General features: G+C 44.1%; 1 protein-coding gene across 1 annotated transcript; it reads right to left on the minus strand.

Moving 5' to 3' along the window:
- Window positions 1-8,204: 8,204 nt before the first annotated feature.
- On the minus strand, window positions 8,205-46,862 carry LOC105903536 (hedgehog interacting protein). Its single transcript, XM_012831304.3, has 13 exons — window positions 46,104-46,862; window positions 42,676-42,871; window positions 37,250-37,388; window positions 30,160-30,361; window positions 23,825-23,976; window positions 22,837-23,010; window positions 22,514-22,657; window positions 22,043-22,164; window positions 20,315-20,438; window positions 19,316-19,446; window positions 17,650-17,731; window positions 12,040-12,188; window positions 8,205-11,569 (listed from the first exon to the last, which is right to left on the minus strand). The coding sequence occupies exons 1-13, from the start codon at window positions 46,374-46,376 to the stop codon at window positions 11,364-11,366; spliced, it is 2,094 nt and encodes a 697-aa protein (XP_012686758.1). The 5' UTR covers window positions 46,377-46,862; the 3' UTR covers window positions 8,205-11,363.
- Window positions 46,863-72,089: the final 25,227 nt, after the last annotated feature.

A 72,089-nucleotide genomic window follows, 5' to 3' on the forward strand; every position in this document is an offset into this window, starting at 1 on the left:
TAGGCAGGGAAATCATCTCTGACAGTGCCAGTGCCTTTGAACTGGGAAGCCACGAGTGATTTCTCAAAGAATGATCAGTGAGCAATCGGTCTGCATTAGCCTTAAGAGCCAAGTTCATGCCTAATCGTCTTGCGGTTCATTCGGTGGTGGGCTGGATGAAACAAAAAAACACACATTTCTGTTTAACATGATTGTCTTGGTTCAAAGGCCCACCTGAGGAGACTCTTTGATGGTTCTGTTTCGTCAGGTTGGACTGAAAAAGATGTCCACTTTTGGCAATAGCCTACCACATGCAAGTGTCCACTAATCCATGGGCGATTTCTCATTCTGTCCACGTTGAACATAATTCTTACCTTAGTCTTACTTGTTTCAGATGCTGAGGATGGTCATGGTTTTTGTGTGAATATTTGTTGTGACACCTGATAATTGTAAAGAGCTCATTTGTTGTCCAGAAGATATTTTGTCTTCAATGTGTTCATTTTTCAAAATGCAGGTGATTTATGCTGATTGTGCAAGTTTATAAAGATGGTTAATTTGTTTGTGTTTTAAGTGGTTTGGCAATTCCAGTACCATGATCTTTTGACAATTTCTTTAGTAAATAGGACACAAAACTAATTTCCCTTGTTCTACGTCCTGGGAAATAGCCAAGATAATTTCTAGCTTTCTCGTCTAGCTTTGGGTTGCCTGTGAGGAGTTCCCCATATCCAAATGAATACAATTCATCAGGCCCAAAACAAGTAAAGATGCACAGTAAAATTGCACATTTTCCGGCAAAGGCGGATTAACAGCCGCTGTGGTAATTTATAAGATTTCTGCGGTAGATCGCTCACCCCTGGGCCCAACATATGGAGGGGGATGTAGGAGATCAGAGAAACGTGTGAGGAATTTCAGTCTTGTGAACCACACAGACCCTCACACAGACCCTCTCCAGTCTTTACTGTAGTGATCTGGAATAGGGAAAGGGAGTATGTAACTCTCCCTCTCTCTCTCTCTCTCTCCCTCTCTCCTTCTCTCCCTCTCTCCCTCTCTCCCTCTCCCTCTCCCTCTCTCCCTCTCTCCCTCTCTGTGTGCGTGTATGTGTGTGTACAAGGGGTGTGTAGCGCGATGTTGAGCCAGTGTGGTTTTGTCAAGTGCACTGCTGCGCATCAGCATGTGGGTTAGGGGAACGATGAATGGTCCAGCATGATCAGGCTTTGACTCCCAGCCAAGCCTCCAAGCCCCGTTCGTCATTATAATACAATTAAACATAATCCTGGCAGCTGGATGACAGAGAGCGAGAGAGTGGGGAGAAGAAAGGGAAGGAGCATTAGACTTGCTGGGCTTCTATGTGTGTGGCACGTGGATTGCGTGGGGCTGCTCTGGTTTCTGTGTCATGATGATGGTGTATTATGGCTAACCTCTCCTTCTCTCATCCTCATTCCTGCTCAAGCTGTTTTTAAAACCCCGGGGCTGAAAAGGTTTCTGACATTTTCTGGAAGCGCGTGTGCTTGCATGATTTTTTTGACCTGTTCATTTAGCTCGTCATCACATTAAGTATAACAGTATCAAGACTTAATACTTAACATAGCCTTTCAGCTGATTGCTAGTCATTTTTGGTTGAAAGATACATTATTACTTCACAATGACAATGCAGTCATATGGTCTTGTATGTTGCCTGCTTCACTTGAGTGGGGAACAGTGATGTGTGGATGGGCTGCCACCTTCTGTCAGGTCTGTGAAGATAGGCTCAAACAAAAGCTTGGAACATTCACAAGACACTCACCATATCTGCACTCTTTTGTTCTCTTGGAAGCCCTCTCGTCCATGACACTACTTGTGAACACTAATGGGGAAACAGTTTGAACTGTTACACGTCTTCCCTGGCACTAGATTTATAAACAGAGAGCTGCTTTGTACAAAGGGACCAGAATTATAAACAGAGAGCTGGTTTCTACATAGGGACCAGATGCAAACAGACCAAGTTTGCGATGAGTAGTAGTCATTTTGTGTAGGACAATGTGGGGCATGTTACCAACGCTAAGAGGTAACTGAAAACATTGTGTCTATCTAACTGAATAAGAAACATTTGTATTCTGCCCTTTGCTGCAGTTAGTCATCCCTAAAGGTTCACTCATTTTACAATGTAATATGTCTTTATTGATAGACATTGAACATGCGTTGACCATTACAGGCCCATCATAGGCAGCTCAAACACACTGTTTTATAGACTCTGTGCACAATGGATCCAACTAAAGTCCTTTACAAATTCAAGGTAAGAATAAAAAGTTGAAAAATAAATTAAACATGTACTTAAACTGATTTCATAAAAGGAATTGCCTTCTCAGTTGCCATAGTTGCAATGCTTGGGTGACAAAATAGGGTGTTCACCACTGTTTCCATATAAATAAACATTTAGCTACATATTGTTGGGGCTGAACGTGCCCGTGGTTGCTGCTTTTGACGTAGTGCTATTAATGGCGTAATAACATTAGCTGCTCATGTGCCAGACAGGTAAAAGAACGCATGCATGTTTCTGAAAATGAAAAAACAAATGACCTATTAAAATGCGGGACATCATCTCAAAATGCAGGATGCTGGACAAAGAGTCAAAATGCTGTGCAGTACCAAAATGTTCCAAAATGACTACATTACATGTGTTATGCATTCAGTGTTGGCAGTGTCGCAATTTTCCAGCTTGTAATGATAAATAATTGGAAAGAATTTGTATGTGTCGAATATGATAATATGTTGACTAACACCGCTCAATGCCATTTTGAAGGTATCAGGATAGACTTCTCTCCACCCTTCTGGACCTCTCCAGCCCCCCCTGATGTGTCTAACAGGTGCCCTAATGACTGACAGGTCAGGGTCGCATGGGGCATGCTCCGGGCTTCTCCCAGGTGCTGGAGGTGAAGTGTCAGGGCATTCGGGTCAGTGGTGCTGACGGGGCACCTGCAGGGGTCTGGAGGGAGCAGAGGTGATAGACATGGCGATGACATCACACCTGACACTTTGCTTGGATGTGCGTGTTGTTTGGGTGGGGTTAATTCGGAGGGCACTGAATCCATCAATACAAAAGCCTCCACCCGCTCAATGGGGCCCACCTGGTCTCTGTCCCCTTGTGGAGGCTGAATTGCCTGTGACAGACAGATGCTGAAACATTTCCCTCTGCTTTAGATTAATGGGCTGTCAATACTGGGATTTGAACTGGCACGTCGCCACGGCTTCTATTCACATTGGAAGCCTGTGGCATCCACCACTGTTTAGCTCAGTGAAACATTTCAAATCTCAATGTAAGGATTAAAACTACTGTCAGATTAAAGCTATTTAGGTCAAAATGCATTTGGTATTTTATTCTTTGCAAACAAGGGAAAAGAGGGGGGTATCAGTGTATATCAGTTTTAAAGTGTGGGTAAATTGAATTCGAGATGAATTTTTCCTATGTTTATGACTACGTTTATGCTGTATTGTAAGCTCCAATGTGATAATTCATTTTTTGCAGATGGCACCAAGAAGTTTGTTACACAAAATATTTACTTTTCTATTCTCTCGGGGTCACACTGTTACTATTACAGACTTTTTCCAGTATTGAGAAGAAACAAATGGAGCGTGCTGAGATGAGACAGCCCGGAGGGAGAACCAGAGATGTCAGAGCATGTTCAGTTACCACGGCGAAGTTTCCACTGCTCCTGATCTTCATTAGTGTTGTTTGGGAAATGGCTGTGACACTTAGACAGGATTTTCTCTATCAGACTAAATGGTGGAAACAGGAAAATGTCAGGAGTTTTTCCAATCATGATGTGTTTGTGTCTGTGTAGGTGTGTTTTAGGGCTTAAGAGGTGTCATCACCACATGCGGCCAGTAAAACCCTGTAAGTAACACACACACACACACACATCACATTACACACACACTCTCTCTCTCTCTCTCTCTCTCTCTCTCTCACACACACACACACACACACACACACACACACACTCTCTCTCTCACACACACACACACACACACACACACACACACACACACACACACACACACACACACACACACACACACACACACACACACACACACACACACACACACACACACACACACACACATACTTGCACATACACACACCTAGTGTCTTTGGAACACTTTTTTCCTTTGGTGACAGTAGAAAGACAGGAGGGCCCCACTAAACATACCCTCTGAGTGCTGTGCAACTACCTGCAGCTCCAGTATTACAGCACAGTGGGGCCTGCTAACCATATGCTTCTATCTGTGTTCATGTTTGTTTTCAGTAGAGGACAATGTACAGCAGGGGTTTATTTCAGGTTTGTTCATGATGGGGAATGGTTTATATAAACCTAAACCTGAAAGTAAGAGCTTAGGTGGAGACAAACGTATTTGTCACATTTGCTTGAGAAAGTATCTCAATGAAAACTCAATGTCCCCCAGTAGTGGTGGCTTTTGTCTTGGCCAGCTCTGTGACAAGCTCTGCTCAGGCCTGATAAGACAAGTAGATATCTGGATGAAAGACCATGCTGCCTAGAGAATGGGTTACTGAATAATACTGCTCTTAAGTCTATTTCTGAATTTCTAGTTTTTGTGTAACTTTCAGGCGGGTTGTGTTTGTGGTGTAAATATGTATAGGACAGGGAGGGGCCTTCACATTCTCTTTGTTGGCTTCTGTTTGTCATCCTATGCTAGTTCCATTCCCCCTGTTTGTAGAGATGACATAGCTACTTCGAGTGTGTTAAAACAGACTGTAAGGCCAATAGAAACTTTTGTTTGCCACTTTAAACTAGAACCCGAGTGCGTAAAGCTGTTCCACACCCGTTTCTGTTAGGACAGCCTCTTTCCTCATTTTTGTCCTTTTTCCACCTCTTTTTAGGCAGACCCCTGTCTCCTTGAGACGTCCAAACCACATCATGTTGGCTAGCTGTGAGGATGTTGACATAGCACTGTTGACTTTTGGGTGAGGTAAGCGCGATGACCCTGGCTGATTTGGAAAAAGAGAAGAATTAGTAAGCGTGCGCCAAGAGGAGCCTTGGTGTATACAGGTTAATACAACAATACGCAGCTAGTGAGGGCCCACCGTAAACCATTTGCATAGCTCCTTTTAATGGGTTTGGGAAAATTCTGGCCCTTTGCTTTGAACAGATACCTGGACATGGAAACTTTCCCCTAGGTGGTCTGCCTCTTCAGCCTCCGCTTGTTTACCGAGTCCCATTCTGTTCAGGAGGCAGACCAGAAACCAGAGAGAAGTGGCTTTTTTAACATTAACACACACACACAGTCACACACATCATCTTACCCCCCACACGTGCAAAGACACACTCAACATACACATACACACACGGACACAAACACACACACACACACACACACACACACACACACACACACACACTCAAAATATACAAACACACACACTCAAAATACACACACACACACACACACACACACACACACACACACACACTCAAAAGACACACACACACGGACATGCACACAGAGCTATTCACACAGAGTTTGGTCACCACCTTGAATTTTATGGTCTTCTTGTACCTGTCATCACTTGTGGATCTCTCCCAATCACTGGGTATTTCTATGTTGTGTGTTTGTGAGTGTGATTCTCTCTCTCTCTCTCTCTCTCTCTCTCTCTCTCTCTCTCTCTCTCTGTTCTCTGTGTGTTTACATGACAGCTTGGACCACAGTGGGAACCCTAATTGCAAGTCAGAATGTTGGGCTAGGCTGGCAACCATGAACACAGCCCCATGTTCACAGAAACACAGAGACCCAGATACGCAGACACACGAATCTGTGTGCGTGCATGTGTGAGCATGTACACACATACACACACACACACACACACACACACACACGTGCGCGCACGTTCCACATGAGTCTTAGACAAAAGTGGCAAGGTGAACGCAAGACAGAGAAGAAGGTGGAAGGAGAATAAAGAGTACTGTGTGCAGTAAGAGAAAATTCTGCAGATTATGAGAGTCGTGCAGTGACACTAAGGGCTTGGAGATTATGAGAGTCGTGCAGTGACACTAAGGGCTTGCCTTTCCCGTATGAAACTAGACAGAGAAAAATGAATGAGCAAAAACAGGGATCCTAGATCTTCCTCTTCAGAGACACCCATTAAGTTACAAACTCATTTGCTTGATTTGTTCATTTATAATTTGAGAATATCAGCTATAAATGGAAATCAACCAGCTAAGAGTTCTCTGTGTCTATGGAGCCTGTTTCCCACCTCTGTTATCTAACCATGTCAGGGCACTCTGAGCCTTGTATTAAACTCATAGGTTAATAGTATCTTATTCATAGACGTATTCAGCAAATCAATGGAGGGTGTCTACCGAAGGCATTGTTGTAGCTTTAATGCTGTAAAACTACATTTATTTGGAATCAGGTGGTGTGGAGCCCACTGAGTTTAGGAATATCAGCATACAGCCGTATGTTATATGAGTCAGCTCCTATAAACACATGAGGTCATCAAACACACAGGATAATTAAGGGTGCGACACAGCCACATACACAGCCACATACACAGCCACATACACAGTAGAAGGAATCACCATGAATGGAAAAAACACATGATGTTTACCCAAAGCCTTCACCCGGCCTGTTATGGCACGTCAGTATTGTGGGACCCATGGGATGGAGAAAACTGCTATTGTAGTTTAGCACATAGGTTTACAGAAAAACTGCATACTTTTTTCTATTTTTATACATGAGACAAATCTCCCACCCTGTCTCCACAATTTTTTTTTTCAAACAAACTCATCTCTTAATTTACTGAATCTGTTAGTTTTTACAAATATATGTATTTATTTGCAAATATTACTTCGTACTATTCAGAATCAGTGGCCATTATCTACTAGTCCAGCTCTTCAGCTGGTGTACACAATAGCATAACTCCCAACCATGTGAGTGTCGCAAATATTTAGTATCCAGGGTCCTGGTGTTTACTCAGAGTGCAGGGTTACAGTGTTTATCAAAGATAGCCAGATGACGGCCCTTTGGGGGAGAAAAAGAAAACCATTCCAAATGCAAAGCAATGATTCATGCCACAGATAGTGCACAAACCAAAATAATATCCCCCCAGATCCCACCACTCAGCTCCCCCTGTTCCAGTCTATGCCATTTTGATTGGCTCTGAACAGTGCACAGACAACTTAGTATTGCATTACTCCAAATACGTCGCCCCAGACAACCGTGAGGTGGGTGGTCTCCACTCATTATCATTACAGCCACTCAGGCTGATTAATATTATGGGATGGAATGTAATAATGCCAACAGGCGTCCGAATGTGTGTGCCTGCATGTATGTTTGCATGATGGGGTCTTTGAGGGCAGTTCTTGCTTTCCTGAAATAACTGCTTCCCTTGCATGAAGAATTAACTATACTGTAGACTGTGGTAGACATACTGCAAATGTGTACAAGATAAACTCTAGAATGTTTTCTTTTTCTTTTCTTTTTACATTTGAAAATCTTTATTTTTTCTTCTGCTAAAACGTTAACGGTTGTTGACACTGCCATGCACTGTTCCTCTCGTTAGCCTTCTAGGACACCATCATGGCTGTCTCGCTGTCTCGCTGGTCTTCTTCTGCTTCTGTGGTGCCTCATTCCTTGATGCAGAGTTCACTTTCCAGGAAGGGCTTTGTGATTGAGCAAACACTCAGGAGAGCACTGGGCCTGGGGCCATCTCAGTCTCCCTCCAAGTGACTCTGGGTCTTACCTCAGTCCACTCAGGAGAGCACTGGGCCCGGGGCCATTTCAGCCTCCCTCCAAGTGACTCTGGGTCTTACCTCAGTCCAGTCTGGAGGAAAAAAGGAGAAAAAGGAAAAAGCCCTCATGGAAAATTGGTTTGTGACGTACAAGAAGTGAGAACTTCCCAGTGGAGCATCTCGATGTCCAGCCAGAGCACCTCAGAGAGCATTCAAGCATACGGGTCCGTAATGGACACATGGTTCTTAAGCCTCCTTGTTTGTCATGACCTTAAACACGTACCTTTCTTAAGATCCCTCATCTACCTCCTGTCAGAATTTTAGTCACATTGTGTCAGTAACCATGATTAGCCTGGGATGATTGATGGATGACACAGAACGTGGAATTTCAAATATCAAATTCTCATGGAACAATGCTTTTCATAAAATGACCTACATACCTCAAAAAGATTCTCAAGTATTTAAATATCTGTCAAAATAGAATTCAAACAGTCAAAATGTGAGTGTGGATTTCCTTTTAATGCCTTGTATATTCACTATTAACTTTGAGCATGTTTATAATGTTTACCCAGTCAATGATCTAACTCATTTGTCTGGAAAACAAAAAGATGAGGCATTTAATTTCAAACATGCTATAAACTTTAATAGACATATTGATATTTCTGAAAAGAATACCAAGATAGCCCTAGACTTATTTACAGGTTCAAAATCTTCACAGATAATGGTAAAAACAACGTAGAGAACTTAAATAACTTTATGGCATAACTACTTAAATAAGGGAGAGAAAAAAGGAAAAAAAAGGATTTCTCTATTCACATGTTGCCTTCTCAGCAGCTGCAATGCAAGTTTCACATTAAGTGCTTAAATTAAAGGATAAACTTACAGCATGGATACTTTAACATAAACTACGACCACAGCAAGGCCAATTTCAAAAAATACATTTAAGAAAAAAAAAAAAGAAAAAAAAATGAAACAATGCAACAACCAACAATGAAGACAGCAGCATCTGCTGTTGATGGAATTGCTCAAGTAGGGCAAGCAGTGCTGAGAGGGATGATGCACCCATGGTGACTATGAGTGAAACATCAACAAAAACAACCTGATGACTGGCAGCATGCGTCAGTTACCACATACCAATGATAAAGAAGTAATGACATATCATTGACATGGGAGAGGGTCTGGCTTGTTCTCTTGACAGGGCTAAAGGGCAGAGACTGCTGCAAGCAGCGTCTGCATTCTGGCCTTGGTCACACGAGCGCTGAGCACCGCCACTGCCACAAAGGACACATGAATAACCCATGAGCACAGCCTTAATATTAGCTTTCAACGCTGTGGAGAGTTTGTCCGATAAGATATGAACGACAATAACCAGTGTTTGCCTTCCACCTCATTTAGTCGCTCTGTCACTGAAAATGTCTGTTGTGAAAATGCTTTGGATCATTTTTTTAAGTATGCTGATAGATGCTGAGATATTTGCCTTGGTATGTTTTCAACATTGTGGCGTTGACAACGCAATGTTTTCAAACCAAACAACCTGACACCATCAACTTTTGTTAACCCTTACGACACCTGCACAATAACACTACTAAATGTCACAATCCGATTTTTCTTCTTGTTCCAAAACTGAAGCAAAGGATTTGCAGTTCTGTGACTTGAATTGTAATCTGGATGGAGGACAACTAATTGGTCCATGCTTGAATGATGGCAAAAAGAGTTGACAAAGACCCACATGTAAATAAAACACAACTGGTAATCGATTGGGGATTACACAGTGTTCGCAGACACACTAATATATTAACAGTGTTCCTGTTAAAACAAATATGTTTCGATTAGGAAAAAGAAAATGAGGTGTGAATGCAAAAAGCTTAATGTAAAACCGCTTGATAAACATCCTCCTCTCCCATATATTATCACACTTAAAAAAATAAATGCTCCTCTATCAAACAACAGTAATGCTATATTATTTTGTGAGGCTAAAGTAGTATGTATCTCGGCACAGTACTGTAAGAAATATACAACAGCGTGTTCTGTTCCTTTTGTGACTGAATGGTGACTATTCCGCAGTATTCTTCAATATAGCCCCAATTTGTTCAGAAGGGTTTCAACCATGGCACTGCACTGTTTTTGGTCTCTGTGTGTCTCTCTGTCTAGGCGTGCTCATGACATGACTTTGTAGAATTGGTTGGCTCCTATCTGATGTAAAAAAATTGACTGTCTTTCAAACATGATTAAATCAATCAGATGATTCTATTTCAAATTTCCTTAACAACTAACTTGTATCATTGTATCAAAAAAAGAAAGCAGCTTCCATGGATATGATGAGACAGATATGTTTTTTTTTCATACAGTGGCACTTGTTTCAAGAACAGAACACTGACCAAGTTCAATTCCCCAGCATGGAATCTACCTGCCATCAACAACTGTAGGTACTGCTACTGTAAGACATTTAGACCTTTACGTACCTAGAAGTAAACTCTAGCATATTGATGTACAATAATGTATTTCAAGATGCATTATTTCTACAGGTTTGAAAATAAAAGTCACAATGTTATTCATCCTGACCTCTTTTCATTTAGCTGAACTGCCTAGAGCTACACACATATATCAAGAATATACTGACAAGTCTTTTAACTATTGAACAGGTTGTGATGAGGAAAAGCCAGTGAAGCTTCTAAATCTCAAACAGACTGACAACTGGCCCTTGTGATTGTCTCTGAGCCAGTAAGATGGCCAGAGAGCACTCTTTAAATGGACTTGGCACCATTATCCTCCAGCAGGGCTATGCTTGAAAAGCTCTAACAACCTTAATCATTTTTTTGGGATCTCAGGTTTACAAAAGTTTACAATGCAGGTTGGAGCCATGTGGAATCACTGAGAAGATTGTCACAAATATTCTTCATCTTGTATGCTTATTCTTTTCAAGTTAGCATACATACTAAAATCGTGAGCTTTTTGAGTTTGTGTCAAACTGACAGATGTGCATTCATTTTTAATGTTTTAATGGTAAGTCCTTAAGAAGGCAAAGACCAAGGCAAGCCCCCTCTGTGAGGTGGCTTTAGGAATCCTGGTAAGAATGTGAGCTTCTCCGAGGTGCAGTTCAGTGTCATGGACTGCTGCAGGGGGGCCTTCCTATTGCATGCCCACAGTGTCCAATCTGTCTGCAAGTCACGGGATCTTTCATACAACTTCTGCTGACTCCCATAAACAACCTGACCTTTTGGGGTTAACGTAGTGGGGTTGAGGCCTGGGTTCCCATCTAAAACAATTCATATAAATCAGATCTCTTCAGCTTTAGAAGGTCTGGATGGTCTTTGAACAAGGTTAGGGGGAACCATCGCAGATGAGGGAGAACCTCACGGTGGATGTTAAGACACACAAGAAGCTGGAGGAGAGTTGAGGGGGGGAACTGTTCATCAGCCTTCATGCATGTATCTGCCTCTGCTATTGGTGACATGGCTTCCAGCATGTGAAATAGTAGTGAGAGCTGACGGGCTGTGAGACGATAGCCCAGGAGAGGGAAGAGACCTACGCTGGCTATCTCTGAGATGGAGTGAGCTGAGTGCTGTTCTGCTGGTTTGTTCAGGGTTGATGAGGGCTTCCAAGAAATGGAGGTATTCACCAATTTGGGGGGGGGAGATCTCCTTTCGCTTGGCCACTCTATACAATGTAGCTGGTGAGGTCCAGCAGATAGGAGGTCATGTCGATTAGGTGGTCCAGGATGCCGTCTTTGTTCTTGTCCCCCTCGGCTTGCTCGGAGCCCCGCTCGCCCTTCTCACACTGGGCGCCGGAGAAGCCACTTTTGCACAAGCACTTGCTGGGCTCCACACACACCCCTCCGTTACGGCACACTGGCTCACACTTGGCTGAAACACAGAGACAGACAGGAGCGAAGCAGTGAGACATGATGGTTGAGCTCAAGGTAGCAGAGAGAAACACATGGAACGGGTTCCCTTGACAAACTGTGTGTTGTGTTCACGTGTATATCTTTGTGTATATAGATGTGTGTTGTGTACACGTATATATCTTTGTGTATATAGATGTGTGTTGTGTTCACATGTATATCTTTGTGTATATAGATGTGTGTTGTGTTCACGTGTATATCTTTGTGTATATAAATGTGTGTTGTGTTCACATGTATATCTTTGTGTATATAGATGTGTGTTGTGTTCACGTGTATATCTTTGTGTATATAAATGTGTGTTGTGTTCACGTGTATATCTTTGTGTATATAGATGTGTGTTGTGTTCACGTGTATATCTTCGTGTATATAAATGTGTGTTGTGTTCACGTGTATATCTTTGTCTATATAGATGTGTGTTGTGTAGATACTCACCCACTCTACAGAAGGGGCCTTCCCACCCCGGGCTGCAGCAGCAGATTCCGGTGGGGGTGCAGTGTCCATTCTTGCACTGGCGGGAGCAGGGGCTACTCAGCATCTCTGGGGCCTCCACTGGACGACGGCATTCTTTAGGCACTGGGGGTCTGGAAAGCAGAAGCACGTCAAACAACAGACCTCTCTCTGAAAACAAGGGGTGAAGGAATCCTACAAAAATACAATTCTAATTGGATCCATTTTTAGTACCAACACAAACTCGTATTTATTTTCTTTCTCTCGCTCTTCCCCCTGGCTCTGACACACAGATGCACCACAAGGGTGAATTATTATTAGAGCTAAATTAGCCCTGCTCCGATCAATTATCAAGACCTCATCAATGCGATGTCTGGAAACAATAACAGGCTTGTGCGTAATGGAGCTGAAGCCTCTGGAAACAAACATCCTCCTGCCTGTGTGTGTGTGTGTGTGTGTGTGTGTGTGTGTGTGTGGTGGGTGGTGGTGGGGATGGTGGTGGTGGTGGTGGTGGGGGGGTGTATGTGATACTGCAACACCAGAATACAAGATCTCAGTGTGTGTGTGTGTGTGTGTGTGTGTGTGTGTGTGTGTGTGTGTGTGTGTGTGAGAGAGAGAGAGAGAGAGAGAGAGAGAGAGGAGGGAGAGAACATGAGAGGCATGTGTGTATGTGAAGGAGTGTGAGAAAGAATGACAGGGTGAGCATGTGGGTGGGTGGGTGAGGGCACTTGGAGTGTATGTGCGAGTGTGAAAGTGTGACAATACAACAATGACAGTATGTGTGGGGTGCAGAAGCCCAGGATTGTCCTGACAGCCGGTGTGACTGATGGTTGGGCTACTGTGGCAATGTGTGTGTGTGTGTGCGTGTGTGTGTGTGTGTGTGTGTGTGTGTGTGTGTGTGAAAGAGTGTGTGTGTCTCTCTGTCTATGTGTGTGTATCGGGATGTGGGGGTTGGGTGGTGGCAGGCTCTTGTGTTGAGAGGGTAGTTCCCATGCTCCTCTCTACTGTTCTCCACACCCACAACACATGCCTCCTTTCTCCTCCGTCGAACACTCCCTACTACTTTCTCCCCATCTCTCTCTCCCCCCGCCTTTGTGGTGTTGTTGTTGTTGTGACAGCCTGTGTATTGTCAATGACAATGAGAAAGGGAGGGAGAGACTGAAACGGTGTGAGAGAGAGAGAGAGAGAGAGATACAAGATTCAAGACTGTGCAAGAAGAAGGGAGCTCAGGGGTGAGACGAGAGAAAGGGGGATCTCCCCAGAGGATTGTGCTGCCACTGTTAATGGCTCGGGGAGGTCAGTGCCGCTACCCAAGGGTCTGTGTGTCTGCCAGGGTGGGCTTGAAAACAACACCTGCTGCTTGCAGCACCAACAAAGGCAGCTGGGTCAACAGGCAGTGTGGGAATGAAGCAGCCCAGGAGGCCGGCAAATACAGCGCAGCAGCAAGGCTGATAAATTAAAAAAAGGGACCACGGCTTATTGGTTTAAGACTGTCCCCAGGACAGTGAAGCGAAGGCTGTGCATCTCTTTGTCGAAGAGAGGAACAATGATTTGTGTCTGATCCCAATCCAGTCTCTCCCCACGTGTCTTACCATGAAGTTAGTGATGAGACGCGGTGGGAAGATGAGACGGAGCACGAGTGATCTCTGTGGGCTGGGCTGTGTGATGGCTTTGGGGTAGTGATCTCTGTGGGCTGGGCTGTGTGATGGCTTTGGGGTGCCTCTGTTGTGGCCTGCTGAGTGACACACTCTTAGCCTGTCTACCTAGGGGTACGTCAACAAAAAGAGGTGGAAATTCTAAATCTACTGCGTGGGGGATTCTGTGCCCAGAGGAATATGTCAAGCTTTTTGAGCGAGTGAACAAGAGACAGAGAGGGCCATATTTCACAGATTCCCACAGAATGCATCATCAAATGGCTCAGAATCACTCTCCCCACAACCTCCCCATTGTTCTCCTCTCTGTGTGGTTTCATCCCCTGTTTTAATTGTGTCCAAAATTTACTGTGTATTGTAGCAGTGGCCCTATTCACTGAGTCTGGCCAGGGGCCTTGGGTGGGAGGAGAGGCAAAGTGGGCCCGAGAGATTTAAGAGAGGCAGGCAAATGTGCACATTTCACAAGTGAAAAGAGATGGGTGTATGCAAAGTCTCTCTCTCTCTCCCTCACACACAGAAACACACACACACACACTCACTCACACACACACATCTACGTAAACCTCATCCATTGACTTGGCCCCCTACAACTAATCAAAAGCTTAACATTTGAAAAGAAACATACTAGAAATGTTGACACTGCTGAAGCCAGAGCGACATGTAGTGACATGGAGAATTCATTTGGGGATATATTTATTTATTTGTAAGTTTTATTGTTGTGGTGAACCAACCTCATTATGAAATAAACCCACAGAGAAATATGTCTGGGAGATCTGTCAATTTCTCATCACAAACTGTCCAATGGTTGAATCATTGTCTGTTTGTTTTTCTCGTGCTCTCTGTGAGTGTCACTCTATCTTCCCTCTCTCTATCTCCGGCTCAGATTGAGTTAATCACCAGGAGTAAATACACTGTCCATCTAAATAGCTGGACGTCCCCCTGGGCCTCTCTGCCTGCGTGTGGCAAGCCAATTGAGATAAGACCAGTTTCAATGATGCATTTCTCTGTCTCAATCAGACACTACATTGGGATCATTTCAAAGAGGGAATAAAGACTTGTGTAAAAAAGGAAAAGAAAACGAAAGAATGTGGAGTTCTGTCTTCTTTGGGCCCACAAGGCGCTATGAGATGTTTGTTAAACAGTTCCATCTCTCCGTCAGCGGCAGTGGCTGATAAACAATCCCATAATACTCTGCCGTCCACATGGGACAGCCATGTCTGTGTTCCTTGTGTTCAGCTGTATTTATTATCCAAAGTTAGGCCCCCGACAAACAAATGCTGGTGACAGGCGCCGCTATTGTGGCATGATGTATTTATTCCAAAAACATTGCAGACATCTGACATGATGCTACGGGCTAACTCCACACTACGGCACGCTGAGTGCCCCCGCTCCCTCTGCTGAAGAATGCAGGGAGATCAAATCAAAACATGCTGTGGTTGTTGCTCAGCCCTCTGAACCCCCTCCCCCAAACAGAACAGTGAGGCCTTGGGGTCTCAGGTACACAAGACCACCCGACTCGATCTTGGGCTTGAGGTCAGCGGTGTTATCCGCTTCTCTTGCCCTGCTCTGTAATGAGATCCTACATGATCGCAGTGTGTGTGTGTGTGTGTGTGTGTGTGTGTGTGTGTGTGTGTGTGTGTGTATCTGCATGTTTGTGCAAGCATGTGTACATGCGCATGCATGAAAAAATATGGAACCGACCAAAGGAACACCAAAGGTCTCAGACAGACTAAACAAGTCCAATTGATGGTGGAAAGAACGGTTCCTCGGAAAAAAAGCGCGGATGCCAGAAAACGTAAATAAAAAAGTTTGAGACGGAGGGGCCTCAACATGGGCAGGGACTCTGGAAACATCTGTGAGGTAATTAATTGTGTTAAGACTTGGGTGGCACTGTCATCACCTAGGAATAATTAGCCGGGGATCCATTTCTATTGTAATTCCCACCAAAAGAAAAACAAGAGCGTCTGCGGAAATTGAGCATGGAGGAGGGAGACGGGGAAATGCTGGACTGAAACCCCGGAGGCCTCTCGCTCTGAGGAGGGGCCCTGGCTCTGAGTCTCCTCACCAGTGAAGCAAAGGTGATGTTAAAGAACCACCTCCAACCGATCATTCCAGCTGTGTGTGTGTGTGTGTGTGTGTGTGGCTGCATGTGCATGCTGGGTTGGAGGGGGGTGGTGAACAGATGCTTTATGAGTGCTTGGTTTGAATTAGAGACTATGGCAGATCAGCCTGTGCCTATTGAAAACTGCGAGTGTGGAGCAGACATATCTTGTTCTATGAACAGCGCACTCGTCACTGGAGCTTGGCTGTGGCTGTGTGGGAATTCTCACGCTCCATGTACACATTTCCTGGTACTGTGGCCCCTGCAACTCCTTTCACATAGATTTGGCTTGACACAAACAACAGATTTGAAAGATCCATCAATATTGCAAATGTCTGTCTAACACATGGGATGAATTACAGCCTATTGTGAAGTGGCGTGCACGCACACATCGACACAAAAAAAAGTTTATTTGCAAACTGCAGTGGGTGATGCACACATCTGCTACATGGGTCACAACATCTTCTAACACATCGTCCTGAAAGGCAAGACCGGTTTTGAACCATTTACGGTTGAACTGCATGATTTATAACACACGCACACACACACACACACACACACACACACACACGTACACACACACACACACACACACACACACACACACACGTACACACACACGCGCGCACATAACCCTCCAAATTCGCCCTGCCATCTGAAAGAAAACATTCCTGTGTGCCGACAGGTGCCTGGGTTGCTCCAGAGTGTAAGTTCTGTCAAATCTCGGAAAATACCCGGCAGACCACACAAGCTCTGCAGTGAGCCTCCCCTGGCCGAAGCCACCTAGACAGTGTTGGTGTTAGGAACACGCTACACTAACATTTGGAAATACTATGCTTACCCTCCAATTATGAGCGCCGTTTGTGTTGGCTGACGCTGGCAGTTGTGTGATGATTTGTTTAAAGGGGGATAAGGCCCTAGTGTTTGTGCCTGTGCGTGTGTGAGTGTGTAAGTATGATGGGCTTATATGTGTGTGTTAGGCTATGTGAGTGTGTGTGTGTATGTGGAGGCTGATGTGATCTTATAGACATGATCTCAGCTTTGAGTAATCAACCCATGCACTGGCACAAAACAAATCAGCCCCAGAGTGTGTGTCTATGTGGAGTGTGTGTATATGTGGAGTGTGTGTCTATGTGGAGTGTGTGTATATGTGGAGTGTGTGTCTATGTGGAGTGTGTGTCTATTTGGAGTGTGTGTCTATGTGAGTGTGTGTCTATGTGAGTGTGTGTCTATGTGAAGTGTGTGTCTATGTGGAGTGTGTGTCTATGTGGAGTGTGTGTCTATGTGAGTGTGTGTCTATGTGGAGTGTGTGTCTATTTGGAGTGTGTGTCTATGTGGAGTGTGTGTCTATGTGGAGTGTGTGTCTATGTGGAGTGTGTATCTATGTAGAGTGTGTGTCTATGTGGAGTCTGTATGGAAGGAAGAGAGAAGGGGCTCATTCCACACTACAGCATATGAAGTCATTGCCTTTCAAGGGACAACAACTCACCACTGGCCCTCATAAGCCACAAACAAACATCTCTCTCTCTCTCTCTCTCTCTCTCTTTCTCTCTCTCTTTCTCTCTCTCTTTCTCTCTCTCTTACACACACACACACACACACACACACACACACACACACACACACACACACACACACACACACACACACACACACACACACACACACACACAGACTTTGCAGCTGTACAGACTACTGATGCTGCCTCCCCATAGCCAAGAGACATTTTTTTCTTTCAGTGATGATGCCAAAACACACATCACCATGGTTATTCATAGAGACCCTATTGTGTGTCACTGAATTAGTGCTTTTGTGAATGTGCATGTAGGTGAGTGTTTGTACCTTTTCGGGTCCAGGAGCTTGTAGAGTTTCCCACTGTGAGACTGTGCCATGCTTTTGCTTGAGGTCAGAATGTAGACTTCACCTGTGGCACAAACAGGGGGAAATGGGAGAGAAACTGAAATGAGTTTCACTATAGACAGACACTCTGCTGATACCAAATCAGCAATACATTTTTTTTTTGAAAACTTCTGACCACTTTTAAGCGCATGACGCAGAAATTAAAGCCACCCAGAGGTTCTATTTTTATGCCACCTCATCATCTCTCTCACCCCCCACCCCATCCGCCCCGGCCTGCTGCACTTGACATGAGGATGAGGCTGAGGACTTGTGGCTGTCTGGAACTATGCAATTAATTAAATCAGGACCAGGCTGGAAAAGACAGAGCCCAGCAAGTGTACATCACAACCATGTGTGCAAGACAGGGACCAGCACGACACAGCCTTCTGATGCAGCCTCCTTCTAAATCACAGACTCATCACACACATTTGCCTCTGCTACACACGTGCAATAAACACCCCGCTGCGACTCGACACAAGTTTGGGTCACTTGCGGACTTCTGAAAGTATTATGAATTACTCTCTTGTTGTGATACATATAGGGAGGGAGGCAATGGTTCCCATAGCTGAGTGTAAATAGTTAAGCAGCTAAGGAGTGGTGTGAGGCTCAGCTTTGGGGGAAGCCTGTCTTGTGTCCTTAAGTCCCTGAGGGGACAGGCAGTAACAGAAGTCATCAGGAGTGTCTGCTGAGAGGAAGAGGACGGCGGAGGGAAATCCAACACCCTGCGTGATCTCTGTGCCCTCCGAGTCTCAGCCATATCTGCTGTCGGCAGCAGCCGGAGGGGAAGCGATCTGTCAGGAAGCTCCAGGAGTGTCATGTCACCCTGGAATGTGCCACAGAGGAAGAGGGTATTGCGTATCAGGAGCTCTCGCTCACTCCCTCTCTTTTTCTCTGTGTATGTGTGTGTGTGTGTGGGTGTGTAGGTGTTCCTCTTTGACCCCCGTTGGCTCCCTTTGCAGAGGATTGCTTGGATATCTCCTAGAATTGGATACCGAAGGTTTTTTTCCCCCCCTGAATCAGTAGGTGTGTGAACAGCTACAGCCTCAACACCACCCTTCCTGTCTCATCATTGTATGGCATTGTCTACGCACGAGGAACACACAGAGAGTGTCTCACTCGAACCCATGTATCTCTGCTCTATGGTCCGATCAGAGATTCCACCGCTTCAAGCACAAGGTCCATTAAATGCACACAAACAAGGTTTGGGCTCGCGCCCTTCCTCTTACTAAGCATTTAGCTGTCCGCACCACATGTAGACTTCAGACACTTGAACTTGAATGGAAGGAAAAACGTGTTGTCCCGACATGAAACAATGGATGAAATGTAGAAATGTCAAAAGTCTACTGGTTTTGGTTGTCATGAAATTTCCAGGGTATAATGGTTCTTACATGTTAACCGCATGAGGACTTTCATGGTTTCATCCCCAAATTGAACACCACAATCTACCACTCTTTTATGTATACAATTATAATTAAAAAGGGGAGTGATTAAACCTAAAGTGGAGTCTATTTGGTGTATTCCTCAGACACAAAAGTTATGGACACTTGCACACAAATTCCACTTGAACTCATTTGCATGTGATTTTGAAGTGGCTGAGGATGGCACTCACCCAGCTCGTCCTCCCCGAAGCCCAGGATGTGCCCTGTCAGTGAAGCTCCACACGAGGTGCTGCTGCCCAGACAGAGGGTCTTCTCCTGCCAAGGCCGCTCACCTCCACTCCTCTGCAGGACCTGCAGGTTCCTGACCACCAGCAAAACACACAACTCTCATTCACAAGCTCTGTATCCATCAGCTCCACTTATATAATAGAACCACATTCTGCCTCCACATAATAGTTTAATCATGTCAGTTTATACGTTTCTGGAGAATTTATCAGGCAACTGGGAGTTACAGAGTTGAACAGTCACCAATGGAAGCCAACTCATTATAATGGGCCCTCACACCCACTTTATCTCATTACAGGTCAGGTCATGCACATTGTGAAATGGCTCAAAATGGGTGTCGGAAACAACTTTGTTTGACTTTACTGCACAGCAGAAAAGACAATAGCAGGAATGAAAATGTATCTCTGGAGAGAAAGGTGGAGTAGGAGAGAAAGACAGAGAGAGAGAGAGAGAGAGAGAGAGGGAACTTGTCGACCACCTGATATTTCCTGTGTTTACTCTAGAATGGTGTATTGACACCAGTGGAGAAGGATAAATTACAAACTAGTGGTAAGTGTGAACAACACAAGGTGGTAGCCAAATGACATGGCAGGAAAAGCCAGCTCATTTTACACAGAATGCCTTGTTTTTCTCCTCCTGCTTGGATAGCAGAGAGGATTTACATTGGCACAGATAGGGCAACAGGATGGATATACTGGCTATACTGAGCAAGGCAGGATTTCAAACATGGGGGGAAACATGACATTCAGTCAAGAAGACCTTCATATAAGAAAACCTTCATAGACTGACACTGTCATGTTCAAGTGCACCTCACTACATGAGAACTACACCACATTTATACCAGCTGAGCTTGGACAGGGTATTTATCAATTACAATGGAATCTAATAATTGAATATGTACCCATTTCATCAATAAAAATTGAATCTAATAATTGAATATGTACCCATTTCTGTCACCAAACACATAGCTGCCGTATAGCCGCCTTGATTGGCAGCCTCTGTAGATGAAACCTCCGACGGGGGTTGAAATAACAGTCGATTTCAAGTCAAAGATAGATGGCTCATTTTCTGTGGCAAAAATAAAAACAGAAAAACACAACAATTGGAATTAGTATAATCTCTTGAACATCTCTTTGAAATTCCCTGTCTCCCACTATGAAAACAGCTTAAACCAATGGCCAAAAGTGTGGGGAGACACAAACAACTTAGTGTTAAAAATGTGTTGTTAGTGACTGAGGGTTAGCATCTGGCTAAATTACTTAACTTCTGCGGAGAGGTTGGGTGAAGTAATTCGTCAGTGGTGTGAATGTCTTTATTCGCATAGTTATGACTTCATTTAACATATTGTCATTAGGTTTTGTAATGACTTGAGGTTGATTTACACACTCCCTAATGAGAGCTGTTTTCTGTGTTTGTGTAGGAATCTGAGGGGATATCCATGTTTACTAGAGTCTGTCAGGAGTCCATTAGTGCATGGCACAGGGTGGTTTGAATTATCCAGCCCCTGGCTCGTTAAAATCTCTCCATTCTATCGTAACAGATTTTAGAGGGATGCCAACAGCATTCACTTTCACAAAACACCTCAATAAACATAGATGTTCCTCCATATGGCCAAATACAGTAATACTCTAGACACAGTGTCTGTCTCTCTAGGAATGTTAATATAGTGAATAGGGAATATAGCTGTATGTGTGTGAGTATGTGTGTGTGCATGTTGTGTGCGTGTGTGTGCGTGCATGTGTTTGTGTGAATGTGTGTGTGCACGTTGTGTGTGTGTGTGTGTGTGTGTGTGTGTGTGTGTGTGTGTGTTAATGCACTCTTTTTCACCATGATGGTGTTAATGGACCTGGGTCTGAGCTTATTTGAGACTATCAGCAGTTGTCTGCCTGGGATATGTGGCCAGTGCGTGTGAGGATATGTGGTATGTTAACATGGGGGTGGGGGAGTTATAGTTTTGAATACTTCAGAGGGGTGTATTTTGGTGGGTACTAGATGACATGGTTCATTGTGTGTGTCGTGTGTGTGTGTTTGTGTGTGTGTATATGTGTGTGTGCGTGTGTGTGTGTGTGGCAGGGGGAGAGCACTGCTATAATCTAAACCAAACAAGAGCAAAAATGTTAAAATCATGTCTCTTTTCCCCACAGGAAATAGCATTTTCGGGAAACTCTGGCATTGATTAGCCTTGGGGCTCAATCCCCACCACTGAAGGATGGACTGCCATCATGGTCGTTGCGTTTCAACAACACTAAACCAGAATTTGGGCTTCAATTGTTGCTGACAGTTATAAAGCGTATTCATGGCCACGCATTCACATTCCCTTGGCAAGCAGGACCTTATGTGGGAATCATGCAGCATCGTGTCTAAAGTCTCTCTCTCCTCTAGTCTCTGTTGCGCAGAACTGCAGATGTTCCGCTACATGTCCAGCTGGTGACGTCCCAAAAGATCACAAACACAGAAACTTTGCATTGTGTTCCAGAGTACTGCTGCAGTCTGGCTTTGGGGAGCATCATGTATTTTCAAAACATCAAAGGCAGGTTTGTCAAGCATTCCTAAAGAGGGTATTCAAAACACTGCATGGAAACTCATGCAAACCATTCATATTTTCTGCATTCCAGATCACAAGATCTGGTTTCTTGCTGCGGGAGCCTGGCCAACATTGCTCCACGACTCACCATAGTCCTTCCCTTTGACGAGCTGCAGTACTCTCCCTGTGCTGGTGTTTCTGCCGGAGGAGTCTGTGCACAGGATGAGGAGACTGCCATTAGTGTCGGCGTGGTGTCGATCCACCGCACACCTGTGTTGGACACAGAGGACAGGGGAACAGATACATTAACGGAGCACACCACACAACATGAAGGTCTGCAGCTGAACTGTCAGAAAAGTGCACCACACGCTTACATTCTCTGGGGTACCAGTATTGTTACAAATGTCACCCCGTGCTTTTACTATACAGTATGCCAGTTTGGACATTTGTGAAAAAGGATGAAGGCTAACAGCTAACAGACCTAGCCTTTTACTTATTATATACAGTAAGAAACATACACACAAAAAACTCAAATTAAACTCTTCTAACAGCGAAATGTAGCATGAGACCAAAATTCAAAGCTTTGTCACTATCTCTGTACATACTATTAATCACCCACCTGCCAGGATCATGAAGCCCATGGGCAAAGATCTCAGGGGGCTGATTGGTGCTGTTGAAGTAAGGGTTGTTTTTAGGGATGGTGTACGGGGAAGCGCAGGAGTCAGTGTCCACGTCCACCCTCAGAGCGGCTCCTGTGAAATCACTGCAGAAGAGAAAATCTCAATTCAGTTTTAAGGACAATATTACTGTATGTTTACAAAATGAGCTCCAATGTGTATTACACAGGAACCATTGAAAAGGGGGCAATATATGTATGAGAAAATGCCTGGCATCAAGAAAAAAAGTGTTCCAGAAGATGTGGAAGACTGATGAACATCTTACCTGAGCCCATCCATCTCTTCCATGTCATCCAAGGTGATCATGCCGTCTCCCAGGAAGATGTGTAGCAAGCCGTCGGGGCTGAAGAGGAGCTGGCCTCCCAGGTGCTTCCTGTGCAGCTCAGCCACCTCCATCAGTACCCTCACGGTCCTAGTGTCCACCTGATTTGGATTTTTCCTGCCAAGGGTCAACCCAAACAATGGTCAGTTGCTTTGAGTTTTGGATAAACATTGTTATACACCTGTTTTATGACTCAAAATGATCAGTGATGGTGTAGTCCTGTATTAGACAGAGTTGAATAGAGAATAGTTTAGAATGTCAAGATCAACAGAACCAACCACGAAGGGAAAATGCCTGATCACCAATGAATGCTTTACAATGTGTTGCTTAGAGCTAGTTGTGTGAATCCCAAAAGAACACATGTGTGTCAGGTGTTCTTTTAAATTCTGGTGATTCTAAAATGGGCACGGGAACAAAAAGTACTTCACAGGACAGAAATGCCAGCAGACTGGTCTCTTTAACAATATGGTGGTGCTTTACAACGGAGCGCACTGCCATTAGTTTTACTCATCCCCTACTGCATCTCACACTGCCAAGATATAAAAATTACTTTAGTCTTTAAACGGAAAATGCGACAGTGATTAGGATAATAAACCATAATACTTGAACTAGTTCGTTAGGGGGACTGTTGTTTTCTTAATCACCAGGTGTGATTGTGCAACTCTCTCCTTAGTATCCGAGCAGTTGTGGCGGGTGAATCATCACGCTTGCCATGAGAGCAGCCGTATAATTATATGCCATGATTAGTTTTGGATGAAAACATCCATCACTGTCAGCCAAACGGAATTCAGAAGTGGTGCTGGTGCAGCCTCTCTCTTTCTCTCTCTCTCAAACAAACACACACACACACACACACACACATGCATACCCACGCTTTTTTTAAATCACACGTCCTTGTTTCCCTGGCATCTGATTAGTACTCACACATTACCTGGAAACGGTGTACTCAACCACACGGAGTATGTGGTCGTGCGGTCCGATGGCCCAGCGCTCCTGGTTGGTGGTGTAGGACACGTAGAGCTTTCCATTCTTCCTGTAATTGGGGTGGAATGCGAGGCTTAGCAGGCCCCTTTCATCTCCGGCCTGTCAGTGTGGGGGAACCACAAAGGATCCAGAAGTTAATTATGTTCCCTGTTCTCCCACTCTGCCTGTGCCCCGTGCTCATGGCCAAATCCAGGCCCCCCATGTCCCTTTCTCTCTCCTTTTCTCTCTCTCTCCATCTGGGACCCCCGCGTATCCCCATGCTCTAAGAAATCTCCCCCTCTCTCTCTCCCTGACTACTGCATTACAAACGATTATTAAACATTTGACTCCAGGCAGCAATGCCACCCCCCTCTCAACCCAAACTGCCTCCCTCTCTCTGCCCCACCCCCCAGCCTGGTTATACGCGCTTGTCCTGGGGCCCGGGCCCCTGTGAGACTCCTGGGGCCGTCCTGGCGGCCTCTATTGTGTGAGTGATTTGTGTGTGTAATCTTTGGGGGATATCCGTGAATGCAGCGCAGAGTGGCTCAAAGAATTTATTAGCTCACTCGCAGTTCATAGACAACACAAAAGTCCAGGAGTCCTTCAGTCCCCCCAGTCCTCCCTCCTCATCCCCTCCCTCCCTACCCCTTCTCTCTTTTTCAAAAAAAGTCTGTGAAAAATCCATGCAAGGAAAAAAAGACAGAAAAACACGGTATAATAAAAGAGAGTGAGAGAGAGAACTAAACAAGGAGTGGGCTGCCAACTCCCACTGTCTTGGCAACATGTTTAGAAAACAGTGAAATTGCTTGTGTAGTACATAGCGCTTTGTTTGGCCTGGGGGCAGATTCATCAGTTGTCACTACTCTGGTGGTCCACTCATCATAGGCCGCTATAATAAGCGGCTATATCGTTTCAGTCCCAAGGCAAGGCAATCAGGTCGGGCTTTCTTTCTTTTTCCCCTCTTTCACCCAGTCTCTCTATCACCCATTCTGTCTTTGCTTTCTCTATTTTCAACAATAATAAAAGAAAGAATTCAAGGCTGAAGTGTTAAGAATGTGTTCAAATAGACTCTGACATATTTTTTGTGACATAAAAATGTCACAAAACTACACTGCCCATCTACCAAATAACACTGATGGAAACCTAACTCTACTTCAGCAGATGCACTAGATCCCATGCTGGTCTGTTTGAAACCCCCTTATACCCCTAGCAAGGCCAGAAAGAGCAAAAAAAAGCCTGTATACTTGACAAAACCATCGCTTCTACATTTTACACACAGTGATTAAATGCATGTTAGGTGAATCAACAGTGGCAGGAGGTTGATTTGAGTTTCACGTTTAATATTTGTCTGAAATGTTTTGTGTGTGGCATTTTTTAGGGGTGTGAGGAGAAAGTATTCCACACGCACCTTCGGGAGATTGACCCACATGCTGGATGCAGTTCAGATGCAGTGACCTGAATATCCCAAAACAAACACACACGGAGCAGGACGAGGCTGGAATGCCAGCGAAAGGCGAATGATCCCTGGCTGAGGACCACCAAGAAGTCTGCTCCTAACTAATGTAGTTTGAGCTTTCTCTAATGACCATTCCTCGGCAGAGTCAAGAGAACACACGGAAATCACACACCCCCATAAGAAACGAACACTGGCCTCACAAGCCGGCTCCTTCGGGTCCAACTGAACATTAACAATGATTAAGTGAAGGCAAACTCCAGACTAGCTTATGGGCCATTGATCACCTCAGCCCTACTGGGAAAAAGCTCTAGCAGACAGTTTGCTGGCAACTTCACTCATAGAGTAACTGGGAGTTCCTACCCTGTAACACAAATGTGTGTGTGTGTGTGTGTGTGTGTGTGAGAGAGAGATAAAGATAGCGAGAGAGTGTGTGTGTGTGGTTGGTATTGTTTTAAACACCTAAGGAAAGGATGTAGCCCCCTCTCATGTCTGAAGCTTTTTCTTTTGGAGAGGGGGCTGATACTGAGGTATGGGTATTTGGCGCCATTTTTGAGAGCAGGGAGAATGGGAGCAGGTGGAGATCTGTGTGTTTGTGTGTGTGAGTGAGAGTGTGTGTGTGTGTAAGCACGGGGGGTTGAAATATCCGGGTTCTTTACTAGAATGTCAGTGAAATTCCACGGGGAGCGGAATCGGAGCCAGGAGGAGGGAGCGTGGTGGTGTGCTACTGTTTTTTCGTCCCCCCCCCTTCCCATCTCTCTCCTCCCCCAATCCCACTGCGGGCAGCTGCCGGCCTTTGAGGACATGATGCATGGCTTGGCTGCTGTATTGTTGCTCTGCACCTTTTGATCCTTATTGGCTCAGGCCATCCCACAGCAAGAAGGCATTCCATATGAGCTGATTGGAGAAGAGCAATGCATGCCTACACACACACACACACACACACACACACACACACACACCCACACACCTACACACACACCCACACACACACACACACACAGAGACTCACCTACCTCAAAGGCAATCTGAAATCAATGCATGCCTACCTCAAAGGCAATCTGAAATCACAATCCCCTACACACACACACACACACACACACACACACACACACACACAAACACACACACACACACACACACACACACACACACACACACACACAAACACACACACACACACACAAACACACACACACACACACACACACCACCCCCTACACACACACACAATGCATGCCTACCTCAAAGGCAATCTGACATCTTTCAAAGATGTCAGCCGAAACAATGAAACTAGAGATCCACATCAAATCTCACCATCACCACCCCCTACACACACACACACCCACACACACACACCCACAGACACACTTCCACCTGTTGATACGCATTAATCCTGTGACAGGGAGGGAAACTTCGGGTGAAGATCACTATGTCAGAGCACTGGAGGGGGCGGGGGCAGGACAGAGAAGAGAGCAGGAAGGGTAACACTGTGAACAGAACGCCCCCCGATTCAATGCGCACTGACACAGCCTCTCTTCACCTACACCAAGACAAGGAGCAGCCACCCCATACACATGTATGGAGCAGGCACTGTAATGAGAATGCACTGCAATACATATCTGGAGGCCAGAACGAGTCCTTGAGGCTCTATCTCACAAGACCATACTGATAGAGGAGAGGGCTCCATCTACAACACTGGAGCTGTTATAAGTGACAGTGAGAGCTCCTTTACTTCTCTGTCTGAGAAAGTCAGACAGCTGTATGTGTGTGTGTGTGTGTGTGTGTGTGTGTGTGTGTGTGTGTGTGTGTGTGTGTGTGTGTGTGTGTGTGTGTGTGTGTGTGTGTTTGTGCACATGTGAGTGTTTGTGCACATGTTTTTGTGTGTGTGTGTGTTTGTGAGTATTGGAGGGTGGGGGCGTGGATGAGCAAAGCAGAGAATAACATGCTGTGAACTATTTGTTTCTGTAAGAAATGCTTCAGGGTGGTGCAAGACCCTGAAATACACACATGCACACACATACACATGCATGCGCACACACACACATACTAACACATACAAACACTTACAGCCATCTTATTGCCAGCAGATGTTTTCTTTGCTTTTTTTTTTAACTGGTGCTCTCAACAAAGTCACAACACAGAATCTTCAACACGCATTATTGTCTGCATTCAAATTCCGTCCTAAACGTGCCTTAGCTGACATGCAGCTCGTCAGGGCTTGAGCTGAAACACTTCACTGTTGCAGTGCCTCTGCACAAAGTGTCCCTGGCAACTCCAAGTGTTATGTGTGCAAATAGAGCAATAATATCACATAGATGAGTATCAGATATGATACGATTAGATACAATTACATTAAGACGCATCGGAGCAAACTCTACAGATGTGCGATGTTGGCAGAGGACAGTGAAGGCAACCACATCCCGTCTCTTCTGTGTCAGAAGATCCACTAATAATATATGAACAATGATGTGGAAATTACAATTGTCTATTTGCACAAGTGCATGAAACAACAGGTTGGGTGCGTATGTGGATGAGAATGTGTGTGTATGAGTTAGCGTGTGTATGTGTCTGTGTGCGTTCTGAATGTGTGTGTATGAGTTAGCGTGTGTATGTGTCTGTGTGCGTTCTGAATGTGTGTGTATGAGTTAGCGTGTGTATGCGTCTGTGCGCGTTCTGAATGTGTGTGTATGAGTTAGCGTGTGTATGCGTCTGTGTGCGTTCTGAATGTGTGCATTTCTGTCATGCTGTAACATAAATCCAGTGTAGATGTGCCAGTACGATTGTGCACTGTGTATGCTATTTGTGTGTGTGTGTGTGTGTGTGTGTGTGTGTGTGTATGCTATTTGTGTGTGTGTGTGTGTGTGTGTGTGTGTGTTTGTATGCAGGGTGGGGGAGTTTAGAGCAGACAGATAGTGTTTCATCAGAGAGAACACCCACCGCGCCTCAGGCCACATTGTTTCAGAGCAGCCTGACTTAACTGACTGAGCGTAACTGGGGATGGTTTGGGATGCCAGCGCTCAGAGGAAACACACAACATTAGAATCAAAGGTCTGATAAGGCTCCTATCTCTGGGCCTCCCTCACTCCATGGCTCCCGGCGGACCGTGGCTCTTCCAGCGGCACAAAGCCAGCCAGAGCCTGTTGACATGCAGGGTAAACATGGTCGCTGGTTTGGACCAGTGACCGCTGGCCCCCTGCTGCCAAACGCTTACAGAACAGCTCTCTGGGGGCCAAGCCAGGGCTTGAGACACTTCTAATGGGTGTAATAAGGGGCTTTATCCGCAAACAATTACATTTAGTCATGATAAGGGATCGCTGGGGGAAGGCTTTCCCGGCCGAGTTGTAGCGTGTGTCCGTCCGGACCCCCTCCCATCAAGATTTTCTTTCCTTGGAGGGAGTGACAGTAGGCCTGCGTCGTGTGTAAACACCCCCTCCAGCCCCCGCCTACTTTACATCCGGTACAGGATCTAAACAAGGCTCTCTTTTGTCAAAAAGAGGCAGTCTCTAGTCACCATGGATATGGGTAAACATCCGATACAAGCGATGACACATTGTTGGTGGTGACAGACATGCACAGCTAAATTGCACAGCTGCCGACGTGCGGATGGCAATCCTGTAATCACACGGTGAATTTTCGAGCCGTCTTGAGATCCGTGGCCACTAAACAGATGATGTTTCCACAACTGGCAGTCGACAGGACCAAAACAACCCCCTGGCACACCGAACATAACTATGTACCACTGTGCCAGCATGCAAGACTGCATTCAACACTGGAGTCCTGCATCCAAGGGCACGAAGAAATGACTGAATAAAATCCCATTCTCATTCAACCTCTGCCCAAATGTGGTAGAAAAAAAAGTCTGAAAGGAAAGGCTAGCGGTGTGATTATGTTTCTTTTTGGTTCTCTTTTGTGGGTGTGCTTCTTTCCCCAAACCTCCTTGAAGAAAGTGCTATCCTAAATTCAAGAATGGTAAACTGTATAATTTTGCTGTGGAGGTTGATCCTGGTTTATGTGTATGTGTTTTACACCACTGTCAATTGGAACTCCCCACTGTGGTATATTGGACATAATCCATTACTACACATGTCATTGTTGCACAAATTCTACTATAAATTCCACTAAAGTCCATTATGTGCATAGCTGGATCCTGACAGGGGTATGTGCCCTGTTTAGAACTGGCAAAGGTGAACGACTAATGACAGGTGTATGATTTGTGCATTGATGACAGGTTTGGGTTGAAATGGAAAATGACCAGAGGTCCTGGCTAGCAACCATAGATGTGAACACAAATTGAAGATTAAAGGCTAGGAAAAGTTTTGTGGCTGAGTCATGGGGAAATCTCCATCATTGCTGCCCATCATGCAAAAAGTAGTAGTAGATTAAAGCAACAACACATTTAAGTCCTCATATATCATGAATATACTATGGTTACGGGCCCTCCAAGGCACTGAGCCTCTTTGTAATATACCTTTTGTATCCCTCTCGTGTTAGTCATTAAGTGTATGTCAGACAAGTGCTGATTTAATTGAAGCTTGAGGTGCTATGAAGGCTTGGTGTGATGATTTCCCTTTCAGACCTATTATTAACTTACTGTGACAACACAGCACACACTCACATAGAGAGGCAAATACCCTAACACTGGGTCTGTGATAAGCTAACATGTTAGCAACCTATCCACAAGGATGATGGCAGAAAAAGAATCACCAGAAATGTGGAATACAATGTTCACATGGGTACATAAGTGATTTCTGCCGTCAGTGAATTATACACTTTATAAACATTACATAAACACTATGGTGCTTAGAAACGTAAGCCCTTCAATGACAGGTGTAGTACGTCTGCCTTACCTTCATGCCGCTCTGGACCAGCTTGTGAATGTCAAGGAATGGGTCCTTGAGCAACTCCATGGTGTGGGAGAGAATCCGCACAAAGCCCTCTTTCTCTAGAATGAAGAGGCGATGGGAGCCATCCCCACAATGCACCACTCCTACCGGCTGTCGCAACTCGCTCAACACCTCCTGCACGCAGTAGCAGTTGTGTTTGTGCTTCCTGAAAGCAAAACAGAGATGGGGGTCAAATCTTGCAAATGCAAGTTTCCTATCTTATCTCCAGGGTAGGCTCAAGAACTCTCAGGGCCTCTGGTTTCAGTGGACTGGTTGTTCTTAGACTCAGACTCCCTGTTGAGGTTGCCAAGTCTTTCAGTCATAACTCTCAACCACTAGACTCCACTCCATTACATCTCCTTATCCAGTGGCATTCCCATCTCTCCTGTCTTTCCTACATATTCTCCCTTCCACCTGTCCTTAGCCTCTTTAACCACCTGATTCCCCTTATGCATTGTGTCTGTTGGCCCTTTAACGATTGATTTTTATGACTTTTTAGTTTGTTCTGTTTTTTGTTTTTTTGTTAACGAACTACAGCTTAATATTATTAGTATTATTCCAATAATTACATGGATGAGTAGTTCTTAGGATCCTCACAAGATTAGCACACGCACACAGACACACACACATACACACACACCGAAGAAGGCAGAAGAAAACACACACAATGTATGTGTTCTTTTGAAAATGAGAGACTCTCCAAGAAAACATATTCAGACCATTTTGAAACTATGTGCAATATAATATATGCGTTGTATGAACTTGACTCCTCCAGGATTGGCAGGAGCCACACATCACTGCAAGAGCACATTTAATCCATCTGAAGTGAGGAGGGCCTTCAAGCTGTGAAACAAGTGTTCCATAAACCACAGCTTCCATCAGATGTGGAGGAGCTCGCCCAGACCGCGCATTAAATAACACACATGGAAACAAGTCCTCAGCATAGGACACACACACACACACACACACACACACAGAGACACACACACAAACACACAGACACACACACACACACACACACACACAAACACACACACACACACACACAGAGACACACACACACACACACACACACACACACACACACACACACACACACACACGGCACTGGCTAACAGTCTCTGAAAAGGTTGACGTTTTCTATTAGGTCTTTGGGTAGTTCAGCCGTACACGTGTGTGTATATATCTATGTATGTGTATCTGAGTCTGTATTGAAGGATAGAGAGACAGGGGGGATTGTGTGTATTTGTATGGTCATGTTGATAGACCAAGGGGAACAGGCGACGTGTGTGTGAGTATGTGTGTTTGCGTGCGTGTGTGGGTGTATGTCAGGTATCTCTTCCCTCATTTCCTGTCTGGGCTGTGGTATGATGTCATGGTAACATGTCATGGCAGATGTGAGGGCCAGCTGGAGTATGTGCAGTGTGAGGTCTGTGGAATACAGTGTCAGACGACTATGAGACAACACATTCTCATTAAGGACATGAGTAGGACACCAGTCAAAATGGCGTGTCCACAGAAAATGTATCTGTATGCATCGGCATGGCCGCACCAGTAGTACAGGGACTGCTTTAATGTTTCTTTTTGTCCAAACCCATCATTTCTGCAAAGGAATCGTACTAGGACGCGCTATACACGGAGAACCATGTTATTACAGTAATGTACAGTGAATTAATGATACTTGGGTAACAACAGCTGTTTCATTTTCCACCAGTTGCCTTGTCCATGTATGCAATTATTCTTTCATCTGATGATGGTGACCATGGTGATCGTGTACAAACATGCCCTCCCTCTCTGTCTTGTGTACAAAAGGTCAGAACTCTCTGGCCCTTAGCTAAGCGCGCGCTGTCTAAGCATTTTCATTGTGTCATCAAAGCTGGCCTAACCCTCTCTTGAACCAACAGAGGGTTTAGGGGAGTACAGGAGGCTTATGTTGGGTGGGGGGGAGCTGAGCTGGGAGCAGGCAAAGGCTGTGGGGTCATTCACACCTACCCTCTGGGAGAACACCCCAGTAAACTTTGCTTTCCAATGCTTATAAAATTACATACCAGAAATACATTTTTGAAAGAAAATACTAATGTGATTGAGCCGCAGCAGCAGTCAGCCGTTGCATACCGTAACCTATGCAATTACACGGATGCTAATACTTCGCCCTATGAAAGAAAGGTTAGACTCTCCTACCATCTGTTGGATGAGCAATAAATATAATCTAACAAGGCGCAGGGCGGTGATTCTCTAACACCACTGACCCACTGACATTCTGGCACACAAAGGCAGACAGCACACAAACTGCCATTCAAATATTAATCAGTCAATGTTCAAAATTAGTTGATGGTCTCCAATCATTGTGTAATGCACCTTATCTAGATCTAGGAAGAACTCGACTACTTTGTTCCTCTGAAGAGTTTCTGTTGTCTTTGCCACAGTCTAAACTACAGCAAGAGACACAATCAAGACTCTTTTCATTAGTGGGACCTCGGTGCCGATATGACCTACCTAGTGCTATCCGATCAAGTGACAGCCACGGTACATTCAAAAAGTCACATCACTTCATTTGTTAACCACAAACTATGTGTGCGCATGTGTGTATTCTGTAGATGAATGAAAATGACAGCAATATTATTACAAGGAAACAGTGTGTTAGTTACAGTTTTTCTCGATTGATTACATTCAAAAACTGGAACTTATGGCACAATGACCACAACCTGTAACTCATGTGCCAACTCCCTAAACCAATTCTGCTAAACTATAAGCACAATTATGTGCTTTAGACACAGATTTCAATTGTTAACCGCACTTTCTTCAACTCACAACACACAATTATCTGCTTTAGACACAAATTTCAATTGTTAACCACACTTTCTTCAAAACACTAAACACCATCCTCTCTACTTTGCACACTTCATCAATGCCAAAACCTCCTTGTGTTCAGACAGAACACACTGCTATTCAATTGGCAAAACTTCCATTTCCAAGGCTGTTGTGCAATTTGAAATCAAAGCTTTAGCAATATGATGGCCACAGGTTAACTCCTGGTTTGGAGAACAATTGATGGCAACATTGAAGTGAGAGGTGATCAGAAAGGCAGAGGAGTGAGAGTAAGAGGAGGAGGAGGAGGAGGAAGAGGATGAAGAGAAAGAGCAAGAAGGAGAGCCATTACAGTTTTTCTCGATTGCTTTCACACATTTAGCGAATCATGGGTCAACTTAATCTAATGCTCACATCTTTTTTGCACAGCAAGAGTCTTCTCTGGCGAATGGGTTAACTATTTCTCATTGCTTTCACACAAATTTCTTTGAGTTTTAACACACTTTTCAAAACAGTTAACACACTTCTCAGAGAAAGACACGAAACCTAATTGAATAACCATGTCAACACATTGCAAACACCTAGTAGCAGCCAACTGAAACTGCTCTCTATATTCTAAATATCGTCAGCACCTGTGTGAACTCTCTGTGCACAACTAATGAAGTAGTTCTCAACCTCTAAAAGAGGTAAAAAGATTGAAGTTGATACCAAGCATGGATCGAGGAGGCCGCCACCAACAACCTCAGCAAGGACTAGGACGAGGACAAGGAAGAGGCCGTGGTAGGGTAGAGGGGCCCCTGTCAGGGGACGTGGCGTTTGTGTAAGATGCTCTAATGAAATTACAGTAGGGCAAGAGTCATTGATCACATAGTCAATCATGACATCTCCATGAGAGAGGCTGGCCAAAGGGTTCAGCCATACCTGAGCCGTCATACTGTGGCATCAATTGTTTGTACGTTCGGCAATGACAATGACACTTTGCTGGCCTTTGCAGTCAATTTACTATACTGTGTTTCACTGTATTTGCACTCTTGGCAACAACCATTTCTATACTTTTGTAAAGTGTGTTGCCACAATACAATGTAGTACTGTAGTTTCACTAAAGTAATTTACAACATATACGGTAGAAGTCTGATTACTGTATATTTACAGTATTTACAGCCTATTGCACTATTTTTACAGAATCAACACACTGGCCCACACTGGTGGCAGGGGGAGAATGTTCACTGCAGAACAGATTTGACCTTTTTACTGTAAATTGAAACCTGTCATTTTTACTTCTTACAGTATATGTAATGTGGAAAAATGACTGCAATAAATATTTTTGTGTCAGAATCTTTGCCATTTTGTACACAGTAGAACAAATGTAAATCAATGGTGTTGACAGGTCCTTGTTTAGAATATCTTTTACATGTATAGTATTTACGTAGCAATACAAAAACAGAACAACAATATTTTTCTGTATACAAATTTTCAGATTTCAAATACTTTCTGACAGTATATTGTCAAGAGTGCTCAGTACAAAACCCAAATTGTAGTATGTTGTCAGTGGTAAAATAGTCAATACTGTGAGGGTGTTGCACAAAAGTTGAAGTGATGGTTTCAGAGGTTGATATTGATAGCTGTAGTTTGAGTTTTGTTATCCATTGTTAAATAAATGAGAAAACCCACATTTTCAATTGAGCACAAATTGTAGGTTTTGATGGAAATGTTTGGTTTTGATGGGTGTGTGATAAGTTTTGAGAAGGTGGTGTCATTCTGCAAACATCATAAAGTGTTTTGGTCGTTTCAGCTTCTGTTAAGGGCTGTGTTTGAGCTGTTTTGCAAAAGTAAACAGTGAATGGAAAAATGTGCCAAAGCAATTGAGAAAAACTGTATCTCTGATGGTTTGACCATGCAGGAGGCTGGCCAGAGGGTTCAACCAAATATAAGCCGATTCTCAGTTGCATCCATTCTCTGGACATTCAGAAGAGGGAATAGGTAAGAAACACTACTATGACAGGAAAACACTAGTTTGAATGCCTTATCAGGAGCATAGTATTCTTGTATTTTCCATTGTACTGTATCTGTAAAATTACGTAAACAAATACAAAGTGCAACCATTGATGACCAAGACTAATTCCTAAACATCAATACAGTGAGCCTAGCCACAGTGGACTGTGTTCTAAGGCGGAACACCTTGAGAATAAAGCAGGTGTACAGGGTGCCTTTTGTCAGAAACTCCGACAGTCAAACAGTTATGCTATGACTATGTGCAAGTAAGTCATATACATTTCCACAACTGATTGCGTCCTATCAGCACTGACACATTACTGTACTGTATTGCAATCCAATCCAATGTTACAGTTTTTCTCGATTGCTTACACACATGAAGCATGCCTCGTTTTCTCAAAACTCTAAACACAAATCCCTAAACCACTCACACAAAATGCAACAACATTCACAACACTGTGTAGGTCTATTTCTGATAGCACATTGTCAATATTGTCTTGAGCTAGAACAGGATGCAGTAGTTTTTTGTCCTTTTTTATTTTACATTTTTCTTTCTTTTTTTTGTTGACTGTACTGGCCTATATCCTATTGTTTGTTCTGTGCAAATCATTTACACATTCATTTGTGTTTGCTGTGATGTATAGGCTACAGCACTTTTGGAAAAAATAAAGAAATATTTTAGTTGTTACTGTATATTTGTGTGTTGTTTTATATTTGCGTAAAAACATTATACAGTTATATTTTACTAAAGGAGTAAGCGTATAGTAACATAATGTTCCTGATAAGGCCTTCATACTGGTGTTTTCCCATTTCATAGTAGTGTTTTCCATTGAGCACATCAGTGTTCAATCGATGCTTAGAATGTGTACTCATATAATGGGCTGTGTTTGTCATTAGAAAACAAAGTACCCTTTTGAGGTGACATAACACTGTTTTGAAAGCAAAGTTGCCTTTTGCAGGATGTATAAAGGGTTTTGCATTTTGTGTGAGTGGTTTTGGGATTTGTGTTTAGAGTTTTGAGGAAACGAGGCATGCTTTCAAAAAATGTGTGTTAGCAATCGAGAAAAACTGTAAATAGAGTTGAAATGTGAGCTGACTAACAGCACAGCAAATTCAAAACTAATTTGAAAAACAATACAAGTACATACTTTTACCTCTACACTGCAGTACACTAAATCTGTTGTATTTGGGTTACCTGGGTTCAAGTACCTGTATTGTCTCCAAAGATTTCTCAGTAAACTCCTTTTTGTTCTTTAAGACATGTGTCCTTGTCAGTTTTGTGCTGACATATTTATTTGATGTCAGTAAACCATATGGTGTGCTGTAGAATTATCAGCAGTTGTATTTTTGTTACAGGAGTTGCAGTCAACATTTTCACATCTCCCTCATCAGTAACAAACCTGTTTACCAGTTTTATCATATGTTGGCTTGCTTGGCGAATAGAATAGAATACAATGTGACAAACGTTATTCGGTCTGTTTGCCGATTACAAAGCAACCCTGATGTCTTCATCTGATCAATACAGCTGCAGTGAAGTCATTTCGGACAGTCTATTCTCACTCATGAACTGTAACGTTAGAGACTATAAATCTTTGCTGGCTTTCCAGGTGAGCTTATTTGTGTTTGGACTTGCAATGCTATTGAGTGTTAAACATGAGCCATGTGAAACCATGTGAAACCGAGAAGGGGTACGAAAGCACGCAAGGGGCACGCAAGGGGCTCTTGCGCTTGCGTGTTTCTGAAAACGGACAACCATAAATTGAGCTTAAAGCGCAAATAACGTTAACAGATTCGTCATACTCCTAGTGTTTAAAACTGTCATTTAGTAGACTAAAAGTTAATTTAACAATCCGTATCACAATAGCCAGAAGACGTGGTTTTAACAGAAGCCAACAGCACAGGCGAAGACTGTTAGATATCACAGCAAGCTAATGTGGGCTAGCATAGCATGATAATCGTTCCCTGTAGTAAGTTAGCTTAGTATGTGTTGACTGGCACTGAACAATTGCGATTGCTGTAGCTAACTTAGCTTGCTACAAGTTACCTTGTCATTTCTTGAATCATGACAAACTAAATGTAGGCTGTGTTGGCAGTTCATTTATTTAATGAATTCGATTTAAATGTTACGTGCAGATGTGCAGTAATGGGTTTGAATGGCTCGGTGGGAGCATTTGCATCAGATGTAATGGATGGTTTTGAATCGTGCTGGTTGGAGGTGTGAGAAACGAACAAACCAACAGTAAAAATAACAAACCTGTTTATGTCCTCAATTTTCTCATCCCCAAGATAGTTGGAGTCTGGCCTTCGCACTCGCTGGAAGTCTGGGAAACACAGGCCTCCATCTCTCCTGCTGTAGTACTGGCAGAACTCATCCACATCTGCCTGAAAAAGCTCTGCAAAACACAGACCGACAAACTGAAAACCCAGCCAAAACGATAACCCCCCTCCCATACACACACTCATCCCATTTGAAGCCCTTGACATTCTAAATGTTCCACCTCATAAAATCAGACCAAAGTGGACTATTCATCATCTGTATTACTAATGTGTACCAATATAATTATAGTATATTAAAGACTCTGGTGAACCATAACAATTTCATTTATAAACTTAATTTATGACAAGACCAACCATTTGATACATATGGTTAATTATACCAGGGGCGGCTCATCCATTAAAGCAGATGAAGCAGAACTTGATACAAATTCTCAAAAGTGAATAACGACACGCATGGATTCAAACTGCGTATGTCTGTTACATTTAAGGATTAATAACTTGCTTGTGTTGCTGCATATTGTATAGAAAAACTGACAAAGTAAGCTGTACAAACAGTGGCCCCCACTGGCCAATTAAAAAAATGACATGAAGTGCATCAAATCTGAACAAATGGTGCTCCATGGCTAGACAGATTTCAATAGGTGTACTCTATTTTTGTTATTGGTCAACAGACCTTTTGTCTCAGGCTTTGAAGCGCCAACCTTGCGTGTTCATGTAAGATGATTGACAGTGGGTCTGACAATTACAGTGTCTGATCACTATCATAACATCAGGGATGTATTAAGGGAGGAGACAAATCATTGACGGGACAATGAATGGGAAATAGGAGGTAATCCGTAATGATAAACATGGCGAATTTGAAACTGGAAGTCCAACCCTGAAGTTTAAAAAGCCATCATTAGAAATGGCATAACTGATGTTTCGCCTCCTTAAAGTCTTATTTGAGCGGTTTGCTTTTAGCAAACATCGACATGGTCGACAGGATCCTTACATTCTCACGTTCTGTGAGTTATGAAGAAAAAGTGCAGTTTAAGGCCAATGGAACCACGATCATCACATAGCCGTGGTGTCATCTTTGCTGTCGCACCAGTGTGCGTGCTAACAGTCAGAGTCCATGGTTGATTTTACTTTAAACTATTATCACGTTGCAGCGCATTACTATAAACATATTTTTATATATTGTATTTATCTATTTTTTATTTTATTTATAATTTTATATGGTTTATGAGAGACGTAGAATTAATCACTAGGCAGGGTTAATTTAGACAAAAAATTATTCAGCAAAGGAAGGAATATGTAGACTGCGTGTTTTTTTACCCTGTGGGAAACTATAAGACCACAGGACAGAAAAGCAGCAGCACTGCACAGTGGCTTGTGAATGAGTTAGCTAGCTAGTGTCAGCTAGCAAGGTAAGAGAAGAGGTTTTTCCCAGGCAAGCTCCCACAAACATTTTTTTTCCACTGTCATTAAATCACAGGTGACTAACATTTTAATGCCTTTTGGATAAGCACCCTTCGTAAATTGGGGCTTTATTAGTCGCACCTGATCATTGTGTAATTAGGCAAGTTAGACGCATCTAAGGGGCTTTAAAATTAAAATGGTGTTTGAAGTATTTTCTGTTGTTGGCTCACACATAACCATTCAACACACTTACGGCTGGCTCACACAGTTGCGTTGCTTGACGGATGCTTGACGGATGACGGAGGGCGTATCTGGCGCATGGGGTTGTGTTGATAACGGAGACGTTTATAATGAGATTGACAGGTCAACAACCAATCAAGCCGTGAGCTACCTTGTGGGTAGTAGCATGCTAACATTAGATAGCTGGTTCAGACACCTCACAAATCCCCTCAGAAGTATTTTCAGTCTGTTACAATAAAGGGGTTTTTACATTGTACAGTGTCTATTTTTCAGTAACATTTAAAAAATCTAGGCAAAAAGGGTAGAACAAACAACTTATATGTACAAATACGACCATCTACGGAGTTTGGTCCGCCAGCTTTTTTTTTCAGCGTCGCGCACTTTAGATATTAGCATAAACGCGATTTTAATGGCTAGCGCATGCGCTCCCGTATTTCCATAAATGCGATTTGATTGGCTGACGCATGTGTTGCCTCCTGAACTTTCGGTGTAAGCAACGCAACAGAACGCAACGGAACCACAATTCAGCAACAGATGGCGTCACCCCGTTCAAAGTGAATAGGGATTCGTCAGCGTTGACAGATCAACGCAACCGTCTGAGACAGCCGTTAGGCTAGGTGAAAATTGACAATTATCAGTAGGAATGTGATCATGTAATGCTTGAATGCAGAAATATGTGATACCTTGAAGGTTAGTCTCAATTTCAGAAGTCACCATTTAAGGGCTTATTTTTCAAAATGTTCTTCTGGGGGAGCATGTCCTCAGACCACCCTAGCTTTCTCGGATTCCCAATTTTAAGCTTGATACTCGGTTTCAACTACCAGCCGCCAATGAATAATACCTACAGCATACGGTGAAACGGTGTGAATCTAAATGCAAATCTATACACTTTTAATTATAAAGGTCACTGCATCTACATGCTTCGTGTGCGTGTAGACTACTGTGTGTGGGCGTCTATGTGTGTATAATAGTGTGAGATTCTAATAAGGAGGCCAATCATTTCATTAAGAGCAAGGAATCCAAACATTCCCAACTGCAAATAAATTATCCTGGCCGGCCAGTGTTAACTGATAGTCTTCCTTACTCCATAGTTGGAACCCCGGTTAAGCACCACCCTTATTACTTTTGGAATGGCTGTGTGAAACTTGCCAAAGACAGGGAGCTTCGGTATCACTTTCAGGACACTGAGAAATTCTCCCTCTGGGAGCCAGCAGACAGACAACATTATTTCAGAGAGTTTCTAGGAATCGCCTTTCTCACTCTTACTCTCTCTGGCTGAGGATAGGGCAAAGCCTCCAGGGGAAAAGCATTAGTGGAGGATCTTAAAAGGCTGGCACGACCTAAAAACAACCCTGTTGCTATCGTTTCCCCTATTTCCCCCCGGCTAAACCCTCAGAGAGGGAAAAGAGCAAACACGCTGGTGATGGAAACACAAACACAGTACACCATCCTGCCTTTCATCTGTTCACACACACACACACATACACACACATACACACACCGTCACAAGCCATACCAACCATAGATGATAGGGCATCAAAATACAACCAGGAGATCAAACACAAACGCCCGCATACACACACACACACACACACACACACACACACACACACACACACACACACACACACACACACATACACACACACACACTCCACACAGACAGAAGCACACTGAGGGGTCTGAGTTTAGTTCTGCTTTGCCATTGACTGTGATTGAAACAGCTGCTTCATCCCGTCTCTAAATGTTCACATGCAGGTTATGTCCTTTAGCGCCATCATGGGTATTGTGCGCATCATAGAGTACAGTGAACTATGTGAGACTGCAAGGGATCTAAACAGTGAGGATGGATGTTAAAGGGCCCAGGATCTGTCACTCCAGTGATAAGTGCATGGATTGATGAGGGCATAACCGGAGAGGGGTGTCTTCACTGCTGAAGGACATTTTAAGTGTCCTGTAAATGCTACTGTTTAAGGTTTGCCCACCCATCTGGACTGTGTCTGTCAATGTTAACCTAGTTCTGCAGACCGGGAAATGTTTCATGTGCTTTTCTGCTGCCATAGATTACTCAGTTTGAATGTAGAAAGTGGTTTACCGTTTTGTTTTTAAAGTTACCCTTAGCCTGAATGTTGGAATGTTTTGTTGGAATGTTCTGTTAGAAAAGGTTTTTTAAATCCATATTCCCTAACATTGCTGCCCAAATCTGGCAATTCTAGACAAAAATGCTCATTACAAATACAGTATGGCAAGACCAAGAATTAGCACAGTGAGCCCATTTTTTTCAGCACCTTTTCAAACTCACAGTTTTATTGTGATGCCCAGAGAATAGTGAGAGTGAGAAAACGCGAGAGAGATGGAGAGTGAGAGAGAGAGAGATGGAGAGTGAGAAAGAGAGAGGGAGGGAGAGAGATGGAGAGTGAGAGAGATGGAGAGAGAGAGTGAGAGAGATGAAGAGTGAGAGAGAGAGAGCACTCTGGCCACATCCCCAGCACTAACGTTATACTTCCATCTGGTTATCTTCCAAAGCAACCTGGGTGGCCACCCAAAGTACTTGACATCTTGATGCACTTCAGCAGTTTTACATATACACAACCTTTGTAGAAAAATAAATGTGTCATTCGTCACCACATATGCTGATTTGGAGGGTGGGGGTGGGCTGGAGAGGGAGGGTGGACTCTTGGCTCTGGCTTCTGTTTTCTTGCTCTATCTCTCTGAGGCTTTACTGCGGTCAGCTCACTTATGGCTGCTGTTTTTTCTTTCTCTCTCTCTCTCTCTCTCTCTTTTCCTTTCTCTCTGTATGTCTCTCTTTCTCCCTCTTCTTGTATCTCTGTCTCCCGCTATGTCTAGATCATTTGAACCTGCAGCGGGGGAAGGATGTGTGGACACTTTCTTCTGGAATGCCTGTGAGTGTTTGATTTGGGGTGGGCCTTTTTATCATCCAACTGATGTGCTGTGTGTTTGTGCATCTCCACTGATGCAATCTCCAGGTAATGCTCTGATAGGAGAGATGCTCTGCTGGGTCAGGGCCCGCTGCAGTCTGACACCATCAGCTGGAATGTAGGTTATAGCCCACACAGGTTACTGTTCCCCTTCTCTTGTGGCCTTTGTCCAACTGAAGTGAAAGTTGTAATTGTGTATTTTGAACCTCTTACTTGCCTTTTGGTTCAAAAGGCGTATCGTGGCAGGTTTTTTTTCCCCACTGTACTGATTTACACAAGTGAAGTCCACAAGACAAGAACATGGGGGAAAGAAAATGTTCCCTTTGTCTCTACCTCTGAAGAGAGGCCAGTGCAAATGATGAAGACAGCTACAAATATTTAGAGAGTCATGAAACTGCAGGGCTGGAGCTGGCTTCACCTGCTGCCAGAAGGCATCTCTGCCTCCATTACGATGCATTCTTGCAGACTGAATTGTAAAGAGGAGAGCAAGAACCCGCTTTGGAATGCCAAGGCTTAACTGCTTAACCAATTAATCAAATGCACTTGCCTCATTAGAGCTTGCCAGCATCTACCAGCCATTAATCTCTGTGTGTGTGTGTGTGTGTGTGTGTGTGTGTGTGTGTGTGTGTGTGTGTGTGTGTGTGTGTGTGTGTGTGTATGACAATACATGTGGATGAAAGATAAAGCAAGCAAGAAAGAGGGGTAGTGTGTACATGGTGCAATGAATGCTAGGGTGTATATGTGATGAACTCTATTAAGTGTGCTCTAATCTTAACATGACTCATGCCCTCACTGATGCAGTAAGCGGCTGTCTTATGTTTACCTGGAACATGTCCTCTGCAGGTGTAGTAGAACTCCCTGCAGTAGTCATGGCACAGCAGGGGCAAGTCTGGTTCCCGGGAAGGCACAGCTGCAGCTCCGTTGGGGGTGTGGAAAAGCATCTGGGCATTGGGCGAACAGCGGGCACATCTCAGCTCCTCTAGCAGCCGGGAACATTCCGTGTTGTTGGTGGAGAAGGTCTGCATCATCGTTGCCACAGACAAAAAAAATATGGGAGGCATGTTACATAAACTATTTCTTTGGAAATGTTCAACTGCTGTCAAGTTAGAGGTACCTGGCACCACATGACATTCAGAGACACCACAAATGTGAGGTTTGATCCGTTTTTTTACAGGACAAACAGTGTTTCAGAAAAAAATTGGGAAACCAAATAAGGATTTTGCCAACCTTCTTCAGTCACTAAAAAAAGGTAAACAAGTGATTAAGGCTGAGAAAATTAGTGGGATTACTTACATAAGAAATTAGCTGTAATAAAATAACAATGTAATCAGTCTTTATCCCATCTTTCATCCTCCAACACTCACACACACTCCACCATCCCCCCAGACATGTGCTGTGGCCGATGCTGCCTGCTGGGGCTGGCGAGCCGCTCTGTGTGAGGTCCATGTGTAAACATCCATTTCCAGATAGACAGGCCCATCGCTCCCCACTATGCTATCAACAAATTAGCAGTCTGTCCAAGTCAATTAGCCCAGCAGAGCTCTGAGATGGACGCCCACTACTCCCCACAACCTCAGCCCCTTCCCAAACACACACACACACACACACAACCACACAACACACATACGTCCAACCTGCAGCCCCTGAGATGCAAGGAATTAACACCTCCTCATCAGGCCACCCTGAAGAGTCTACGTCTCTCAACATGCCAGCCTGGGGGCTACTGAAATGATATCAACACCCACCAGTGGTCCAGCCTAGTGCCCTGAAGGTCCTATAGAGATAAAGTGACCACCTTAACCATGGAGGAGGCTGCTTGAATAGTGCTGATCCTGAGAGCAAACCATTTTGTGCAATGGGACTTGTTGTTCCTTGTTCATTGGTAGTAATGATCAGACTTTCCCCTGTTCCTGCGCTATGGTCTGTCCCCAGCTTCTCTGTAAGATGGTGGGTCTCCCTGTGGTGGTAAATTGCCCATTGAGCTGGTGTGCCGTGGACTGGCACATGGGCTGTGGAGAGCAGCATTTGTGCCCTCTCAGCCATGCCCTGTGCCCATATGTTACTGGGATGGGCTCCAATGTTGCCATCACCCACCTACAGAACAAGAGGGCCGTTGTTTGTTGTGTTGTAAAAAAAAAGAAGAAGCTATTTCTCAAAAGCAGCACACCAGCCTAACTCTCTTTCTCTCTTCTGTCTTTCATTCTCTGGTTCTGATCTGTGTTGAACTCAAGAAAATGAAATGGCAAAAGGGAAAGGGAAAAAAGTGCCAAAACGGCTTTTAAGGCATATGGTACACTGTTTAACATTAAAACAAATAAAATCAAAAACTTGAGGGGATCGATTTATTTTCTATGGAGGGGATGAATTTGACGAAAGAACCCAAGAAAGGGTCATCTCCTCATTAATCCAACATGACAGATATTCCCTGACAAAAATTCAGAGCCAACACTTGTAACCTTGCTGTAAACATAGAGAGGACATGCTCAATAACATACATGTTCACACATTAGGAGCAGAATCAAACTTCCATCAATTTCACCTAGGAAAATGGACTGATACATTTATTATGGGAAAATATTAAGGAAAAATTTGAGGGGCAGCAAATGGTAAATTATTTCTTATTTCTCCTGTTGAACTGAATCATAGCCTACGTTTCCTCAGTGGACCTGAACCAAACATAGCCTATGGGATGACAGCCTTCTTGAGAATACTGGGTTGTCATTCACTCGTCAAATCATGGGCCAAAAATAACTCATCACCTCTGACAATAATCATAGGGAAGAATGACATTGCATCACTTGGTGTGTGTGTGCGAGAGTATGTGCATGAGAGAAAGAGTGAGTGAGAGAGACAGCATGCAAGTGTTGAAGGGAAGTGAACGAACAAGAGACAGCAGCATGTATAACTAAAATGCCTAGAAATTCCTTTCAATTCATCTCTTCACAAAGCAACATAAAGTAAAATAGTTAATGAGAAAAGGAGGGATGAGGCCAATAAATCCTCACTACTCTCTGCACTCGGGTGTTAAACAGCTTAACCCAAAGGCTTTGGGTCCTCTGGGAATATATGCTGGTGTGGAAGAGGGGGGTCGCACTACCGCACCGAACACTCTCTAAAGGCTATAACACCAAGGCTGAATGATGTTCTCCGGCTTCTCCCATTAGTGAAACCAACAAACACAATGGTGTTGTTGTTATTCTTTTGCCATAAGCAAAAAGCCTCCGTGTGTGGCCAGTGTAGTGGGGAGGAGGAGAAGTCGACTCCCTTTTTGTTCTATTGAGTCTTTTTTGTTTTCGTATTTGCATGACTTGAGAGAAATTATATGATGCAGTATGGCTTTTTGTCACTAAACAAAGTTTAATACCACCCAGTCACATATGTGAATGTGTTGAAGCTGTTTCCACGAGAATACAGCTATTAGGCTACTACTCGCGATGTCGACCAAAAAGTGATTCCGTTTTACCCCTTACGGTATAAGTCAAAGCCTACGTTTATACATGTTTACATTCAATATCCAAGTGTCACATCCAATTTATTAAAATATAAGAACAACTAATCTTTTCGCGATAAATAATGCCTCGAATAGGCTGCTCACTACCTGCTGTTTGTCTTGATTTCAATAACAGTTGTTATTTCAGATGCCTTACAACGATTAAAACACTGATTGCAATAGTATGCTAGTGAAAACAACAAAAACCGAACAGTTTACAAGCGGTTCAAAGCATCGTGTATTTCCATGATTCACGTGGAAGTTGCCGGACCAAGACACTAGCATCCACGCTCAAGCATTTGACAATATGTTGACCAAGTCCTATTACACCAAAGTCGTGCTCCGCTCACGCGCAACATCTCACAGTTAAACCATCGATAACCATGGTAACACGGCAACGCTCTGAGCACGCTCAGCAAGAGACTACTACACAATTGCATCCTCTACCGTGTTTTTTATCTTACATGAGTCATGGCCTGTCCTACAACTCCCATGCGTAGCTCACGCAGGGGGGCTGCGATATCAGTAGAGCTTGAGGTCAAGTGGGGGAAACATTCGGACAAACAGCATGTGCGAATACATTTGTCCATAAAACGCATCCAACCTTGTTAGTAATCACCTACATTCCTAGAGACATGAAACTGAACCTGTTAAACAATCATGCATTAGGATGAAGGTTGAAATAACAGTATATTAGAGCTAAACCACAGTTTTTACGTTGCAAAGGACACTGAAACTAGCTCAAAACGTAGCCAACATACCCTGGCATCGCGCCGGTGAAGTATTTGAAAAGCAGCTCTCCGGTTGGGGCAACAGGACACGCGAGGGTAGAGCCTGTGGCAAACCTCGCTGCCGCTGCCGCTGTCCAGTGACAGTTTTCTGTCTCTCTTCTTCAGGCGCTTCGGCAGGCTTCCATCGTAACATCTCCTCCTTCTTGGACTAATTTCTCCCTTTTCTCCACCGAATTTCGTGTCTCCGCATTCCCACACATTAGCCGCAATAGCCAACACAAGCACGATTTTCAAATGCTTCATATTCAAATAAACACAGCGCAACACCAAAGTGCGACTGGTTAATAATTATCCAAGACGTCCAACTGCGAATATCCAGCGGATAGTATATAGCCTATATGTTTACGCTATGTTAGGAGCCTCTTTTTACACGGAGGTTACAGTGAAATAATTTAGAAGGGTACGCTATAGACATTAATAACCTAAATTAAATATTCAAGAAACATTAAAGATTGTTATAAATTTAGATAAATTAATGCAAGTGCTGGTTATGACGGCATAGCTCATTATCTTTCTTGTAGCCTACAAAAGAAAACATCAATAAAAGTGTTAAAAAAAAACACAACTAGTAGATATACAGGGATCCTAATAGATCTCCTTTTCCATTAGTTAAATTCCGTTTCTGCGCAGTGGTTGGTGTGGTAAGTAGCCTATGGCACAAAAAGTAGCACTAAGTTGTCTCTGTCTCACTAGCTCTTCGGGCCACTCACATGTTTCTCTTTCCTCCTGCTTTTTAACCAGCGCGCGAGATGGGATGCGCGCGCGATGACGTCATCTGTGCGCCGGGAGCGCGCCTTTGCCCCATGTCGTCTGCTCGTTGGTGGAGTGAGGAATTACCTGTCAGTACTAGATGGCTGGAAGTGTTTGTGTGTGTGTGTGTGTGTGTGTGTGTGTGTGTGTGTGTGTGTGTGTTTCTGCATTTGTGTCTTTCTGTAAGGACCAGGTGATACGTGGAGAAGCTGGCAAAAAATAAACTGACATAAAGTTCAGAACTATGGCATTTGTTAATTCATCACTGACACATATTACTTATTATATTAAGGGCTTTCCTATTTTATAAAAGGCATCATAGAAATATCCTTGTTCCTGTTCCTGAAGATATAGCTCATGTGTCTTTCTTTCTTTAATGTTTCTAAAACTGGGACCAGGAGGCCACTTTAAGGATGGCTGGGTTGACTGAAAGAAGCCATACTGCCCTGTGTGTCGCTGGATGCGAGTATGCAAGGTATGCCCATTTCTCACAGGGCATTCAGATAAGGCTCAGCCAAATGCTGGACAAGTATTCTTTCATTCTCTCATCTTTTGAGAGATTACCAGATTGCAGGCCCATGGGGGAATGTCCTTGGCAATTAAAACACTCTCTCTCACACACACAGACACACACACACACACACACACACACATGCTAAGAGAGAGAGAGAGAGAGAGAGAGAGAGAGAGAGAGAGCAAAACTTGAACATTACCTCAGAACCGCACCTGTTCTTCTTTGGGGGTCTGGTGCTGAGCAGAGCTCATTTCTCTTATCTGCTCTGATCAGCTGCAACAGCAGCAGGAATCCAGAGTGATTTGACTGCAAACAATTATGGAAATGGTTGGTTCCCTAACTGAGGGGGGTGATGATGCCAGATCTGACCTGACTCATTCTCTCTCTTTCTCTCTCTCTCTCTCTCTCTCTCTCTCTATCCCCCTCTCTGAGTGGCTATCCCTCTTTCTCCATTAACTGATGTCAGGTTGAAAGAAAAATGTTGAGCAAGGTCTTGTTTTCCGGTAAGTCCAGCAGAACAAGACGCAGAGCCGAGTAAACGGAGGGGTTTAATGTGGATGCTGTGAGAGGCACGGGCTGTGCCGTGTTGAGCAGAGTTGAGTGAGGAGGAACATGTGGGGCACAGCTGTGGAGGGAACGGTGCATCTGCTGAGTGAGATACAGAAGCCCGTGGATAAATCGCTGAGAGACACACCACAGACTTGTGGCTAATGTTAAAGCTAATGGTGTGTACCCTGCTCTGTGACATGAGAAACTGCTTACGCACTCCAGGCACTCACAGCGGCTGTTACGGACATCACATCAGCTAGCTGATCATCATCAGGGAGAGCTGAAGTACTACTGTAGATGTTGCCCGCTGAAGCTTAGAGTTAATAGCATAATATAAATGTACATATATTCTCCAAACATACTTGGGCTGTATTTGAAATGAAAGGAAAAGGCAAAACAATTTTTAGACTTCGAAGGATACAGACACTCAGTGAGCCAGGATGTGCAGCATTTTGGTTTGCAAGGTCAGATGGGGGAATCCCTGGTCGCCTGTTATAGTTGTGCTGTTCAGCAATTGCAGGGCTTAGCCGTGCCACACTAACATGAAGAAAGCCTTGCGGCCTCCCTGAAGGCTGTCTTGCAGGTCTGACCACACAAGGATCCAGCAATATCACACCCTTCAGAAGGCATAGGTTTTTTTTGTTGCTCTTTTGCTAACAGCAGTATTTAAAGTGATCCTTTTTGTATTTGGTGGGGGAGGTGGTATTTAAAGGGGTAACAGACTCCTGTCAACAGCCTGGCAGTCACACCTCTCTCCCTTCACCTGGCACCCATTTGTGTACCTAACTTCTGCTTCACAACTCCTCTCCTCTCATGTGAGAGACCATGAGGTTCCAAGTCATTACAGGGAGTCAAATGAGGTTTGCTCTCTTCTGATGAGAAAGAAATAGAACATAAACACAGACCAAAGTTGTGATTTTTCAATTCAGTGGCTGTGAACCTATAGATTAAACAATGGTGTCTGACTATGAGAGGCCTGTGGTGCCGGGTCCACTGCTCAGGATAGATGCCTGCCAAATCATTGACCACGCTCCAGCATTTAGCCTCATTCCCATCTTTACCCTGTCACTGTGTACTGCACTCTTCTCCTGCTTGCTCCATCTGTACAATGTGTGTTAAATAAATAACTCTCACCAACAACTGAACTGAGTTCAATTCAATTGTATTTTATTTATATAGCACCAAAACAATTGTCTCAAGGCACTTTACAGAGGACAGGGCCTGAACCGCACTAGAGCAAGCACAATGGCGACAGGCAAGGAAAAACAGGCGACGGGGGGGGGGGGGGGGGGGGGGGGGGGGGGGGGGGGGGGGGGAAGGGGGAAGGGGGGTCTTGTGGCAGAAGGGGAGGGAGGAGAAGGGGAGACTATCAGAAACATGGCAGATTTCATGCACATATCAGCATGTGTAAATGTACACAATACATACAAACATAACATGGTATATACATGATACATACACCATGGGGAGAGAGCATTCAAGTATTGTAGAACAGCTTAGCGGGTATACAGTGTGCTCGTAAGGTTACTACTACAGGGGTAAGTAGAGTAATGGAACAGAAAACTATGTCAATGGTGGCAATTATTTACATGACAGTGTGGTGGGGGTGGGTAGGTGTAGGCTGGGGGTTTCTGCAAGTCTAGACTAGGAGGGGAAGAAAGAGACAAAGTGAGTGGGTAGAGTTTGGCTGCCTAAGATGCGTATATGTACTTAATGGATATGGTGATGAGGAACAATGTTACCACAGCCATCGGCATTTGCAAGGTCACGCTATAAGAGAGAGAAAATTTGGTTAACAGATGATAAACAGATAAAGAGTATCAGTATTAGCATAACATGATATAGAAGGAGAGGGAGAGGCTGCCCGGCATGGTGTGTGGGAATTTTGTTTATGTTTAGTTTTGATGAGTTATGTTTAGTTATGATTGGCTGACATTTTAAGTTATACTAGGATAACAAGGGTGGCAGGATACACAACAGTGCACAACTGGCTGGTGACAGCCGCAACACGCGCCACATGCTGTACCTGGGATCTGTAAGAGCACTCCTTCACAGTATAACATGTGCTGTCTGTAGCCCAGTTTTATTGATATTAGGAATTTTATATGTGTTTAGTTTTGATGTGTTATGTTTAGTTATGTTGGCTGACTTTTAGTTATACAAGCATAGTAAGGGTGGCAGGAGACAACAACAGTGCACCACCAGTTCTGGCCATTTGCAGGAAATGAACTGAATGGCAGTCCATTTTCTCTGAATTGACTGAATGGGACTGAACTGAACCTTAACTGAGGTCCATACTGTGATCTTTCTGATATCTCTAGGGCTTGATCACATGTACCCTTGATTACATCTTCTCAAGCCCTAGAGAAGTTAACATGCAGATGGAGGTTTTTTTCCTCATTGTAATTTTTTGTAAATGGCTTCCAGGGGTGACTAGAATCAGACTTTGACCCCCAAACATCACTGATGTGTATGTATGTGCCTCACATGTGTGCAAATTGCGGCTTCATTACAGCTCTTTTGCATCACTGTGGAAAAGGAGGAGGGAGGCAGTGAGTGCGGTCTGGTGCGGGCAGCATCCACGGTGGTCTCTCTCTCTGATGGCCAGCCCTCCAGTACCCCACACTCAGCCCATCTGTCACAACTTGGCCTCAGAGGCTCCTTTACATCAGGTAGGCTTCAGCCTCTGATGGACTCTAAGTACCCTTGTGTGATCCAAATCAGTGGAAATGATTTTTTATTTTTTTATTTTTTTAATTATTTTTTTTACCATCAGCAGCCCCCTGCCCCGACCCGTGCCCCTTCTCCTCCCGTTCCCCTTCCTTCTCCTCTCTTGGCCATGTGCTCATAACATACGAATGAACAGAACACAAACAACAAGAGGAGAACACACAGTAGGCTCTGGCCTCCACTCCTCTGTGTGGGCCTTACCTAACACAGGGGACGGCCATTCCAGCAAGTGAAACATGCCAAGTGAGACGGTAACTGACTGCCTTGAGTTGTCACTTGACTGAATATTTTAAATAATGTTCGAGCCACCCTATCAGCGATGTTGCTGACGCAGAGGCTGTCTAAGCAATGTCTGTAATGTTTTAAGCAGCTCTGGTCTCACCTATTAACTATGGAGCCCAGTTTATGCACTAAATTCTTATTTGAGGTAGTTTCAGTGAATGGCCTGTAAACATCCACCTATCCTTTCAGAAGACTTATCTGAAGTGGTGCTTTATCTTTGCATATATATTTAACTTTCATCGTTCAAACAAAAGGGCTGAAACTAGATTCAGGCAGATTAGTCAGGGGAGAGCTTATTTAGCTTTGAGAAGGTGAAATTCATTTGACGTCTGTTATTTTGAAATAGTGACCCCTCCCAGGCTGTTCTCTGCTGGAGGGTTGTAAGACACTTGTGGAGTGGACAGATGGTTCAGTCATACTGGTACCAAGAAATTACCCAAAAAAGACACCCATAAATCATAACAACATAGTTGCTGGCACTTCTCAAATTCTAGTCAAGCTACAGGTCAGGTCACTTTGCTCATATGACAGAGAGTACATCAGTGAAGGTCACTGGTTATTAAAGCTAGTAGGCCTAAGCTTTTGGGGAATAACAGCAGTCGACAAAAAAAAGTGGTGGTTTAATCGAGGTTTCGTGTACAATTCTTCACAATTTTCATATTTTTAATGTATGTAAGACAAGCCTAGACTAGCTTTTGGGGAATAACAGCAGTCGACAAAAAAAAGTGGTGGTTGAATCGAGGTTTCGTGTACAATTCTTCACAATTTTCATATTTTTAATGTATGTAAGACAATGGCAAAAGTAAAAAAAGAGAAAAAATCACAATGCTGTCTGGGCATGGGGGGTGTGGTTGATCAATGCTGTCTGGGCATGGTGGGTGTGGTTGATGTACAGTGGAATACAGTACTCTGCTTTGACTACTCTGCTTATCCTCACAGAAAGGTAAAGAGCCTGAAACCCCAGTGATGTTTTTGTTCCTTGGAAAGTTTTCCTTGACTTTTCTCTGTTCTCTGTTATATTTCCCGGTCCTGGCACCCCAGAGTCTGTTAATATCTTTGACACAAAAGTGAACACTTCCTTTTGTGATGGATCTGATTACTGAGGTAGTAAGTCATTTTCATAATGGACTTCTCTCCCCGTTTCAGGATGTTTTTGTTGCAGCCCTGTTCACCCAGAGGAAGGTGGGCCAAGAGCAGACCGCAGCGCTGTTGTTTGAGTGTGGATTTAGTAAGATGCCACCCGGGCTAAGATGCAAACCGTCATCCATTTTTGTGTTTGTCTATACAGCCCATGGAAAATGTTCGGTTGTTGCTATGATGCCACGATAGCATAAAGCCAAGCATAAGTGCCACCACCCTTGAGAGTGTGTTTAGTTTGCCCTGCATGTTTGTGTGTGTGTGTGTCTGTGTGTGTGTGTGTGTGTGTGTGTGTGTGTGTGTGTGTGTGTACCCTTGTTATGAAGTGTTTGTGCAATTACAAAATGTTATTGACGACCCTGGAGGCCTCACTATTTGCGGGCCTGTTACTCATCAGCCTTCACCACCAACTAACATAATCCATCAATTAGTCATGCACATCTGGGTGTTAGTCAGGTCTCCATGTCTTGCCCCAACCCGTAAGGTTCTCATTAGCTGATGGGTGACGCTACTGTCAGGGTGTTCCTCCGCATCAGTCAGCCCCCTTGACTGCAGTGAGAGAGAGGGCGTTTGTAGCAGGCGAATCCCAGGCCTCAGTAGGGCCTTCACCTTTTGTGAAATGGGGTCATCACCTTGTGTTCCTCCATACATCCTCTAATCCCTCAAGATGAAGAGTAAGGAGGAATGTGGTTGTGGAAGACACACAGAAAACCATACACACACACATACACATACACATACACATACATATACACAAACACACAAATACACACACACACACACACACACACACACACACGCACACAAACGCATACGCATACGCATACGCATACGCATACGCATACGCATACGCATACGCATACGCATACGCATACACACACACACACACACACACACACACACACACACACACACACACACACACACACACATTCACATACACATACACATACACATACACATACACATACACACACTTACACATGGGATGAAAGGATTTGTTAAAATAAAAATGTCATCAGGCAAAGATAGTCAGAGACAGATAGAGGAGAAGGAGTGTGAGGACAGGCTGTTCCTCTGAAACAGTCTTGCAGAGATGACACAGACCCTGCTGTCTTGCACAACAAATACAAACACGCACGCACGCACCGCGCACGAACGCACACATCATTCCATGAGGCCAGTGCAAACCACTTCAGCCAAGCAACAAATTAAGTAGCGCCGATTACCATAAACAGAGGCTATATTTTTCTGCTTTTGTGTGGGAAAGTTCATTTTGTAAATATTTTAGGGAACAAAGTCTAAATCAGGACAGTGCACAAACCCAAGTTTATCTTAAGCTAATTGCAACGACAAAGCCATGGGTTTACTCTGTTGGTTGTGGCCTGCCTCCCTCCCCTAACGTTTGCATTCCAGATGCCGATAGCACAAGAGGACCACCAAAGACTTTAAGTATGCTTTATTGACTTAAGATGTATAAAGATGCTGATAAAGAACTTCCCTCCACGGGCCATTCGTCTGCAGGGCCTGACAGCTGGGGCTGGACATAGCCGTCTGTGCAAGACACGGTCTGTCCATCTCCACTCCAGAGGCTAAAAAAGAGCAGCGCCTCAAACCAGAGCCCTCTGGTGTGATTTACAGACCCACGGAAATGGGGCATTTCAGGATACAGCAGCAGCCTCTCTCAAAGTTCCAATCTGTGAAAGGCAAGAGAAGGCAGAACCCCCCCGTTAAAAAGAAAAGATGCCGATTGCGTAGATGGTGTAGTTGGATGGCGTGGCTGACGTGCATGAGAAGTCTGTGGCTACAGCCTCCCCCCCCACAAAAAAAAAAGAAAGACAAAAGAAAATGCAGAATCATGGCAGACTGAAGCGTGTGTTTTTCAGATTCCTACTTGACATCCACTTCCAAGAAAACCTGTCCCTGCCAATGTCAGAATCAATACACCATGCTACACAGTCTTTTGATTGCTGGAAGATGGAGACTGCTCTCTCTGTTTTATGAGCCAAGATACAGAGCGGCGTGGTGTGTTTTTTATTAAGATGCTAAATGAACTGCAACGTTATATTCTTGCGGCCACTCTTGGCCCACCAAGGTTCTGTTGCCTTTGCTGTGCATTGCTTTATCGTAGATGGGAAAAGCAACCTGCTGTCTGACACCACAACAAAGAGAGGGGGCTGATCGATCATAAATCATGCTGCGCGTATGCGTGCAGGAAAAGATTTCAGCACTTGTCTTTCCTTTGGGATGCGAGGGAAGGTTTTCTTTTTCACTTTTTCTTAACCTGCAGTTTCCATGCTGCTTTTGAGGAGCCCAAGACTGCCAAGCATGAGCACTTTGCTCACTCCAAATATTTATATGGTCAATTGCACAGTGTGTGGTTGCGGTCGCCCGACCTTATGAATGGCTTCCAAATACCCTGTAGTGTGTTTTTTCCCCCCAATTTTAACGCTTTAATATTTTTTTCTGGACATTTGTTTGTTATAACTGAAGTGTGGCAACACATTGTTTAGGGGAATAATCAATTTCTTTCAAATGAGCACAGTTCAGATCAATGGGGGCTTTCGTGTTTTTGAGTAGCTATTTTTATGATGTTGACCACAGTATGGTGTTCCTGTGTGATCAAAAGTCATACCATTGGCCAGCAATCAGCCAGTAGTTTCGTTATCTGGCATAAGGATGCATTTTTACTCTCATAAATGCATGAACACAGATCTACCCACGGAACAGGCAGCTGTTGTCCATCAGTCCTCACAGTTCTAGTTAATATAAGTTCATATTTTTGTGTGTTTATTGTGTTATTAGTCAATCTTGCTTTTCACACATCCACAGAAGAGCCCTTAAATAATCTATTATTGATCTTTCAGCTCAAAACAGTGACACATTGTGTGCCCCTTCAGAGTGTCCTCTGTGTTGGGAAAGAGCGGCAGTGGTGGTACCCAGATCACACGTTGATCATTGTTTAGTAAGTTGTTTGTGCTACTGGTGTATCATCTCATCCTGAGCCTGACTAAATATTTATTGGGGTGGGGCTTTCGGGTGGTCCTCTGCTACTGGGGTGAAATCATCGGCCAACATCACGACACTAGCAGTGACTCTGTTAGCATAGAGGGGCCCCTGACCCGATACGAGTGTTATTGACCCAGGGGCCGAATGTGGCATGTTTGGGATCTGCAGAATATATTCCATGCTCTAATTTATACAACAGCGCCAATTATAGCTTGCAAAGGCCAAACAATACGATCTATCAGTCATGGACACAAGGCTTCAGGGTAAACAGGAGGGGTTAGTCGAATGTGAAGCAGTAAACTTCCCAATCAGAGGATGCCAAGGGTCACAGGCACTGTTTGATTGTCTTATTTGGGGGTGCTTCAGGGTGGCAGGGTGTCCAAATGAATGTATGTTTGTTCTTCCTGTCTACCCACCCACACACACACACACACACACACACACACACAGACACACACACACACAGACACACACACACACACACACATACACACACAAACACACAGCCATATTTATTTGAACATCCAGTGGGTGCCTGAAATGTTTTCATGCGTAAGGTTGTGTGTTTCTGTTGCATATGATGTCAACATCTGTGATGTGTCTCACTATTAAACATCTCTGTGTATGTTTACACTAAAGTTGTGGGTGTAGATTCATCTTGTGTCAGAGGGTTTTATTCACCTTTGACAGAACTCATATAGTCTTTAGATTAAATTAGAGATTAGATCATTTTAGTTCCTTTAGTCAATGGTCATGAATAGACATAGAGAGAGAGAGAGAGAGAGAGAGAGAAAGAGAGAGAGAGAGAGAGAGAGAGAGATGGGGTGAGACTGTTCTGTGTCAGTGGAAGTGGGGCTTGGGGTCAATGGCAGTCATTGCACAGTAGTTTCGGGAGTCCAGATCCCCTCGCTGGACCACCGGCGCGGCAGGCCCTTGGCCATCCATCAGGCACAGTGCTCTTCCCCACGTACACAGCACGCCATGCTAGCACAGCCACAGAGGCCGCGCGCGCGAGACAGCTGATCCAGGAACTGTGTCTCCGTGGGATGAGCGTTGATGAAACAGACACATCACACAATGCTGGGAACAACCTCCACAGCTAGATCACAAGAGACATACGGCTATTCAACTCAATCCTCAAGGGCAGTGCTGATATAAAATAGCTCTCACACAAACGCCTTCACTCCTCCCACGTCATTAATCAGTCCCCTGAAGCAGTGATCATTGTTCGCAGTTTTTGGTTGATATAGACATGATTAGGATGACCAGAGGAGAATTAGACACGCATGGGGAGGCCAAATGTAACCAAACATTGGGAAATAACCAAGAATTCTTTTGTGTGGCTTGTGCAGCTGGGATATCCCTCTGTGATATTACTGTGTCTTCCTGCTTGATGTACTTCTGGAATGATCTGTGGTCAGGGTCTGTGTTTGCATTCTATGACCCCTGAAAAGCCAGAAACAAACAGACCTCTAATCAGCATTGAGCAGCATCTTAACTCCAGCAGAGGTGCCTGTAGCTTCCGAGGCCAGCTAATCCTATGACGTCCTTTGTAAGTGAAAGCACTAGAAAACACACACTCTCTCCCTCTCCACCTCTCTCAGCATCTCCTCTGCCTTTCTTTCCACCCTCTCTGTATCTCTCTTTTGGCGTGTAGCTAGGAGTTTATTTGGCACTTTCCCCTTATTTCCATACCCTTTAACTACTGGATACTCTCTCTCCCCCTCTCTTTCTCTCTCCCACTCTTTCTCTCTTTCTCCACACACAAACATGCACAGAAACACACACGCATAGAGGCAAAAAGGCAAATTTATGTGTGTGTGTGTGTTATGTGTATTGTGTGTGATAGTATTCTCTACAGCTATGAGAGCCTCCCCTCTGAGTATTTCTGTTGTCTGAAACTCTACTTTAGTTCAAGGCCTTATTGCCCACCCATAGAGGTTATAGGGCTCCAACTGCCCCCTGCTCCCCTAAGTGGGTGGTCCACTGGGGTACAGCACAGGCACAGGTGGGGTATTGTAGGGGTGCTCACAAATATACCCCCCCTCACCAACAATCCCAAACACCCTCCTTCTTTTTACACACACACACACAGAGAAAAACACATGCACCCGCACCATGTCTTCTCCACAGGAAGGTATATTTCTTTTTCAGTCTAGTCTAAAATAGATAAGATTAAATTAAGTTAGACTATAAAACACCCTAATATAAATCACATTGAAGGAAAGAGCATTTTTCTTAAAATGGTGAGGATTTGCAATAGCTTGTACATATCTATAAATCCTATATCAGCATATGTGGAGTAGGCACGGTGTGTTCTCTACCATTTTCTACAGTTATTAGCCACTGATTTGTGTCTGTAAGTCCATATGTCATCATATGTCATCAGTACGACTACCTACTATTGTCTGTAAGACTTTATAAGACTGGGCTCTGTAAAGCGCCTTGAGACAATTTTATTGTTTTGGTGCTATGTAAATAAAATTGAATTGAATTCATTGAAAAGAATGGCTTTTTATGTTACCACTGAACCTGAAATAATTTTTTGTTTCCCCCACAGTTATTGTATGAAAGTGATTTCCTTTTTTGCTCCAAGTAAGGTCCAGCATAAGGTGCAGAAATAGAAGTCTTTGCAAAAGCAAGGACCAATCTACACTACACTACAATCTCACAAATAGGCAGAGTAGTCCATCTCTTGCGTTCCTTCTGTGCTACAACCCAAAGATGTAGTAGAGGTAATGCCCCTCTTTGTTCTAAACCCAAACCTAGTTTGTTTATGCTTTTACACAGAGAACATTTTGCTTAGCAGAATGATGAAGAGTCTAATCCCTTTTCCACTAGAAGCACATAAACACTAATCAAGGCTTAGATTCAATGGTGGAAGGATGGTTCTTGGATATGCATTTAGAAGTCAACTGAATGGGCTCATAGAAACATGCAAACAGACAGCTGTGAGTGAACATCAGGTAGAATGTTTTTTCCTGAGGTACAAATCTTCTGCCCAGCCACATTTAATGCGGTTCTTATTTGTTACTGTCTCCTAATAACCTGTCAGTGCACACTGCCCTGCGGAACAACCCAGGCAAATTAATTTGCGTTACCACCTGGGTGAGGTGGAAAAAAAAGAGGTATTAAAAACCCACCCCTCGCACTGGTCTTTGTAAATAATTACAGTTCTGCTGAATGCGTTGTCCAAAGTTTACATGGCAGGTTCACTTCACCCTATCTGTTGTTTGGAAGTCAGGGAACCACCGGTACGATGTTGACATATGTCTGCTCTGCTGTGGCGCACAAGCCATGGTCTTGAGCTGCTCCATAATAAACAAGAGCATAAAGAGAGATCTGTGCAACAGCCGACCAGCATCGCCCCTCTAGTCATCCAGTCATAGACACCCCCCCACACACACACACACAAACGCACGCACATGCACGCACACACACACACACATTCACATACACACATTCACATACAAGTGCATACAAACATGCTAAACATTTTACAAATGTACATGTATACACACATTCCACGTGAATACACGCACATTCATACATTTTCACATACAAAGCCTCTGTCTGCACTCTGGTGCACAGACATGCAAAAGGGTTGCTAGTGATAGATTCTGTCAAAAATCTCAACAACACTCATAATCTCTCAAAACAGTTGATCATTTTTCAAGATTTCATACATATATAACATAGAACATTGAGGAACGGAACACTATGAAACCATTATTGTATGGCATGTGAAAGCTGGTGATTTGTCAAAACCAGCCTGTAATTCGGAGAACTCTCTTTGTGAGTCAGGAAACCAGCAGCCCACCTGCAGAGTCGGACCCCAGGGTTTATTCTTTCACACTGCTGATACTGATAGCTCTGCTGGGCCCTCCTTCCCAATTTACAACCCTTAACACAGATACCCCCACCCTCCAAACACACACACACACACACACACACACACACACACACACACACACACACACACACACACACACACACACACACACACACACACACAATGTCTCACTTCAGGGCAGGGTGAGGGCACCTAACACTGCTGGTGTGGTCAGAGGGTGAAGGGGTCACTCTAAAATGTTTGCCCTGGGGTCAAGAGCTGCTCTAGGCCTACTCTAAAGGTGAGGATTGAATTACTCCTCCATCGCCTCTCCCTCCCTTTTCCTCCAGCCATTTTCACCTCCACCTATACTTCCATCTCTCAATGTGACACGTAACAAAAAACTCAGTTTTGATGGGGTCAACTAAGCGAGAGAATGAGTGAGTGTGAGAGAGAGAGAGAGAAATGTGGACACATGTAAACTGGCTGAATTCAAGAAAAGATTTTAGACATTTGTTAACAATTGTGTCTTTTATATGACATTTTGATGAACATAGCGAGAATAGTTTGTCTGTGTCTGAGAGTGAGAAGGTGTCCAGTGGGATCACATTCATCGGTGGGAACACACACTCTCACTCTCACTCTCTTGCATAACCAGTGTCAGATTGTGTGTGTGCGGTGTGGAGTGTTTGGGGGTGTTGGCTGATGGTTGATTCTTGTCTGGTCCTCTGGTTTATGGGAAACTAAGGATTAGAGAATATCTGTTCTCAGTCTGTTTCCTCAGTCAATATCTCATTCACTCCTTGCCCTGTTCTTTCTCTCTCCCTCTCTCTCTCTAATGTAAGATATGACACTGTACCCTCCTATCCAGGTCCTCACTGACTGAATAGTGCTGTATTTTGGTGTGCATCTGATTTGGTTTACACTTCCATATATATTTTGCTCTCTCATCTGACGTGGTGTTACAGCTCAGTTATGTGAGCTGTACTTCTTCAATAACATACACAAATGAAAACACACACCCAGTAAGTGCACACACCCTCCCCCACACACACACACATGCACACACACACACACACACACGTCAGAGTGCATGCGTGAGCCCTCATCTCAAAATGAGTGTGTCTACGAGAGAAGGGTTTCCCTTTTATGATGCCCAAGAGGTTTGCTGAGAAAATGTTTCTCTTTCAATCTTATAAAAAGTGATCTTATGATCAAATGTTGTTAACATGGCTCTCACTTTCCCCTTTTTCCTAATCTTCTTTGATGGCCTGTTGATCTCTCCCTCCACAGGTTCTGTGTCTTTCTTTCTTTCGTTCTTTCGTTTCTTTCTTTCTTTCTTTCGTTCCTGACTGTCTCCCTCACTCTACCCCCCTTCCTTTCTGTCTCAGACTCAGTCTCTCCCCTTCTCCCTGTGTGTGTGTGTGTGTGTGTGTGTGTGTGTGTGTGTGTGTGTGTGTGTGTGTGTTGTCTGGTGATCAGTGCTCTTGTGTGCCTGCGCAGTGCAGAGGAGCTGCTGCTGCTTCTTGTGTGGTCCTCCTGGAAACTGTATGATTTATTGGGCTACAGGCAGAGGAGCAGGACCCCGGTGCCCACAGAGAGCACTCGCACGTGGGTTTAATGATTTCACCACAAAAATGTCTGCTATGGCTGCCCCACCACCAAGAGAGAGAGAGAAAGAGAGAGAGAGAGAGAGAGAGAGAGAGAGAGAAAGGGAGAGAGAAAGGGAGAGAGAGAAAGTGAGAGAGGGTGAGAAAGAGAAGTTGCACCAAGACATAAAACCCACGTACCCATTTCCTTCTCTCGCTCAGTGTCTCACGGGTTACACGGCAGTACAGGCGAAAAAGAGAACGAGGACGGACATGTTATGCCTTTATGTTATCCTTCATTTTGTAATGTAAACTTTTGCGTGGAGTTCAGCTTTCTTGTTTTGGTGATTGTTCTCTGTGTATGGAACTCAGTTCTGACCAGTCTTCTGTTGAGATTGCTTTTCACTGTGTTTAAGACTGGAGAGCAGACTCAAGAAACTCAAGAAACAGCCTCGTATGTAACCATGAGCACCAGCAGCAGAGAGTGTGGTTATGTTTTTACATGCCATACGATGTTAAGTAACCCAAAAACATGCATGGGCGATGAGACCATGTATTTTGCCTTCCAGCGGGCGTGTTGATATGTGCATCAACTGTTTTGTTTGTGGAGGAAAATGGAGGTGAATTAACTTGCGGACAGCATAATTTAATGTCTAGGGAGTGACTGCACATCGTAGTGGAATGAAAGCACTCTGTTTTCTTGGCTAGGTGGTTTCACTCGTGCAGGAGTGGATCTCCATCATTACAAACTCAGGGGAAGAAAACCACAGTTGAAATTACAGTGAGCATGAGTGCCAGTGTTCTCTGACATCCCTTTTTAACCCTGTTCAATTAAGCCTGGAAAATGCTGTTTCAACACAAACACACTGACATGGCAATTACCAGACAGCTCAGCACCAGTTACTCCCCATCATAGCATCTCTCTCTCTCTCTCTCTCTCTCTCTCTTTCTCTCTTTCTCTCTCTCTCTCTCTTTGTGCATGAATGTATGAAAGTATTAAGAATAGACATAGGAACACCTACGTGTGAAAGAATACACTCAAAACTATAAATAATAAATAATAATGCCCATGGTGTATAGGCCCTCTCACACACACACACACACACATGTGCACTGTCACACGAGTGGAACACAAATAAAACTATGTTCCCGTAAATGTTTGGACAAATGGTGCATAACCTTAACTAGCTGTCATTATTTTCTTGTTCCTCCTCACTAGGTTTACTTCAACTCACAGCAGGCTATAGGTAGACGTTAACTATTTATTAAAAAGAATTGCCACACTTTCTCCTCCCTCACACACCCTCTCTTTATTTGACACTGGAAGAGATTGGTAATATGAGTATATGAGTGAAAGTGTGACACATCCTGGTGTGCCCAGCCTCTCTCTCTCCCTCTCCTGTCTCTCTATCAAGGGAGGGTTTGTTTAGGTCCTAGTGCCCTGTGGGGCCTTGTGGTTTCAGCCACGATGGTGGCAGACCATTTCATGCTAATTATCATGGATCACTCACTGAGGGAGAAAGAGAGAGAGAGAGAGAGAGAGAGAGAGAGAGAGACGGGGAAACGAGTGGCACTTTTTCTATTTTGAGCCCCCAAAAGCAGTGACGAGACCCTCTCTGATCTTACTGGAAAAGCCTGGACCTCCTCTGAAGATGAAGGAGAAGGGCTTTTTTGAAGATCGCCCGTCTGGACCCAATTCTACACTTTTTCCTGTGCACCTCCTTTCTGTGCTTCATGTTTGTTACTTTCCTCACACTCTCTTCTCCTCTCCTCTCCTCTTTTGCCATCGCTCTGCAGCCCTCCAGAGCTCTTTAGCTCCTCTGTGACTTATGACAAATGCTATAATGCTACTTCAGATTATTTTAGCACACCCTACTGAAGTAAATCACTTGGTTTTGCTAGACTCTTATTCATATGCCAAACTGGTGTTTGTTCAGCTGTAATGAACACTGGGCATTAATAACTTCTCCTGTGGCTAGAGAGCGAGGAAGAGAGAGAGAGTGAGAGAGAGAGAGGGTGAAAGAAAGAGATATATAGAGAGAAAGAAATCGTTTTCTTGAAGGTAAGATGAGTGTACGCTGCACATGCCCTGAGATAGGCACACGCATGTCATGTCCATGAGATATATACAGCACACTTTGCTTCGTTTTGTGGAAAACTTGGAACAAATTTCACTCCTCATCACCTTCACGGATCACACTGTGAATAATAGATGTTCAATTAGTCCTCGTTTGTGTGGAGTCCGTTTCTAAGAAACCCAAAACGTATCCCTGCAGTAAATCATCGTGCAGGAAACAACCCATTTGTCTCGGTTTTGCCAAAAACAGGCTTTCTCAATTTAGGTCAGCAATACTTAGTGTGAGTTGTCCACACTAAATCCACACCAAGTTTTAATTACCCTTCAATTTCCAAATGAGCGGTTATGGTTGGTTTTATCCACAGCGGCTTTAAACATCACCCTGTTCGCTCGGTCATTAGTAGTCATGTTGAAGGTAACTTATTCTTTGGCTTCTACCCAGTCTACCCAGTCAGGTATCTACTGTATCATTAGGGCAATAGGACTTGTGGCAGCTTTTTGTCAGGGTTATAATAGGGGACCAAAATGAGTGCTTCCACTCAGAGTGGTAATCATACAGTTCTCTTGGCTCTGCCTGCTGCTGCTGCTGCACTCTGTGGTTCGAGGACAAGGCCTCTGGGTCTCAGTGTTGAGGATACTGTCTCTGTCCAAGATGGCGCCTCTCTCTGGTGACATGGTATTATGAGAATATCTGTGTCTGTTTAGATTGCACTGTACTTCAAAGGAATTACACCTTTCTGAAGTTCAACCTTCCCTGCATGTTTAGCAACAGTCTGAAGACAAACATGACTTATTATCCACGGGACTCAAACGTCTTGTGTAGCATTTCAGGCTTGTTTTCATTTGTCAGTTGTTTTTCTGTTTTTTTTTTTTTTCATCTCAAGCGGCATGCTGTGGTTGCTAAGCAAACAGTATGTGTAGCTCCTGTGTGCCTGGCACCATATAAGTGCAGCCTGCGCCTTCCTGAGCTGTCAGCTCACATCGGCGTGTTCTGAAGCCTGCTTCGGAATGAGCATCTAAACAAGCACATGGCCAAGTTGTGACAGGTGATGGCTGCCTGCAGTACACTGCGGTTGGGCTTGTCACCCATCTCTCTCTCTCTCCCTCTCTCCCTCTCTCCCTCCCTTTCTTTCTCTCTCTCTCTCTACCTCTATCTCTATCTCTCTCTCTCTCTCTCTCTCTCTCTGTGTTCCCTCACTCACATTGTTCCCTCTCCTACTTTCCCATGTGTTCCCTGTTGGTGTCTCTCTCTCTCGCTCTCCCCCTATCTCCTCCTCTCGTCAGTGAGTGTTCATCCAGGGTGTGCTTTCAGCACCTGTAGGCTCTCCTTCAGTCTCTATCAGTAATGAAATCGCTGTCCGTCGTCAGCTCTGTACCTTCAGACTGCTTTCAGCACAGCAGCAATTGCACCGGTCTTGGCTCCACTCGCTAACGCATCTGTTCCACTCCAGCACCCACACTGCACCTCCGCCCGCCTGTGCTCTCAGGTGTTCTAAAGACAAAGTGGGTCTTAAAGTATCTTTCCATGGATACTGTACCTGGATACCGTACGTACAGTGACTCCAAAGGTGAGTCTTCTGGGAGGCCAAAACAAACTATAGAAGACAAGTTAATGAAAAACATTAAACAGTAATTAAAAGGGGACTAATCAAATGCCTCAGGAATGAAAAACTGGAAAAACTGGAATGAAAAATGCTGCTAGCAATGAGCAGTGTGGGATATCAGGCAACATATTTACATATCTATCTATATGTGCATATCTATCTATATGTGCATATGTTGGCTGATTACTGACCATGAAAGTTTGGGTTTCTATTCACTAAACTGAGCTTCTTGTTTTCCAATATCTCTCCCTCTGTTCTCTCTCTTGTTTTCGGTCTTGTCTCTCTTAAGCGGTAGGCCTACATCTTTTCCTCTTTCCCTTGTTATGTGTTGCACATGTCCATGTTTTAACTCAGGGGTCTCCAACTCAAATTACTTTCAGGCCACTTGCCTGGTGGTCTTCTTAAAAGCCTATGTCTGTGCTTTCATCAAGTGCCAACACGAATAGCAAATGAGCTCTTTCACTTCAGAGGACAATTGTCCATAAATGTCACGTTCAGCCACTGTATTTGCTGTGAGGCTGATGTCTTTAAATAAAGATGCCTTTTCTGGGTAGTTGATATTCGCAATCTGCAGCGTAATAGTCAGAAACTGTCCTTCAGTGAATTACTTTCTGTCTTTTGCTAAGTAGTTACTTTTTTCTCCCTCTCCTCACCCTTGAGCAGCTCATACTTATCTGCGTGTTTGATAGTGTAATGCTGCTTTATGTTTAAGTCTTTAAGGATGGCAAAGTCAGACAGGTTGCGGCTCCATTAAACTCAATTGAAGAGGGAATCACATGTCTTTTTTCTTTTCTTTTCAACCTTTCTTTTGCTTTGGAAAGAGACTTGTTTGCTTATATTTGCAGTTAAGTGACAGCTAACTAGCTAAAGGTGTTTGCAAGGAATAGCTATATAGGTTGCCTGGTAACGGTTAACTCTTTGGATTATTTTGGTTGGCTGACCCAGAGCAGTGTTAACTGCTCCGTAATTAACATTAGTCTATGGAACTGTAGTCCCAAAGCTAACGTTAGTTCAATATTCAAGAAGCCAACGTAAAAAAAAACTGATATGCGGGCTGAATCTTGTGGGCCAGTACTTTGAGGCCCCTGTTTTAACTGGTTAAAGTATATCTTCTGTGTCTGATGTTTCTTTATGTATATAAGAGTATATTGATGTATATATTTATGTGTTGTTCACCTCAGAATGGTAGTTCTAAGGTGAACCTAACCTAACCTAACCTAATCTAACCCTAACCCTAACCCCAACACTAATGTGAGGATGGGTGTGCATTTAAAACATTTGTAGTGATGGAGCTGATGTGGTGCGAGTGTTGTCCTTATAGCTGCACTAAAGGCTGTGTGAGTATATGAAGCCAGTGAGGGATTGTGAAGGCCGTCCGGAGGGAGGCCAGAGGGCAGCTCCAGGCACAGGGTGAGTCGGCTTGGGTTTCCTCTGTGCATACAGGCCAACACTTCACAGCTTTCATAGGTAAGAGTCTACTCATGTTTCAGGCCACTCTAACGGAGACCACCTGGGATCACATATCTGACACACACACACACACACACACACACACACACACACACACACACACACACACACACACACACACACACATACACACACACACATATATATGCACAGGGCATATCCCTCATCATGAATGTATGCGTGTGTGTGCCCAGTGTGATGGTTGATGACCCATGTCTAGTCTGAACAGACCCACTGGCTGTGACTGACTGCTCGAGATGCAGTCCAGATATCAGTCAGTTTGACCTGCAGGGTGGAGATGAAGGGTGTGTGTGTGCTATCAACAGTCATGGATCAGTGGCCTCAGTCTTCTCCTCCTGCCAGCACTCTTCACCACACACACACACACACACACACACACACACACACACACACACACACACACACACACACACACACACACACACACACACACACACACACAAACACACACACACACACACACACACGTACAGAGTGTTTGATGACACCCAGATGACACCCTCTACTCTATTCTATTCGGTTCTATTCTATTCTATGCTTCTCATACCCGTCCTGCTTTATTCCTCTTAAATACCTAATCTGTGGGCAAACGATTTTGCAGCTGGTACCACGTCAAGATTTTTTTTATCCCAGCAGAGACCCTATTAGTCACTGTGACTTACTTAGAAGTCATCATTGTAATTTACCTCCTCTTTAATGGCAACAAACAAAGACATGCGCTTTTTAGCTCAGAGTAAGTCCCTGACCATGTATCTGGAAGCCATTTTTGTAAGCTGTTGTTTTTTGTTTAACAAACGCTTCAAAGCAAGAGAAAATGTACTGGTTTACCGCATGGGAATAAATATGTTTTTTTGATCAGTTAACTACCATGTAAGCGTAAACAAGACCTGGCAGAGATGGCTGGTTTGTGCCTCCAGTTGTGTGTGAGACAGACAGAGTCTTTTGTACCCTTTCTCATCACTATTTTTCCCTCTGGGGGGTTTAATAAAGTGGTACATGCTGGACGTCAGCTTAATACCATACCCGTCCCACTGACAGGCAGACCTTTCATGAGGATAATTGGACTTCAGCGAGCTTAAGTGGACTGATCCTTTGTGTTGCAGGGAGAGTTCTTGAGAAAAAAAAAAAAGTATCAGTACCCCAAAGTCTGGTGTTTTGATGAGGATATCATCTAATCTTTTACAAATATGTTGTGTTTTTTTGTGGGTTATAAGACTTGCCTATATAGTCAATGCCTTGATTTGTGTGATCAAACAGTTTTCCGCCCGTGTATTCATGAGAACAGGCATCACTGATACACAGTGAATTTAGACCTTCTTACTATGCTTCATGTATACGTTTCCAAGTGATATGGTGCATGACTCAGCCTCCCTCATTTTTCTCACAACACCAGTTCCTAGGCCATCCCTTATGTTATGTCAGCCGTCATAAAATCCTGGGCAGTAGTTTTGTGAATGCTTCATATATTATGAACGCTTCATAAACAATGAATAGCAAATCATTCCCTTCAGCCAGACTCTGCCTTTCCTCTTTCTCTCTTTCTCTCACCCTTTTCCTTTCCTCTCCTCCTCCTCCTCTTCTGCTTGCGTCTTCTAGTCCCGTTGCCCATCGTGGCTCAATCGTTCTCTTTCAGTCTTTCGCCAAGCCTCAGTGTTGCACTTGAGTTGTGGCCAGTTAGTGAGGAAAAAAGAGCCTTGCTCTGGTTTGATATCCACTTGTTTGGCATGGCCGAGTCATTAGGTCTTCAGTTGAGTGGTCGCCTCTGCTCTAGTGTAAACTGCTGCAAGTGTATTGCCGGCGCACTCTGTTTCCGAAAACTCTGTGTGTGGTATGGCCACCGTCAGACGCCTGCTTGCGTCAGACATCTGTGCTGAATGTTAGCTTAGCCTGCGATGCTATAAATAAAGCCCTGATAGATTGCGCAGACCTCAGGCACACGCTGACCTGCTGTTGGTTGTTTTGTGGGGTAATCTATTGTTGTAAGAGAGAAGAGTTTGTTGTGGTAAGTTGTAGTTTGCACACAGGAGCTGTACCATGTAGATATATCGTATCATGTGTGACGTTTGCCTCAGTCTGTAGTCACTTTGACCGCCACCTGAGAGTCTGCCTAAAATAGTTAGCTTTATACAAACAAACCCCACATAATTCTAAAATTGAGAAACAAAATGAACCAGAACTGATGAATCATTAGAAGTGAACCTGATGCCGCTCATAAGGGCCTCTCTGCGCAGATGGAGCCCTTGCTTTAGTCTATTCAAGGAACAGGGGGACAAATGAATGGCAGGATAATTGCTCATACAAGACATCCTGCTGTGAGAAAGGATAAAGGCAAAGATTGTCCCCGCGGTCATAACCACTGGAGCTGAAGTTTCTCCGGTGGCCCCACGGTCATAACCACTGGAGCTGAAGTTTCTCCGCTGGCTGTTGCCGGCCACATTGCCTCGAGTGTGAGAGGAGCGCTCTGTGCTGCTTTTCAGGGATCATAAATGAGAGGTTGTGACCAATGGTATCTTTGGTTCCGAGTCAGCAACCCCAAAGAAAGCACAGGGGGGACACGTGTGAGGACACAAAGCAGCGGAGCAGGCGCGCTGAAGAGCGGCATGCTGGGACAGACCCGGGGTCAGCGGCAGCACATCATTAGAGCTGGAGAATAATAACTGATAGCCTGCATGTAATGACGAGGGATAATGTCCCAGAGACAGACCCAGAGAGAGACGGAGCGAGCGAGCGAGGGAGGGAGGGAGGGAGAGGGAAAAGAATGAAAAAGAGGGGGGGGAAAGGGAGGCAGAGAGAGTGAAAGTTGGAAGAAAGGAGGCACGGCGAGGGTCTTTTGTTTCAGCTGTGTGGCAGATTAGAAGAGAAAGAGAAGGGAAAAAAGAAGAGTATCAAAGAGAGAGAGAGAGGGAGTATCAGATGGACCACACTGGTCGGGCCCATACGGATGCTCCCTGGGTCAGCTATTTAGCCCTAATTAGCCCAAGGAATGCCACGCATTACAGCGGAACAGATACATTACCATTACGCCTGGAATTTCCTTCCTCTGTGGCATGTGCTGGTTTAACCTGATTAGGTATGGCACTTATCACAGAGATGAAAGAGCTGCGGGGAGTGGCAATGCAGTGATACACGCACCGGCACACACACATACACACACACACACACACACGCATCGACATTCTTACAAAAACAGGGGTACACACATGAACAGATGTACTCTCTAGTTCATTAATGAGATTTGACCTAATACATCAACTGATTTCTCATAGGTATCATGGAGGTATTTCCTTGGAAATCTTCCAAAAAAGAAATAATTTGACCTGGGGATACACACCCACATCAAAGCTTTTTTTCACGGATAAATACACAACATTTTGCAAAGTACCATAGAATTTTACAAGGCGTTGCAACATTTGTGAGGAAACGATCAGTTGACAGATTCAGGGCATTTTGCTTTTGTACAGGGAGTAGAGTTTGGTAAGTATGTGTCTATGTCTAGTCAGCTCCTCCGAATCCCCCAGCCCTTCACCAGGACAATGCCAAACATGTGCCAACAGGCGCCTTACCTAAGAAACACTGTGCCCAGCAGGTGCCATACACCTGGGTTACTAATGTTTATTGTTGCCCTAACAGCTAAAGACTACAGTCCTAAAGTAAGCATGACCCGAGTGTTTGGTATTTCAACACCAATCTAATTAATGACTGACTGTGACATGCTGACAGCTAAATGTGGAACATATTTAGTAACACACTATCCTTATCACAATCCCTCAGCCTTGTCTTGAAGGGGAAAGGGAGAGAGAAATAAAGGCATGAATCTTTTTATTTCTGACCAAGGGCTTTGCAGGCCGTCTCCTCTCTGCAGGCCACACATACTTCAGTGTGGAGATGATGTCAAGTTCTTGTATTAGTGCCATATGCATGCAGCTCTCGCCTGAGTCCAAGACCTACCCGTTTCCCAAAACTCAGACAACATCTGCAGACCTCCTGTGGATCTGTGCCTGTGTGTGTCCGTTCCCCTGTGCAGGTGGACTCCCTCTGAGACAAGGCGAGCGGGAGAGGCCCAGAAAGAGAAGGGGAGGAGGGAGACGGAAAGGAAGAGGTATAGGAAGAAAAGAGAGGAGAGCTCTCTGTAACGAGTGAGTAGATCTGTAGTCAGTGTTGAGTGCATTCATATGCCTACACACAGACCCACGAGTGACCTCTTTTTGAAACAGCTTAACCACCAGGGAAGATTTGGGAACTGACCTCTTCAAGGTTACTGTAAGCCACAGTGACGCCATACCCCCACCCCATCCCCAACAGACACACACACACACTCAGTGTAGTCTTGCTGCCCCCCCACGTAGATCCCACATCCAGACCCTGCTTTTCAAAGGGCCTGTGCTGAAAGGGGATAATGCCTGTGAGTTGGTATGGAGCACTGCTACTTACCAGAGCCCTGCTGCTGTTAAAGCCCAATTTCAAGAGCAATCAGAGATAGCCCAGCCGGAGGCTTCATGTAGGTGGTTGGTAATGTGATGCAGGGGGACGGGTACTTTACCCTGGAATCTCAGGCAGTTGTTTTTGAAATGCCTTTATATGGTGCATGTAAGGAAGCATGTGCCGCTGTGTCCCCAGGTGATACAGACAATATCCTTATGTCTGATCCTTATGTAGTTTGGAATGTTTAATATGATGGAATGGTGCAGCATACTGAAGGCACTCACAGCCTTCCATATGCTGCTCTATTTGGAATGTCGTCAATTTGTATCATTTAATGCTGATTTACTCTGTGTCTCTAGCACAGAGTGAGCTGCTGATTTACTGTGTCTCTAGCACAGAGTGAGCTGCTGATTTACTGGGTCTCTAGCACAGAGTGAGCTGCTGATTTACTGTGTCTCTAGCACAGAGTGAGCTGCTGATTTACTGTGTGTCTCTAGCACAGAGTGAGCTCTTGGCACCGTGACTACTCCTCTGGCACCACAGTCCTGACACCACTGCAAATGCTTCTCCCCTTGTCCAGTCTGTGGTATCTCAGGTCAGCGTGACGTCAGTCAGCACAGCTATCAGCAGGTTTTACTGACTGTTTGGAGCCCCTACCCACAGTCCTGTGATGAGGAGAGTGAGTGGCAGATAAACAGTAGAGATGGAGTATTGGGAGTAACGTCTCCCAAGGTGGTCCAGTAAATGTGATAAACGATGTTTCTCGTGTAGTTCCAATGATCAATCGCAAACATGGGCAGAGATTTGGCCTTTATCGCGTAGTTCCGATGATCAAACCCAAAAAGCTCAGAGACAGAGTGAGGGTTCAAAGTTATTTTTTTTATTCGCCTTCAATGATGTCTAGAAAACCTGCTAAGCCTCTCTATATGCAGAGGACAACAATCAGCAGTCTCTAGAACACTGGCTATGCCTCTAAATAAGTAGGACAACATTCAGCAGTTTAAATCTCCATAAAAATACCTGCTAAGCCTCTCATTAAACAGAGGACAATATACAGCAATCAAAAGGTCTACATAAAAGGGACATACCTGACAAGACAAGACTCCAAACTAGACAAAACAATGAACATAGGAGGTGGCCAGCACCTTTTCTAAGGGGTAGACACAAAAATCAAACAATACACAGATGATGAGACAGACCCTGAAACATAAACATGATATTTGTGTGCTAAAACAAAGAACTAACTATGTGACAAATAATTACATTTTCCCAGTATGTAAACAGACACCTTATCGCAGTTACATAAGCACGATTCATACAAGGTCACTTGATTCATATATTCTAAGTCATTAACAGTGTTTCGAAATCACAAATCACATTTTTCCAGTATGTAAAAAGACACCTTATCGCAGTGGTCTGGCCCAGACCATTTCTACCGTCCCTTCAGCCATAAACAGGAATCAGCAGTGTGGCGGCCTTTCTATGTTTTCTAATTTTAAGTTCCAAGATCCAGTCAAGGCCGTGGGTCTGGTCAGCAGGTAGTGGATTACGCACTCTCGATACTCCAAACTTGAAAGGATATAAACCATTTATTTGGCTTCAAAAAGGTGAACATAAACGAGTTGTAAATTCATACAATAAAGCAAAGTTAAAGACAGTAAACTAAAAAGGCTAAACTAGTACCGAAAAGTGGTAAAAAAAAAAAAAACTGTATGTTTTACACGCCTCTAGACCTCACATTTGGCTACCAGATCATCTACTGACGAGCCATCCAGGTGACACTACTAATAAGCTGTCCAGGTGACATCTAATGAGCGGTCCAGGTGACAATTTAACAATTATCCTAAAGTTCAATGAAATGGTAGTCCAATATGCAGATAAAGAAACAATATGCAAATATAGAAACAATATAATCATACAACACAATCAAAGTAACCCAGGGCAAATGCAAACTTTATATACGGACAAAA

Source organism: Clupea harengus, chromosome 22 (genome assembly GCF_900700415.2).
Source record: "Clupea harengus chromosome 22, Ch_v2.0.2, whole genome shotgun sequence".
NCBI lineage: Eukaryota > Metazoa > Chordata > Actinopteri > Clupeiformes > Clupeidae > Clupea > Clupea harengus.

Excerpts from the sequence above, each read along its gene's own strand:
- LOC105903536 (XM_012831304.3), bottom strand. The coding sequence starts at position 46,376 with ATGAAGCATTTGAAAATCGTGCTTGTGTTGGCTATTGCGGCTAATGTG. Across the intron at positions 30,362-37,249 it reads AAAATTGAGGACATAAACAG|GAAGCACAAACACAACTGCT; the intron begins GTTTGTTATTTT and ends TTTTGCTTTCAG. Across the intron at positions 17,732-19,315 it reads CTTCGGGGAGGACGAGCTGG|GTGAAGTCTACATTCTGACC; the intron begins GTGAGTGCCATC and ends TTTGTGCCACAG.